The following is a 72,089-nucleotide window of genomic DNA, read 5'->3' as shown; positions in this document are numbered from 1 at the left end:
TAAAGCCACAGTCTGGGATTTGGGAAGCTGTTCACCAGTCATTTAATGAGCTTAAAGGCCCAATGCAGCCGTTTTCGTATCAATCTAAAAAAATCTGATTAACAATTAAGTACCTTACTGTAATATATTAAAATGGGCAAAGCTTTTTTAGCAAAAAACTATTTCTCAAGCAAGAATTTAGCTAGGTCTGTCTGGGAGTGGTCTGAGTGGGGAGGGGAAAACTGAAAACTAGCTGTTATTGGCAGAGAGGTTTGGAACTCTCTTTCTTATTTGTCTATTATCTATTATTATTTGTCTGTAAACCAATGTATGACGTCACCATGGAAAGCCCATAATCCCACTCTGTCACAGTTCTTGTGTCTTGAGCGCTGTTTGAATTTGAGAGGGGTTACATTTCCCTAGCCCCATCCCTCAGCTGTATACCAAAACAAGTGTCAGGGACCCCACTTTGTTTATTTTTCAAATCCCAGAATATAGTTTTAAAGAATCCATGCATGGTACCTACTGAAATTATTTAAAAAATACCTATTTATGATTCTTCTACAACAAATCTAATAGAATATCAGAAAATATTCTGATTGCGCAACACCACACGTTTTATTGCCTTTTGATTGTCTTGTGATACCTATGACCATGTTGATGCGATATCTTTTGGATCTTGCATGTTCTATTTTATTTTCTATTCTACCTCTAGTTAAACAGATTTGATTCCAAAGCAAACTCACATGAACACCCCCTCTCCCCCTCTTTCTTCCTGACCCCCCTCCTTCTCTCGCGTATCTTCTCTCTCTATCCCTCTCTCTTCTCTCTCTATCCCTCTCTCTTCTCTCTCTGTCCCTCTCTCTCTCAATTCAATTCTCTCTCTGTCTCTCTCTCATGCTCTATCCCCCCCCCCCCCCCCCCACACACACACACACATTCACACAAACAAACCCTGCCGTTCTATCATCTCCCTCCTTAGATGCCCTCCACACCTTTCAGTCCCGCTTGGAATAAAAACCCATTTCTCAGAAACATTCATAACCATCTTATGAATGCCCTAATCATAACTGCTTAACAATGTATGACCATTTGCCACTGTGCATTAGAGATACCACTTATGAAACATTTACATGTAGATTAACATCATACGTACTGTTCTATTTTCTATCATTATGATGCTTGCCTAGGCCTGTCAGCATGAGAGTGTGTGTCTCTTACAGCCAAGAGTGTATGAGTCTTTGCAGGTTAGCTCAGTGTTGTCCAGTCGGTGCTGTTTAGGGTTTCAAGCCATCAGCGTCTCTCTCGTCTGTTTGCCTGTCAGGTCAGCACCTGCATCCATTTTCCCCTCCTCTCCCATCCTCCGTTCCGCAGCCTGCTCCGGAGCTCTCCTCTCCTCAAATTATCCCCTGCTTTCCATTCCTTGTCCTGTTTTTTTAATCCATTCTGCATCCTCTGCCTGAGCTCTGTCTCCCTGCTTGCGGCAGGGCTCTTCTGTGTCCCAGCTGCATATGTGCGTCTCTCTCCTGCCTACCGGTTCTCTCCCTTCTCTCTTTAATCAGCATGTTAATAAGAAAGGTAACTAATCAATACATTCAATGGCCTGGCCTGGCGATTGATACTATCTCAAACACCCCCCTCACTCTCCCCAGCCAAACACACACACACAAACACACAAGAGTTCAAGCACTCTTGCAACAGGAGCTCTCTGTGGTAATTATAATAAATGATCATTTTCCAAATGTTTGGGGCAAATTTATCACATCAATCTAATTACACAGAGTGAAAGGCTGACTTTTCTTTCTCACTGTTTCTTTTTTTCTCTTCCCTATCAGTGAACTTCACATTTGGATGTCCGTACTGTAGCTCTTAACTGCCCATATTCTTCCTTTTTTTTGTAGGCTGGTACTGTAGTGTTGTTTCAGTTATTCGGGCAGGGAGGCCTACAGAATCCTCAGGGCAGAAAAAGGTTGGTCTCAGAAGGGATACAAATGTTTAAGAGAAAATCTACTCATACAGCTCAGGGCTTTTAAAAAAAGAGTAAAGAACATCCTGCCTTGTACCAAAGCAAAATGCATAACCACATTCCCACCCCCCAATTCTATTAATAGAAAGAAAAACTTCCAAACCGTCCTCAGGATATGGACTCAAACACAGAAATAAAACATGTCTCTGCAACTACTGAGGCTCACATGAGAGACATGGCAGAAGATAAAGGGAAAGGATTCATGCAGGGAGGAGGCAATGCTACATTGGCAACTCTACAACACAAGGTGGCCTTTTATGGCTGACAGTATGGGCTTATCCCCCTGACCTTAACCCAATGTGGTTTTGCCTTCTGGTAACTTCACTGCCGAGGCCAGAATGGTGTAGATCCTTTTACATCTGTCTGTGAGTTGAAATGTTTCCCCCCCCCCCTCCGTATCATTTTACCCCCTCACGGTGTGCAATCAATAAGAAAAAGGCTGCAATGGTACCTATTGTATGAATTAGAACAGACAATGTGTTCTGAATCTATTGTAAATATTTTTTATTATCATTGAGTCAAGATAATAACTCTATTTTTAGTTGGGTAAAATATATTTGTACCGGACAATGTATTTTAGAGCTTAGAGTTTTAAATGATTAAATAACCTGTCATAAGGGTCTCGTCTTATTCGTTTTTTTTACCATTTTAGAACAGAATTGAGGTATTTTAAATTCCCACTCCAGATTGTGGTGTTATGTGGATGGAGGGTGATTGTTATTACATTGGTTTAGAAACACCACAAAGGAAACTGAAGCCTAATAATGTCCCCATAATGTTGAGACATTTTAAGTGCATTTCTAATAAACAGTGGCCACTGTTTAGTCTGGATAGAAATGCACTTATATTGTATTTGAAACATGCATGTTTGAAACCTTAAAAGGCTGAAGAGAACATTACTAAATGTCTAGTAAATAGCTACCTTCTGGTTGCGTGTACATTTGGGGAATTGTTCTTATATCAACAGTTTCCAGGTAAATGGCTGATCAACAGAATCCAGGCAATGGGTAGGTATCAAACCTGCCTCAGCCATGTTTATGCAATATCCTTGCTTACAAACAACCTGCACATTCATGTCTGATTCAGAAAACTGGAAGCATCTACTTGAGAGGGGGGAGTCCATGTTGTATTGATGTACCCTAACCCATTCTGCAAAGGTATTAGACCAGGGTGGAAAACCTATGCTGCATAAACACTGCAATGCGTATTCAATTGATTTGAGCCTAATGTACAGAAAGCTGTGAATATCACTGGGAGATATCACATCTAAGGCATTAAACGCCTTATAACACAAATTCATGCTTTGCAGGATACCTCTATAGCCCATATAGCCTAAATCCTGTTTCATTGCATTATCTGCATGTCCGAAGCCTCCCACAGGGGCTCAGAATGACCACTGGCCCCAGTGACCCTCAGCTCTGCTGTCACCCTTCATCATCTTGTGCTCCATCTTGGATGGTGTGGTCACCTAGCAACGGAGGCCAGGGTTCGCGGCTCATGGACCAGAGGCTATTGGGAAATTAATCGATACTCCTCAGCCAAACTCAGCTCATCCCCTTCCCCCCCTTATTATGGCCAAATGAGACGAGGCAGTTCTCACTTTTCTACACCTCTATTTGTGAGGATATCCTGTTACAGGACAAGAAATGGCTCTGCTTGCCAACGGCCTTCAACGAGGATGCTTATCTATGTATCTGTCCCTTCATCCAAGGGACAAAGAAAGCAAATTTTTTTCACATTTCTTTTCTGTTCGATTCATGAAATCGTATTAAACAACTCTCTGATATGAACACACCAATAAAGCAGAATGAATAAATACTAATAGGATGTTGGATTCGGAAATAAAGGTGAAGCTGAGGTTTAGGCATATAGCTAGTGTTATCTAGCAACCCAGATCTGTTTTGCAGGATCCCTATTTATTATGAAGGTCCCCAACCTTTATATTCAGGCAAGGGTCAGTCACCTTTGATCCCCTCCGACCATACTGGGAGGATGGGCAAAATTCGATCACCTTAAACAGTTTAAGACAGAAGGGCAGAGAAGGAGAGGATGATGAAAGGTTGGGGGAAGGCAGAGGAGTAGGAGGAGGAGGAAGGAGGAGGGGTAACAAACCAGTGCTAATCTGTTCCCTGATCAGAGCCATCAAACTGAATGGGGAGAGTAAAGTAGATCTGGTAGTCCATCTGTGATGATTTACCTCCATTGTCTTCCACACTAAAAAGAGGAACACCATTTTTCCCATCCCTGTACAAATTATTTCACAATTTAGAGATTTCACCCTAAAATCACTGCAGCCGATGTTGAACATTTTAATATGGTTCTGATCATATCTATGTCTCACATGTGGAATACATGTGTGACAAACAGAAACTATCTTCATAGGACAGAGTATTCACAGTCATTACGTGCAGATGGAGCACAGTAATAGTTGTAATGCTGAAAGCAACAAAGCATTGTATTAGACTGCAGATGCACACACCGAGGCAGCTGTGGCAGTAGCCATCTTTTGGAGGTTCTCCACAGATTAGGCAAACAGATTTCGTAACTTTTGTTGGTCATCCCGATAAGAGGATGCCGCATACACACAGATGGCTGTCCAGCGCGTGGCCGGAGGTGGGCCGTGAAATGACCCCCCAGCTGGACACTGTGGACAGGTCACTGATCTCCAATCCCTTCCTTTTGAGCCAGCTGCCAGCGGGCCATGCTAATGGTGAACCCCTCCCCCTCAGAGGCCAGGCCACAGGGAGTGTCCAGCTGCACCCCACTCCCCGGCCTTTCACTGGACACCATAGAGCCTGAGGGGGTGGGGTCCCACAGGAGAGGCAGATGAGAGCAACAGCCACAAGGATGAAGCATGGGCATGACAAGAGAAGAGAAAATAACCTTTAAACCATAAAACTGAGGAGACGCCTCTGGAAACTGGTGAGACAGTATGTGTTTGTGTGAGAGTGCGGCTCCCATTGTCCCTGTTCAATGTCCAGTTGAGGATAGAATGGTGGATGATACAGAATGGATGGAGGAGCTCTGGAAAAGGCATTGGCTAAGCGACACATTCCTTTTGGATGTGTCTGCTGCTAATGTGATGCTCTTACGACCAGTGCTGTTTCTAGTTCGATGACTTGGCATGGGCCCATCCTGTACAGGGGGTGGTAGCTCTACTGAGCTGGAGCCTGGCTGCCTACTGAGAGAAAGCTTTTGGGTTTGGTTGCCTGGAGTAATGTCGATAAATCAATAGGACACACGTCACTGCAGGCCTGAGAAGCCACATGAAACTGTCATTGATCGGAATAAGGTGTAGCGGAGGAGAGAAGGCTTGAGGGGCTGAACCGAGGTGTTGGGATGGGAAGTACGAGGAGTCGAGAACCCGACCCCCACAATGAAGGCCTGGGTCAAAGGTCAAGGCAGTGGCCAGTAGCCCCTGAACAACTCTGCAGAGCCACGTGCCCATCAACACCACTATGTCACAGCTTACAAAACAGGAACAGCCTCTCCTACCCTGCTCCCTCCCTCCATCTCAGCAATACAATGCAATGGTGCACTCTGACCCACTACTTGACTACCTGGCACTGTACAATACAAATGTAGCATATAATGTTACATTGTAGTTGTTTTCACTGAAATAGATCATGTAATAGTGTCAGGAAATACATCATCATTTAGGAATTTGCATGTGATTTAATTTGATAAAAGTTTCATTAACAGAAAGCTGCATGAACTTAAACCAAACTAGATTGAAGGAAACATCTTTAAAAAAGGCCCTCAAAATACAGTACATGGTTTTCCACCACTGTTTCCTCCGACTCAATGTCCATGACCGCAGCATTGTACACCAGATCCACTGTAGCAAGTCCCCACAACCAATTCCCTTCTCCTCCTGCATTTTCAGCAGTAGCTTCGATTGCCAATCAATACAACAACACATGATCAACACAGGCCAGATCATGATATCCATCCCCCTCACTTAGGGCGGACCAGTGGAGCACCAGGAGCCAATGAGTCCCTTGTTTAAAGTGTGATAAGTTCAATGCACACTACAGACAGACAAGAGTATGTCTGGTGTCAAGTTCTCTTGACATTCTGTCTGGCTCTGTTGCAGCGTTTTGATCTTCAGTGCTGACCAAGAGGAAAGCGTAGGCAATCCCTCAACCACTCCCTCTCTCTCTCATCCTATTTCTCTCTGCTCTCTGGCCTTGCCCCTATTTTTGCTCATGGTGAGCTAATGGCCAGCACATTGATCATGCTTGCTCGACCTCCAAATTGAGGTCAACGACGAAAGAAGCCCTCTCCAATGTCAGGAAACAACTGCTGATTTCAACAGTACTATGTGCATTATTAGCTTTTCTGAAACAATAAAATGTATTTTCGTTTTTTTCTATTGCCACATGAAACCCCTATCGTTAAATATCTGTCCCATGACTATTTTTTTTATTTCGGCCTACTCAAAGTTATTACACATTGTATCATTTATTTAAAAGTGGAATATATATAAATTCCAACATCGTTGCATTAATTTCCCGGACACTTTCATTATCACCATAGGTATATGAAATAGGCAGGTGTAAATAAATACATGGCAGTCTCTGTCCTTGCTCTGCAAGTTTCCATGGAAACGGCTGATAGAGTATCTTATCGATTGGGTGTCCAGTCTGAATTGTGTAGCCCTCTGAACCGACTTTTTTTCTGCAGTGATGGGCGTGGATCAATATCCCAATATTGTATGCTTTTCTCGCCTTCCGTCCTCCATAATAGCAAAAGATAGAACAAATAATTGGACAATGTCAGAGATACTATTTCTAGAAAACTCTAATGATCAACTGAAATGCTTTAATGTACATTAAAACGAGCATTGAAATGCATTTTATCCAAAAATGTGTTTGTTTTCGGGGGCAGAATAATGTTCTCACAGCCCTCAACATTCTGTCACAGCCACTCCATAAACACCCATTTCCTTTAGTCTCAATATTTACGCATAGCCTACAGTCAGGGTGCATTCACCCAAATTTGTAGCCATTTACCCAAATCGTCTCTCTATAGTCGAATGAGTATATTTAACCAACTGCTAAATAAAAGTCTATTCATCTCTTGTAAACGTAATGGTGTGAGAGGAGCCGCAGCGGACCTGGGGGAGCTCGTTTAAATCCTGCCTGAGGGATCCCCCCAGCTAGGGGTCATGGTTGAAGTCATGGAGCATCGGATTTAAAGGTGGGCGCTCCTCAAGGTGTCTCTGTCGCCCCGAGGCACGGTCATCACAATTCCTAGATAGGTGGAAATGGAAGTGCAGAGTGGACAAAGGCTTTTGGACACTTCTAGAAATGTTAGCCAATGAGCTTGGTGATGGTCAACCACCTTCAATAAAAACACCTTGTCCTTACCAATACACTATAGGCTTGTACTGTTTCACAATTCATCTGGTCTCCAAACCAACATTTTTTCATGACCTATTGAGATGGGGGGGCAAATTATTATTGTAGTGTCACTTTCATTCAGTGTGAGGCTGCTAATAAACAGACAGATGTGGTATTAGGTTTTGAAAAATATAGTAAAATAATATGGCCTTTTTTACTTCCAGCATGTCATGTAGTCAGTCAAAGTAGGTTATGGATGTCAATGTTTACAAAAAAAAAGGGAACATAGAATTCATAGAAGCGGGCTGTCGGTGGTTTGTAAGTTTGTAAGTGGACTGGTGCTGCTTATTTTTTCTTGTCCAGTACCAACCTGATATATATACAGTCTCTCCCCACACAGAGATGTCAATATGTTTGGTCTTCACTGGGTGGAATGCGCCCTCAGGCTCCCATATGAAATTAGCTGACCATTCCCATGTTGGTTCCTTTCATGCCCCCTCTTAATGCTGTATATACTATTGTATCAATAATTCAGCCACAATTTAGTTGTAGTTGTGCCACATGTTATGGGGTCAATTGTAATGGTTAGATTGGACTGTATGCCCCATATATTGTCTAGACAGAACCTTTGTGGCAAAGCCATATCTTAGAAAAAAGGAGTTAAGTAGAACCATTTAGGGTTCTTCGGTTTGTCCCCATAGGGGAACCCTTTTTGGTCCTAGGTAGAACCCTTTGCAGAGGGTTCTACTTATAACCCTCTATGTAGGGTTCTTCACAGAACCCTCTGTTTTTTAATTTTTTTTATTTCACCTTTATTTAACCAGGTAGGCCAGTTGAGAACAAGTTCTCATTTACAACTACAACCTGGCCAAGATAAAGCAAAGCAGTGCGACAAAAACAACACCAAAGAGTTACACATGGGATGAACAAACGTACAGTCAATAACACAATAGAAACATCTGTATACAGTGTGTGCAAATGAAGTAAGGAGGTAAGGCAATAAATAGGCCATAATTACAATTGAGCAATTAACACTGGAGTGATAGATGTGCAGATGAGGATGTGCAAGTAGAAATACTGGTGTGCAAAAGAACAGAAATACAAAAACAAATATGGGATGAGGTAGGTAGTTGGTTGGATGGGCTATTTACAGATGGTCTGTGTACAGCTGCAGCGATCGGTAAGCTGCTCTGACACCTGATGCTTAAAGTTAGTGAGGGAGATATAAGTCTCCAACTTCAGTGATTCTTGCAATTCGTTCATTGGCAGCAGAGAACTGGAAGGAAAGGCGGCCAAAAGAGGTGTTGGCTTTGGGGATGACTAGTAAAATATACCTGCTGGAGAGCGTGCTATGGGTGGGTGTTGCTATGGTGACCAGTGAGCTGAGATAAGGCGGAGCTTTACTGAGCAAAGACTTGTAGATGACCTGGAGCCAGTGGGTTTGAGGATGAATATGTAGCGAGGACCAGCCAACGAGAGCATACAGGTCACAGTGGTGGGTAGTATATGGGGCTTTGGTGACAAAACGGATGGCACTGTGATAGACTGCATCCTATTTGCTGAGTAGAGTGTTGGAGGCTATTTTGTAAATGATAGTCAGTTTTACGAGGGTATGTTTGGCAGCATGAGTGAAGGAGGCTTTGTTGCAAAATAGGAAGCTGATTCTAGATTTAATTTTGGATTGGAGATGCTTAATATGAGTCTGGAAGGAGAGTTTACAGTCTAGCCAGATGCCTAGGTATTTATAGTTGTCCACATATTCTAAGTCAGAACCGTCCAGAGTAGTGATGCTAGTCCGGCGGACGGGTGCGTGCAGTGATCGGTTGAAGAGCGTGCATTTAATTTTACTAGGTTTTAAGAGCCGTTGGAGGCCACAGAAGGAGTGTTGTATGGCATTGAAGCTTGTTTGGAGGTTTGTTAACACAGTCTCCAAAGAAGGGCCAGATGTATACAGAATGGTGTCGCCTGCGTAGAGGTGGATCAAAGAATCCCCCGCAGCAAGAGCGACATCATTGATATATACAGAGAGAAGAGTCAGCCCGAGAATTGAACCCTGTGGCACCCCCATAGAGACTGCCAGAGGTCTGGACAACAGGCCCCCCAATTTGACACACTGAACTCTATCTGAGAAGTAGTTAGTGAACCAGGCGAGGCAGTCATTAGAGAAACCAAGGCTGTTGATTCTGTCGATAAAAATGCGGTGATTGACAAAGTCGAAAGCCTGTCACAGTACTGTCTTTTATCGATGGCGGTTATGATATCGTTTAGGACCTTGAGCGTGGCTGAGGAGCACTCGTGACGAGCTGGGAAACCGGATTGCATAGCGGAGAAGGTACGGTGAGATTGGAAATGGTCAGTGATCTGCTTGTTCCCTTGGCTTTCGAAGACTTTAGAAAGGCAGGGCAGGATGGATATAGGTCTGTAATAGTTTGGGTCTAGAGTGTCTCCCCCTTTGAAGAGGAGGATGACTGCGGCCGCTTTCCAATCTTTGGGAATCTCAGACGATACGAAAGAGAGGTTGATAGGGGTTGCAACAATGGCGGCGGATAATTTTAGGAAAAGTAGGTCCAGATTGTCTAGCCCACCTGATTTGTTGGGTTGGAAACAGCAGAGGTGTATTTAGAGGGCAAGTTGGTCAGGATGATATCTATGAGGGTGCCCATGGTTACGGATTTAGGGTTGTACCTGGTAGGTTCCTTGATAATTTGTGTGAGATATAGGGAATCTAGTTTAGATTGCAGGACGGACGGGGTGGTAAGCATATCCCAGTTTAGGTCACCTAACAGTACGAACTCTGACAATAGATGGGGGCAATCAATTCACATATGGTGTCTAGCGCACAGCTGGGAGCTGAGGGGGGTCTATAACAAGCGGCAACAGTGATGGACTTATTTCTGGAGAGATGGATTAGAGTAGAAGTAGAAGTAGAAGTAGAAGCTCAAACTGTTTGGGCATAGACCTGGATAGTATGACAGAACTCTGCAGGCTACCTCTAGATTGCAACTCCGCCCCCTTTAGCAGTTCTAGCTTGATGGAAAATGTTGTAATTGGGGATGGAAATTTCAGAATTTTTGGTGGCCTTCCCAAGCCAGGATTCAAACAGGTCCCTCATAGGTATTGAACTCACAAGTCTGTTTTTCAAGTACCATGCTCTACCAACTGAGCCACACAGGACCATTGTGCTGGCTTGCAAAGTGATGTCTAATTCCTATTAGAATCCAGCCAGAGTGAGAATATCCAACAATTTGAACTTTTAATCACCGGCAACCTGCATTCAGAATGACTGCCAAGGTAGGGGAGATTGATAAAAGAGACTAATGAAATCATCTCAACTGGAACAGCCATCTCAGTAATGGGTGCATTAAATCCTAATCGGATTTGATTAGTTTAGAAAAATGTATCTTATTTTTTTAGCATAAGATCAATCAATCAATCAATGTACATGCAAAAACACAGATACTGAAACAAACAATTCTAAAAATCAACCTGCAATAGCGCATGCTAGAAAATATGACAATGATGGGAATGGTTGTAAGGCTCTCGTTGGTAGAAGGAAGAGTGGACCAAAGGGCAGCGTGGAAAGTGTTCATGATTTTTATTTTCAAAAAACACTCAAACAAAAATAACAAACGTGAAAAAGAAAGCGCACAGTTCTGTCAGGTACAGACACTAAACAGAAAACAAGATCCCACAAAACCCAAAAGGAAAATTACAACTTATATGTGGTCCCCAATCAGAGACAACGATAGACAGCTGCCTCTGATTGGGAACCACACACGGCCAAACACAAAGAAATAGAAAACATAGACTTTCCCACCCGAGTCACACCCTGACCTAACCAAACATAGAGAATAATAAGGATCTCTAAGGTCAGGGCGTGACAATGGTTTTGAGTATTTTACTCTACACAGAGTAAAAATGACACAATCACACACTTACACACTTATTAACACCAACACTCAGGATATTTAAAACTGAAATATCTTATTCACATAAGTATTCATACCCTTTGCCATGAGACTTGAAATTGAGCTCAAGTGCATCCTGTTTCCATTGATCATCCTTGAGATGTTTCTACAACTTGATTGGATTCCACCTGTGGTAAATTCAATTGATTGGACATGATTTGGATTTGGAAAGGCACACAACTGTCTATATACGGTCCACAGTTAACAGTGCATGCCAGAGCAAAAACCAAGCCATGAGGCCGAAGGAATTGTCCGTAGAGCTCTGAAACAGGACTGTGTCGAGGCACAGATCTGGGCAGGGGTACCAAAAAATGTCTGCAGCATTGAAGATCCCCAAGAACACAGTGGCCTCTATCATTCTTAAATGAAAGAAGTTTGGAACCACTAAGACTCTTCCTAGAGCTGGCCGCCCGGCCAAACTGAGCAATCGGGGGAGAAGGGCCTTGGTCAGGGAGGTGACCGAGAAGACGATCATCACTCTGACAGAGATCTAGAGTTCCTCTGTGGAGATGGGAGAACCTTCCAGAAGGACAACCATCTCTGCAGCACTCCACCTATCAGGCCTTTATGGTAGAATGGCCAGACGGAAGCCACTCAGTAAAAGGCACATGACAGCCACTTGGAGTTTGCCAAAAGGCCCCTAAAGTCTCTCAGACCATGAGAAATAAGATTCTCTGGTCTGATGAAACCAAGATGGAACACTTTGGCCTGAATGCCAACTGTCATGTCTGGAGGAAACCTGGCACCATCCCTGCATGGTGGTGGAAGCTGTGGGGATGTTTTTCAGCGGCAGGGATTGGGAGACTAATTGAGGCAAAGATGAACGGAGCAAAGTACAGAGAGATCTTTGATGAAAACCTGCGCAGGACCTCAAACTGGGACAAAGGTTCTCCAACAGGAGAACAACCCTAAGCACACAGCCAAGACAATGCAGGAAGGGCTTCGGGACAAGTCTCTGAATGTTCTTGAGTGCCCAGCCAGACTCCCCATCTAACCTGACAGAGTTTGAGAGAATCTGCATTAGAAGAATGGGAGAAAATCCCCAAATACAGGTGTGGGTCATACCCAAGAAGACTCGAGGCTGTAATCGCTGCCAAAGGTGCTTCAACAAAGTACTGAGTAAAGGGTCTGAAAACGTATATAAATGTGATATTTCATTTTTGATTAAAAATTTGACTTAGCAAACATTTCTAAAAACTTGTTTTTGCTTTGTCATTATGGGGTATTGTGTGTAGATTGATGAGAAGAAAAAACAATTTAATACATTTTAGAATAAGGCTGTAGCGTAACAAAATGTGGAAAAAGTCAAGGGGTCTGAATACTTTCCGAAGGCAGCGTAGCTACAGTTTAAAACATTATCATACCTATCCTTTTAATAAACTCTAAAGCGTTCAAGTTTAAACATTGAGATAAACACTAATGCTTAGGCACTATTTAAAATATTGATATTTTTAAATACAATGAAAACATATTCAGATTCAGAAGTGTTCTTGCCTTCCAAAGAATCCTTTTTCCAAAAACGTTTTTTAGGATGAGAAAGGTTCTAGGTTGAACTCTTTTCCTTACAAAGAACCCTCATCTTCCAAAAAGGGTTCTTCAGATGAAGATGGTTCTTGGTTGAACCAAATAACCCTTTTCAACACCTTTTTTCTAAGAGTGTATGAGCTTCACGCTAAAGTGGCTTGTCAAATTCATTGTAGGCCATACTGTGCTTTGTGGCACGGTTCTGACACCAAGTAGCTGAGCCTGAGGTCCATGCTCCATAAAGGAGCAAAAGGCTGAGAGTGTGTCATATGAACATACTTAACTTGGGATGTATCCACTATCCACAGGACTTGTGGGTCCAGACAGGTCTCAGGGGTTCTTCCTATGCCATCTCCATTCCTGTGTTGGAGACTTGGCGTTATCTGGGCGGCTACCTCAGCCCCGGGTGGTTACTGTTAGCTCCACACACTACAACAGAAATGGAAATCACTGTAGTGTTTGTGCGTGCTGGATGGGAGGAGGGAGAAAGAGGAGGAAAGTGTCTGCCCTCGCATCCCGCTGAGATGAAAACCCTTCAGCCTGGAGAGGAGGAAACGCTACCAGGGCAGAAGTCAGCCTCCCCGGGCCTCGGCATGTGGGAGAGAAGGAGAATCAAGGAGTCAAACTTTTCTTTCCCTCCAGCAGATTGTGTGTGATAGCTGTCAAAGTGAGAACCTGGTGCTAAACTTCAGCTGCTCAGCTTTATTTGTACATGCAAACGGAACTTCCTGAAGATACTACAGTTTACTATAGAACACTACAGTACTTACTATAGAATTCTGTATTAAACTGTAGTATACTGTACAATACTATACTACATACTAGTATCCCTCGATCATGTATAGTACTTAGTATAGAATTTGTAGTATACTGTAGAATACTATAGTAAATACTACAGTATTGTCCACAAATAAACACTGTAATAAATACTACAGAAATGTCAGCAAAAACACTACAGTCCGCAAAAAAAAAAAAAAAAACTATAGTAAATACTACAGTATTTCATTTGCGTACACCCTGCCCATTCCCCTCGCCCATAACACAATTTGCGCCACCCATATATTGTGTTCCCTAGAGCAGAATCTCTGAACTATCCTTTCAGAAGCCAGTCCTACCTACTTACAGATTATGGACAATTTCTCCAGTAGGTTTCCTCAAGGAGATAGCCTCCACTTCTATATCACAGATAATAAAAACACATGTTTTTTTACTGTAATGACCCCCTGTAATGACCCCCAAAATACTACAGTAAATACTACATGTACTGTATGACATCCCGCCAAAACACTAGAAAATACTACTGTATGCTACAGTCCGCAAAAGCACTACAGTCATTATTTAAGCAATAAGACCTGAGGGCGTGTGGTATATGGCCAATATACCATGGCTAAGGGCAGTTCCTAAGCATGACGCAACGCGGAGTGCCTGGACACAGCCCTTAGCCGTAGTATATTGGCCATATATCACAAACCCCCGAGGTGCCTTATTGCTATTATAAACTGTTTACCAATATAATTAAGGCAGTTTTGTCATACCTGTGGTATAAGGTCTGATATACTGCTGTCAGCCAATCAGCATTCAGGGCTCGAACCACCCAGTTTATAACATAGTATATACTACTCTTTTTTTCACTAGAGTATTTATACTATAGTAAACTGTAAATACTACAGTATAATACAATAAATACAAAAAAAGTCTGCAAAAACATTCCTACCATAGTATACACTATTGTCTTTTTTCATGTGGGATGTACTGTAGGTTTAGTTTTCTACAGTAATGCATTAAAGAAGGCGTAGCCTACACCTTCAAGGGCTTTACTGCGTGTTAGATCTGTGCTGGCCCTGTTGTCGTGGCTCTATAAAACTGGTATAAGGGATGTCGCCCAAGTCATCTGACCATCAGCATGCATTCTCCTGCCTAGCCTTGGGTACTGTAGGTACAGCAGTCAGTAGTTATTCATCATCCGTAATGTTAACGATTACAGCATGTCGATAGCAAACCCAGGAGTTAAATGAGTTTGTGCATTCAGCTACGCCTGTGCTTGCAGTTCAAGGTCATTCCCTTGATCCTGACAGAGGGATGATTCTCGGCTATGTTAGAAGCACACACATCTCGCCCAAGGTCAAGTGTGTCACTATTTAGAACAAATAGATACATGAAACACTCAATCAAGTGAGTGGGTAAAGTATGGCCTCAGACCTTGGCCAGGGTGAAGTCACCAGCCACTCATAGATTTTGTTCGTTGCTTGTATTTCAAGTTGAAGTTGGTCTCATCAGTTGGCCTTTTATGTTTCCAAGTTGGGTTGAATGTAACTCAATGGAAAGTTTGCATATATTTTGTCACGTTTAAGGACATGCTAGAGTGCAATGTGCAGAACGATCTCAAAGGCTCCAGGTGACATATAGAGCATTTTTCATGCACCTGCTGACCAAATGTATATCCGAATTCCTTAAAGCTTTTCAACAAAACGTACCATGACCAGGACTGCTTTTTCATAAGGATAAAAGCATTGTGTTTAACCAAGTTGGACAGGCAGTTCACGTGGCGAGAGGATACACTTGATTTGGAGTCAGTTAGCAGCTCATGCCTATCGTAATGGACAATGGTGAGGGCAAGTGTCTCTCCCTCCCTCCCCTTTCTCTCCTGGCGTGTTCCCCCCAGAGACACGAGCCTGGCCGGGCGCTCTGATGACCAAGCGTGACATTTAAACCCCTGCCCTCCGGTGGCTTTGGGGGAGGGTGAGGTCCATCTGAGCACAGAGAAAAGGGGTACAAGGCAGAAGCTCTCCCTTCAATCTGCCCTCCTCCTCCCTCCCACTCCCGCAGAAATCCTCAGTGTCAGAACTCAGCCATTGTAAGTGTCCTGAACTGAAGAAAGGGCCTTTGGTAAACAATTCAGCTGTCTACTTGGATCACAATGGAAGCACATCTTTGAGCATCTGTTTCAAGTAGGTAACACTACTGCTCAACACTGACCATGTACACAGATTCAATCTCATAATCTGTTCTCCCTGGAAACACCTGCTCACATGGAATCTTATTTTACTTATTTTATGCAAATCAAATAGGAATAGGCTATCACTCTGCAGACAGTGCTTTCTATGGCATCACAAAACAAATCATTTTAGAGAGTTTCATTTGTGATTAAAATGTAATGCAGTTGGAAGTGAATACAGTGGATAAATAAATAAGCCTGTTCATTGGTGCAAGTACATGGAAGTATTTGTCAATAGTCACATAGGCCTACAGATACTGCATCCTTTATCATTTAGGCCTGAGTCTCATAATATTCTGTAGCAGCCTATCACCCCCTTGTGGTCATTTTCAAAACTACCAAACTACAAATTACAGTATAGTATGTTTTTTAAATAATTTTGTAATACATATTATCTATACTAGTTTAGAGCTATTCAGTGTGTTTTTCTCTAATTTAGTTCACGGCTCCCCTATTGTTTATTTTTGCAGACTTGAATCAATATATATCAGGCTTACCCTCAAATTGTTGTTATTGTTCATAGTCATGCTCAGATACAATGTCATCTATATTCAGAGGAGAATACCCCAGTTTCCTTTTACCTTATAGCAAAGAGATCACATCAGCCACGATGCTCTGTTGAAGAACTGCTAATCAGCTAGGAAACATTTGCTGCCCTTCTGGCAAGGTCGAAGGGGTCACGGTCCCTGGCTGAATGTCCAGTCCTCTCCCCCGCTCGCCTCTAAACCCCAACCGCCTCTGGGGCCCACAGGCCCTGCAGGCATAATCCCAGCACCCCCTACATGCAGCCTGAGAGTCTTTCTAATCTAAGGCCCAGGGATGGGCCAGTCCATCCGTCTATCAGTCCCTCTGTCTGTTTGTCTGACAGGGCTCCCCTCCTCATCACACGAACCGCATCGGCCGGTTCATATTGACTCAGAGACCCGGGCCTTGGCTCCACATAGGGGGAGAGACAGCCTCTGAAACCAGCCTCATGTTTGACCAGCTGATTGATCTGTTAACACTTGCCATTCGAAGTGTGTCCCTGAATTTAATTTCAGAATTCATTTCTTGTTTGAGGGAGTGGAGGTAAGTAGCATTGCAATTCAGATGTTGTCTGCTGATGTTGGCGTGTCGTTTTTGATTCATTTGTGCACTTTACCTCATTGGAGTAGGCTGAAGAGCTTCACTCATACTGTATTTTCTCTGATGTATCACACACCTGATATACACTGCAATTCAGCTTTTAGACACTAATGTGTACAACAGCAAATAAACCTTACTATAAACTACACGTTAAAACTGTAGCTACATTTTAAGTCCCATCAATGCCGTCAAGTAGCCAGTTGCCAATAATTACTAAGCAGTGGAGGCTGGTGAAGGGAGGACGGCTCATTGTAATGGCTGGAATGGAGTGGCTGGAATGAAACACGTTTCCATGTGTTCACTCCATTCCAGCCATTACTATGAGCCGTCCTCCCTTCACCAGCCTCCACTGTTACCAAGCGATTGGAGTTAAATTAATCTTAAATTATAAAAGCCACCTGTTCAATGTGCACTATTAGATTAAGTATTGGTTAGAAAAATCAACCTGGATACACGGGTACTGTAACTACAATATAGTATAACATGACTACAGAGAGACTTTCTTACTGTCATTTTATGACAGTGGGCTGTCGATATAATAAAAACAGTTGAAAAATGCTTTTCACAGCTCATTCAGATTGTCAATTCGCTGCTGTGTGTGTATTGTCAAAGGCGCAGAGGGCATTGCACTAGATTTTGCAGTCCATTCCACTTTCCACTTGAATGTTATCTCCAGTGCCTATAAAAAAACAAGAGACAATGAAATGAAGTTATTCTCCAGTGTCGAAGACAAGCCCTGTTTGGATGTAGGAGCTGATTGGATGGACTCTCCCTCTCCCACCAGCCGATGTGGTGGAGAGAAGACAAGCCCTGTTTGGATGTAGGAGCTGATTGGATGGACTCTCCCTCTCCCACCAGCCGATGTGGTGGAGAGAAGACAAGCCCTGTTTGGATGTAGGAGCTGATTGGATGGACTCTCCCTCTCCCACCAGCCGATGTGGTGGAGAGAAGAGAGGGCCTGTTTGGATATGCATCACAAAGGCTTCCTGCAGTATTGATCTGCAGTGGGTTAAGGCAGTCTATCAGCAAATGTCCCTCTCTGGGAAAAATAACAGCTGATTAAAAACACACAGCAGCCTGGCAGAAGGCTGCTGATGGCCGGTTATCTCAGCCCAAAGGTCAGTGTGTACAGATATAATCCACTTTCACTTAACAGCTTAATTAAAGTCACACCTCATGCAAATGCTGCCATTTGGCAGTCCCTTTATTTAAGGTTGGCTATTATTTAATAAGGTTATACGGTATTGTATAGATTTTTTTGCGCTCATGCTAACAGCATCAGGTCTTGCAGACAGGAAGCTGAAGCTCTTTGATCTTGAATTGTAGCAAGAACTTGTTTCCTTTTTCCAATCACGACATTAAAACAGGTGCACCCAGGTTTGCTGCTGATGGAAGCAGTTATATCTGAGGTTCAGCACTAGTGTGTAGAACTATCTGCTCTTAACGATACAGACCAAAATTACAAACCTTTTTCAAAACTGAGAAAAGGCACTTTAATTTATTAGAAACATACATTTAATCAAATAACTTACAACTGGAGGGTACTGTATTGATACATTATATAACAATATAAAATATAAACACAATTTTGCACAGTGTAAAGTTCATGGTAATCATAAAACAAACTAAATAAAAAAAACAGTATTGTCACAATAAAAATGCCATCCTTTGAAATAAATAAAACTGTGAGTTTCGCACTTCACAGACACCAATATACAATTGTAGAAAATACATTTTCCCCAGTCTCCATATCACACACTACCATGAAACTCAACAATGAAAAAGAAAAAGTATAAACATAAACAAGGTGGACTAGAAATAACCATTTCCTTTATCCTTTCCATTGTAACAACAGAATGCAGCAGTACTATGGTGGTGTTGGCGGTGGGCACTACACCTTTCCTTTAAAACAACTAAAAAAGACTAGAGATTTTGCCCATGCAAATTAGAAAATCGGTTCTTGTCTTGAAAGGTATCTTATAGGTAAAGTGGAAAGGTCAGAGGTCAGTAGCGTTCTTTGGGTTCGCTGAACTTGCGTTTCTTCGACACAGAGGCCTGGACATCCTGACTGCAGGGGAACTCGAACTGCGATATCTGCTAATCAGAGAGTGACAGACAGTTTACTAACTAATGCAAGACTCTAAAATGAATAATGATTGCCAAACAATATTCTGCATACATCTAGATGGGATGGATTGAATGAGTCATATTGACTTGTTAAAAAACATGTAGGTCAGGGAACTTTTATCTTTAAAATACAATTTGCACATTATTATCACTCCTGTGAGTAAGACTGGGGGATGAAATCTATGATGCTCGAGGGGGGGTGTCTCCCACCATTTTGTCTTCGATGGGAGAGGGCTTCTTCTTGCTGACGCTGTGCACCTCAGTCTCAGCCTTTCTCTCCTGCACACACACAGACCAAAGACAGTAAATCAAAGACTGCAGGGAAGTGCTTGTGAAGCTAGTCCCATAGATATACAGTTGATGTCGGAAGTTTACGTACACCTTAGCCAAATACATTTAAACTCAGTTTTTCACAATTCCTGACATTTAATTCTAGTACAAATTCCCTGTCTAAGGTCAGTTAGGATCACCACTTCATTTTAAGAATGTGAAATGTCAGAATAATAGTAGAGAAATTATTTATTTCAGAATTTATTTATTTCATCACATACCCAGTAGGTCAGAAGTTTACACACACTCAATTAGTATTTGGTAGCATTGCCTTTAAATTGTTAAACTTGAGTCAAACGTTTCAGATAGCCTTCCACAAGCTTCCCACAATAAGTTGGGTGAATTTTGGCCCATTCCTCCTGACAGACCTGGTGTAACTGAGTCAGGTTTGTAGGCCTCCTTGCTCGCACACACTTTTTCAGTTCTGACCTCAAATGTTCTATAGAATTGAGGTCAGGGCTTTGTGATGGCCACTCCAATACCTTGACTTTGTTGTCCTTAAGCCATTTTGCCACAACATTGGAGGTTCTATTTTTGTTTCATCAGACCAGAGGACATTTCTCCAAAAAGTACGATCTTTGTCCCCATGTGGAAACCGTAGTCTGGCTGTTTTATGGCGGTTTTGGAGCAGTGGCTTCTTCCTTGTTTCAGGTTATGTCGATATAGGACTAGTTTTACTGTGGATATCAATAGTTTTGTACCTGTTTCCTTCAGCATCTTCACAAGGTCCTTTGCTGTTGTTCTGGGATTGATTTGCACTTTCCGCACCAAAGTACATTCATCTCTAGGAGACAGAACGCGTCTCCTTCCTGAGCTGTATGACGGCTGCGTGGTCCCATGGTGTTTATACTTGCGTACTATTGTTTGTACAGATGAACGTGGTACCTTCAGGTGTTTGGAAATTGGTCCCAAGGATGAATCAGACAAGTGGAGGTCAACAATTCTTTTTCTGAGGTCTTGGCTTATTTCTTTTTATTTTCCCATGATGTCAAGCAAAGAGGCACTGAGTTTGAAGGTAGGCCTTGAAAAACATCTACACCTTCAATTGAATCAAATGATGTCAATTAGACTATCAGAAGCTTCCTTGTGTCATGCACTAAGTAGATGTCTTAACCGACTTGCCAAAACTATAGTTTGTTAACAAGAAATTTGTGGAGTGGTTGAAAAACGAGTATTAATGACTCCAACCTAAGTGTATTTAAACTTCCGACTTCAACTGTACATCCTTCGTGGTCATTTTTACATTACGCTATACAAAAATGTCTTCCATTTGAACAGGGCCAGTAGGAGTTAGATAGGGTTGTATGTTTTGGGGGGCACTGACCAGGGTGGACCTGGTGACGCGTCCGCTCCTGGTCCTCTTAATGGCCACTTCCAGGTCAGATGTCCTCTTTACCAAAGTGTCCATCTGAGACAGACAGGTCAATCAAACGACAGACCGTTACCTTCACAACTGGAGCAGCCCCTATATTACTTTATATTCATACAGTACTATCCCACCTATATATTTGTATTGTTCTGTATATGCATTTGCTTGATACAAAGGCCTATCTTAGTTGTGACTATGCAGAATGTACATTTTGCTGTTATTTTACCTGAGAGTTCTCTGTGCTCTCCTCACACACCTCCATCTTCTCCTGGCAGTTCACCTGGACCTCTTTGAGCATCAAACATGATGAAAACACAATAAAACCAAACATGGATTTCAGACTGCATTTGACTTATTAAAAGAGAAAATAGCACTACTGTTATCATGTTCAGCGAAACTGCTTTATACTAAGATTTGAGAGAGGAGGTCCTACCGGAATTGTCCAAGTAAAGGTCGTTGTCCGGATTTTCCATTACTTTTATCATGCGAGTCTAAAAGTAGAAACCCCATTAAAAATGTTATAGACTATAGGTACATCCCATGGGATAGACAGCAACACCCCCTACTGGGTTAAAACAATAGCGCCATGCCATCGGCACCCAGTCAAATTAGCCTAGAGGCCTCAAGTCTCACCTGCTGACTGCTGATCTTGGTCACTGTCCCTTCCTCCATCTTCAGCTCCCACTTGTCCCTCATGCAGATCGGCTGCTCGTCATCGACCTACAGAGGAAAGGGGACAGCTGTTAATCAACGTGTCACCTGCCAGTCTGGTTGACATTACTCTGACTCTAGTTATTTCCCCCCTTTCCTTCATACCTGCTCCAGCCTTTCTCTCTCTGTGGTCACATCCACCTTCAGGGTGTGGAAGGGAGTGACCACCTCGCCCATGGTCAGGTTGACAGGCTCCTTCTCAAACTGCATGCTATCGCTGTCCCCCTCCATGAAGCCTGGGGGTTGGTAGTCCTGGGGAGTGACTGAGATATATATATATACACACATGCAAACACACACACAAACTCAATTTTACTTCCGTACTCCGTCCGGGTTTTGTAGGCTAAGAATGGGCTTAAAATGTTTATTGTCAAATTCCTAAAAACGCAGTCATTTAAGATATATATTAAAGTGTTTTTGTATATATTTATATACCATATGCCGGTTTTCAACATATTTGACGCTCAAGAAGCACGAAGCGGAAAAGTTACAACCGTTTCATTTGAACTACACACACAAACTACAAATCAAAAGGCAGTAGTTGGCAACTTTCAGTGAAAAACACTCCCAGCTAATCTAATATAAAACACATCAAACAGCCTGTAACTAACAGGTTGTTACCTTCCTGTAAGTCCTCAGCTCAAACAGGCATGCTCCAGCATGCTAACAACGCTGCAGGAGATGTAGTTCAAATGAGACTTTTCTAACTTACGTGACGTGTCTAACTTATTCAGCTTCAAATATTTTGATAAAAGGCATCGGGTATGAGCAAATCAATACACAATTAAAAACTGGGTGGTTCGATCCCTGAATGTTGATTGGCTGAAAGCCATGGTATACCATGGGTAATACAAAACATTTATATTTACTGCTCTAATTATGTTGGTAACCAGTTTATAATAGCATCAAGGTACAACATGGGTTGTGCTAGGACACAGCCCTTAGCTGTGGTATATTGGCCATATACCACACCCCTGGGGCCTTATTGCTTAAATATGCACTCAGTATACAAAACACCTGCTCTTTCCATGACATATACTGACCAGGTGAAAGCTATGATGCCTTACTGTCACTTGTTAAATTCACTTCAATCAGTGTAGATGAAGGGAAGGTAACAGGTTAAACGAAGGGTTTTGAAGCCTTGAAACAATTGAGACATGGATTGTGTATGTGTGCCATTCAGAGGGTGAATAGAAAAGACAAAAGATTGAAGTGTCTTTGAATGGAGTATGGTAGTAGGTGCCAGGCACACCGGTTTGTGTCAAGAACTGCAATGCTGTTTCCGTGTGTATTAAGAATGGTCCACCAGGGCGGCGCAGTGGTTAAGGGCGCTGTACTGCAGCGCCAGCTGTGCCACCAGAGACTCTGGGTTCACGCCCAGGCTCTGTCGTAACCGGCCGCGACAGGAGGTCCTTGGGGCGACGCACAATTGGCCTAGCATCGTCCGGGTTAGGGAGGGTTTGGCCAGTAGGTAAATCCTTGTCTCATCGGGCACCAGCGACTCCCGTGGCGGGCCGGGCGCAGTGAGCGCTAACCAAGGTTGCCAGGTGCACGGTGTTTCCTCCGACACATTGGTGTGGCTGGCTTCCGGGTTGGATGGCGCTGTGTTAAGAAGCAGTGCGGCTTGGTTGGGTTGTGTATCGGAGGACGCATGACTTTCAACTCTCTCCCGAGACCGTACGGGAGTTGTAGCGATGAGTAGCTCTAAAAAAAACTATTAGATACCATGAAATTGGGGAGAAAAAGGGGTAAAAAAATATATATATATACCACCCAAAGGACATCCAGACAACTTGACACAATTGTGGGAAGCATTGGAGTCAACATGGGCCAGCATCCCCGTGGAATGCTTTCGACACCTTGTAGAGTCCATGCCCCGATGATTTGAGGCTGTTCTGAGGTCAATGTTTGGTATACTCAGTGTAATTAAATGAATTTGATCATATAATCTTAAAAGACCCAGGACATTACCCCGGAAGTATGATGTCACTTGCGCAGCGTACTGCGTCACATCATCCCTTTTCTTTTAGCCTACTCGACATCATTGTGTCGTCTTTACCGTCGTCGTAGTAAGAGAGTTTCATGTTGAGACAGACATTGTCTGGCAGAGGACCCAGGTTCTGCATCAGTGTGTAGAGTTTACGCACCAGGAGGATGCTGGACTTTTTTGTGTTGCTGCAAGCCATCTTTCCCAGATTCTTGCTGTTTTTGCTAAAAAAAGAATAAATGTAAACATTTTTAGACAATCAAAAGTTTCTTTCTTCAATGTTTCTCAATGAAATTCTGCCATGTTATCATTATGTTATACACATTAGGGTTGAATATTTTCCCTGTATTTTACAAATGTTCCATCCCGAGAATAAATTACTTTTGTAATTCCTGCCAAAACCGGATGTGTCATTCAAAAGCATTACAAAGCATATAAATACACCTATGCCTGGATTTTATTATAGCTTTGATTGAAAATTCATGCCTGATTAAATACATTTTATGAGCCCTACATTTAAGACATTTAATGAGCCCAAGCCCAAATGCCCAAATGATTGTACCGTTATCCAATACAGCTACTGAACATTACACAAGACAGAAAAACATAAAAGCACATAGATGTGGCTAGCTATATGCTCTCTTTGGTAAATAAATTAAACAAGCTCCAGTAATCTTTTTGAGTGTGAACTGTATTACTCTACTGCATTGTTTACACTGTATTATATGGGCTGGAATTACGCACCTTGTTCAAACCATGATAAAGCAGGGAGAGAACATGTGATTCTGATGCAGCACATGCAGCCTACAAAGTTACAAGTATAGGCTAGTGAATTTGATTGACATTTTTCATAATATTTCCCCTAATGTTATTAGCCTACCTCCTCTTTCTCTCTCTAGTGTTGCTTCATTCCTTCCTTGCTTTCAACAGTTAAATGAAATACGTGTTGTTGTCCTTATCTTCATCCTTCCAATGACATGCTTGAATAATATAGGACTAGAATGAGATGCAAAAGCCTTTCACTTCTCTTCACGAGGATTGGATGGTTATGGGTCTGCATAATTAACTGCTATAGCCTACCCCCATCCCGCGTTCGCTCTTCTTTCAAACTACCCAAGAGTTCTATTAGCTGCTGTATTTAACATTCGGCAAACAAGAGCTTGTGTCCCTCTTCGAATAGTCTATTGGTATAAGAAATACAAAAAACAACATTTCCAGCAAGCTATTCTAGTCTAGCTTTTCCTGCATGGGACTCCAAGAGCTAAGGAAATTTTTTTACAGAGTCCAACAGAGCACAGGTGCGTGTGTATTTTGCAAGAGACCGAGGATATAAGTTAGAAACTTATTATGCATTACCCATCATTCATTACATAAATATAAGAATAATACTGCATTTGGATTTATTTCCTGAAAGAGGTAGGTTAGCACATCTAGAGTGCATTCAAGACCTTTTCAGACCCCTTGAGTTCACTTATTTTTTTCCTCATCAATCTACGCACAACACCCCATAATGACAAAGCGAAAACAATTGTATTTACATTTTGGCAAACTTATTAGAAAACCCCCCAGAAATACCTTATTTACATTAGTATTCAGACCCTTTGCCATGAAACTTGAAATTGAGCTCAGGTGCATCCTGTTTCCATTGATCATCCTTGAGATGTTTCTACAACTTGATTGGAGTCCACCTGTGGTAAATTCAAGTGATTGGACATGATTTGGAAATGCAAACACCTGCCAAAATAAGGTCCCACAGTTGACAGTGCATGTCAGAGCAAAAACCAAGCCACGAGGTCGAAGGAATTGTCCGTAGAGTTCCGAGACAGGATTGTGTCTGTTCCGAGACAGGATTGTGGCACAGATCTGGGGAAGGGTACCAAAAAATGTCAACAGCATTAAAGGTCCCCAAGAAGACAATATCATTCTTAAATGGAAGAAGTTTGGAACCACCAGGACTCTTCCTAGAGCTGGCCACGCGGCCAAACTAAGCATTCGTGGGAGAAGGGCCTTGGTCAGGGAGGTGACCAAGAACCTGATAGTCACTCTGACAGAGCTCCAGAGTTACTCTTTGGAGATGGGAAAGCCTTCCAGAAGGACAACCATCTCTGCAGCACTCCACCTATCAGGCCTTTGTGGTAGAGTGGCCAGATGGAAGCCATTCCTCAGTGAAAGTCACATGACAGCCCGCTTGAAGTTTGCCAAAAGGCCCCTAAAGTCTCTCAGACCATGACAAACAAGATTCTCTGGTCTGATGAAACCAAGATTGAACTCTTTGGCCTGAATGCCAACCGTAACGTCTGCCGGAAACATGGCACCATCCCTACGGTGAAGCATGGTGGTGGCAGCATCATGCTGTGGGGATGTTTTTCTGCGGCAGGGACTGGGAGACTAGTCAGGATCGAGGGAAAGATGAACGGAACAAAGTACGGAGAGATCCTTGAAGAAATCCTGCTCCAGAATGCTCAGGACCTCAGACTGGGGCGAAAGTTCAAATCGAATCAAATCCTATTAGTCACATGTGCCTAATAAAACAGGTGTAGACCTTACAGTGAAATGCTTACTTACGAGCCCCTAACCAACAATGCAGTTAAAAAAAAATACGGATAAGAATAAGAAATAAAAGTAACAAGTAATTAAAGAGCAGTAGTAAAATAACAATAGCGAGACAATATACAGGGGGGTACCGGTACAGAGTCAATGTGCGAGGGCACCGGTTAGTTTTTTCCCCCCACCCCAATTAGAGGTAGTTACAGTCTTGTCTCATCGCTGCAACTTCTGTATGGACTCGGGAGAGGCGAAGGTCGAGAGCCATGCGTCCTCCGAAACACAACCCAACCAAGCCGCACTGCTTCTTGACACAATGCCCCAGAAGCCAGCTGCACCAATGTGTCGGAGGAAACACCGTACACCTGGCGACCATGTCAGCGTGCACTGCGCGTGGCCCGCCACAGGAGTCGCTAGTGCGTGATGAGACAAGGATATCCCTTCCGGCCAAACCCTCCCCTAACCCGGACGACGATGGGCCAATTGTGCGCCGCCCCATGGGTCTCCCGGTCGTGGCTGGCTACGACAGAGCCTGGACTCGAACCCAGAATCTCTAGTGGCACAGCTAGACCACTACTAAAGCGCCTTAGACCATTATGCCACTCGGGAGGCATGGGCACCGGTTAGTTGAGGTAATATGTACATGCAGGTGGAGTTATTAAAGTGACTATGGATAGATGATAACAACAGAGAGTAGCAGCGGAGTAAGAGAGGAGGGGGGGTGGCAATGCAAATAGTCTGGGTAGCCATTTGATTAGATGTTCAGGAGTTTTATGGCTTGGGGGTAGAAGCTGTTTAGAAGCTGTCTAGACTTGGCGCTCCGGTACCACTTGCTGTGCAGTAGCAGAGAGAACAGTCTATAACTAGGGTGACTGGAGTCTTTGACAATTTTTAGGGTCTTCCTCTGACACTGCCTGGTATAGAGGTCCTGGATGGCAGGGAACTTGGCCCCAGTGATGTACTGGGCCGTTCGCACTACACTCTGTAGTGCCTTGCGGTTGGAGGCCGAGCAGTTGCCATACCAGGCAGTGATGCAACCAGTCAGGATGCTCTCGATGGTGCAGCTGTAGAACCTTTTGAGGATCTGAGGACCCATGCCAAATCTTTTCAGTCTCCTGAGGGGGAGTAGGTTTTGTCGTGCCCTCTTCATGACTATCTTGGTGTGCTTGGAACATGTTAGTTTGTTGGTGAAGCTCTCAACCTGCTCCGCTGCAGCCCTGTCGTCCCTAAGCACACAGCTAAGACAACGCAGGATTGGCTTCAGGACAAGTCTTTGAATGTCCTTGAGTGGCCCAGCCAAAGCCTGGACTTGAGCCAGATTGAACATCTCTGGAGAGACCTCAAAATAGCTGTGCAGCGACACTCCCCGTCCAACTTAACAGAACTTGACAAGATCTGCAGAGAAGAATGGGAGAAACTCCCCAAATACAGGTGTGCCAAGCTTGTAGTGTCATACCCAAGAAGACTCGAGACTGTAATCGCTGTCAAAGGTGCTTCAACAAAGTATTGAGCAAAGGGTCTGAATACTTACAGTTGAAGTCGTAGGTTGACATACAGTTAGGTTGGAATCATTAAAAAACTTGTTTTGCAACCACTCCACAAATGTCTTGTTCACAAACTATAGTTTTGTCAAGTCAGATAGGAATCCTACTTTGTGCATGACACAAGTAATTTTTCCAACAATTGTTTACAGACAGATTATTTCACTTATAATTCACTGTATCACAATTTCAGTGGGTCAGAAAGTTGACTGTGCCTTTAAACAGCCTGGAAAATTCCACAAAATGATGTCATGGCTTTAGAAGCTTCTGATAGGCTAATTGACATCAATTGAGTCAATTGGAGGTGTACCTGTGGATGTATTTCAAGGCCTACCTTCAAACTCAGTGCCTCTTTGCTTGACATCATGGGAAAATCAAAAGAAATCAGCCAAGACCTCAGAAAAAGAATAGTTGACCTCCACAAGTCTGGTTCATCCTTGGGAGAAATTTCCAAACGCCTGCAGGTACCACGTTCATCTGTACAAACAATAGTACGCAAGCATAAACACCATGGGACCACGCAGCCGTCATACCGCTCAGGAAGGAGACGCGTTCAATCTCCTAGAGATGAACGTACTTTGGTGCGAAAAGTGCAAATCAATCCCAGAAGAACAGCAAAGGACCTTGTGAAGATGCTGGAGGAAACAGGTACAAAAGTATCAATATCCACAGTAAAATGAGTCCTATATCAACATAACCTGAAAGGCCGCTCAGCAAGGAAGAAGCCACTGCTCCAAAACCACCATAAAAAAAGCCAGACTACGGTACGCAACTGTACATGGGGACAAAGATCGTACTTTTTGGAGATACAGTGCCTTGCGAAAGTATTTGGCCCCCTTGAACTTTGCGACCTTTTGCCACATTTCAGGCTTCAAACATAAAGATATAAAACTGTATTTTTTTGTGAAGAATCAACAACAAGTGGGACACAATCATGAAGTGGAACGACATTTATTGGATATTTCAAACTTTTTTAACAAATCAAAAACTGAAAAATTGGGTGTGCAAAATTATTCAGCCCCTTTACTTTCAGTGCAGCAAACTCTCTCCATAAGTTCAGTGAGGATCTCTGAATGATCCAATGTTGACCTAAATGACTAATGATGATAAATACAATCCACCTGTGTGTAATCAAGTCTCCGTATAAATGCACCTGCACTGTGATAGTCTCAGAGGTCCGTTAAAAGCGCAGAGAGCATCATGAAGAACAAGGAACACACCAGGCAGGTCCGAGATACTGTTGTGAAGAAGTTTAAAGCCGGATTTGGATACAAAAAGATTTCCCAAGCTTTAAACATCCCAAGGAGCACTGTGCAAGCGATAATATTGAAATGGAAGGAGTATCAGACCATTGCAAATCTACCAAGACCTGGCCGTCCCTCTAAACTTTCAGCTCATACAAGGAGAAGACTGATCAGAGATGCAGCCAAGAGGCCCATGATCACTCTGGATGAACTGCAGAGATCTACAGCTGAGGTGGGAGACTCTGTCCATATGACAACAATCAGTCGTATATTGCACAAATCTGGCCTTTATGGAAGAGTGGCAAGAAGAAAGCCATTTCTTAAAGATATCCATAAAAAGTGTTGTTTAAAGTTTGCCACAAGCCACCTGGGAGACACACCAAACATGTGGAAGAAGGTGCTCTGGTCAGATGAAACCAAAATTGAACTTTTTGGCAACAATGCAAAACGTTATGTTTGGCGTAAAAGCAACACAGCTGAACACACCATCCCCACTGTCAAACATGGTGGTGGCAGCATCATGGTTTGGGCCTGCTTTTCTTCAGCAGGAACAGGGAAGATGGTTCAAATTGATGGGAAGATGGATGGAGCCAAATACAGGACCATTCTGGAAGAAAACCTGATGGAGTCTGCAAAAGACCTGAGACTGGGACGGAGATTTGTCTTCCAACAAGACAATGATCCAAAACATAAAGCAAAATCTACAATGAAATGGTTCAAAAATAAACATATCCAGGTGTTAGAATGGCCAAGTCAAAGTCCAGACCTGAATCCAATCGAGAATCTGTGGAAAGAACTGAAAACTGCTGTTCACAAATGCTCTCCATCCAACCTCACTGAGCTCGAGCTGTTTTGCAAGGAGGAATGGGAAAAAAATTCAGTCTCTCGATGTGCAAAACTGATAGAGACATACCCCAAGCGACTTACAGCTGCTATCGCAGCAAAAGGTGGCGCTACAAAGTATTAACTTAAGGGGTCTGAATAATTTTGCACGCCCAATTTTTCAGTTTTTGATTTGTTTAAAAAGGTTGAAATATCCAATAAATGTTGTTTCACTTCATGATTGTGTCCCACTTGTTGTTGATTCTTCACAAAAAAATACAGTTTTATATCTTTATGTTTGAAGCCTGAAATGTGGCAAAAGGTCGCAAAGTTCAAGGGGGCCGAATACTTTCGCAAGGCACTGTATGTCCTCTGGTCTGATGAAATAAAAATAGAACTGTTAGGCCATAATGACCATCGTAATGTTTGGAGGAAAAAGGGGAAGGCTTGCAAGCCGAAGAACACCGTCACAACCGTGAAGCACGGGGGTGGCAGCATCATGTTGTGGGGGTGCTTTGCTGCAGGAGTGACAGGTGCACTTCACAAAATAGAAGGCATCATGAAGATGGAAAAGAATGTGGATATATTGAAGCAACATCTCAAGACATCAGTCAGGAAGTTAAAGCTTGGTCGCAAATGTGTCTTACAAATGGACAATGACCCCAAGCATACTTCCAAAGTTGTGGCAAAATGGCTTAATGACAACAAAGTCAAGGTATTGGAATGGCCATCACAAAGCCCTGACCTCAATCCTAGAGAACGTTTGTGGGCATATCTGAAAAAGCGTGTGGGAGCAAGGCCTACAAACCTGACTCAGTTACACCAGCCCTCTCAGGAAGAATGGGCCAAATTAAACATTTTAAAGGCAATGCTACCAAATAATAATTGAGCATATGTAAACTTCTGCCCCACTGGGAATGTGATGAAGGAAATAAAAGCTAAAATCAATAATTTCTCTACTATTATTCTGACATTTCACATTCTTAAAATAAAGTGGTGATCCTAACTGACCTAAAACTGAATTTTTACTGGGATTAAATGTCGAGAATTGGGAAAAACTTGAGTTTAAATGTATTTGGCAAAGGTGTATGTAAACTTCCGACTTCAACTGTATGTAAATGTGATATTTCCTGCCTGTACTTTAGCCTTTCGAATTTCCTGTTATCAACCTATTGCCTGATCCCCCGGACGACGTTACTAGCCTTTTCCCTGCCTGTACTGTTGCCTTTTGGACCCCCTGTGTATGACCTTCTGCCTGCCCCTGGACCCAGCTACCTGCCTCCTCCAGTGGTCCTTTACAAATAAACACCTGCTGCGCCCTGCGCTTGAAACCAGCTCTGTCTCCCGTCGTGTTCATAACAGTTCTAAATACTTTCCAAATGCACTGTATATATATAGGCCTATATATATCAATCTTGAACATGATTATCTATTTTGGATGCAATTTGAATGGAATTGATGGAGAGAGAGAAAGACAGTGAGAAAGTGTTCACTCATGCACTGATTTAAAGAAACGATATAGGAGTGTTTTAAACTCTGCAATCAAAAAAAATATATAATCTTTACAATAAAAAAACAAGGTGATCCCCGAACGCCAGATGGTGATGTGCAAATTAGATGCGCATTCGGTCTTTATATTACTGTAGTGTAGGCTATGCTTCAGCAAATGTAGGTCCACCGATCACAATAAAAAAAAGTTACCAAGGGAAGGTCTACATACAAAGGTGGGCTGTCGGTTCCCACCCTGAGAGTTGATGATTCATTATGCAGTGACCAGAGGGAAGGCTTTACAGAATCCAGATTTAGACATTGTATATAATTTAACATTTCCATTTCACGTCATGCTGTTCATATAAATAATTTATTACAATTTACCGTTTTCTCAGTTATTTATCCTGGGAAACGGGAGTGGTTTTGGGCAGTAAATCTCAGTAACCGGGTTCCTGCCATTCAACCCTAATACACATTCACAAAGCTATACCTTTCAAAGTCAATTTTGGGTCCCTTTTCAGTGTATTGGACTTTGAACTGGTAGCATTCAGTAACCTTCTGCAAATCGCAAAGAAAGACCAGTGTCACAATGAGAAAATAAATATACTGTAGTTTGTTCTAGTGCAGAGAATCAAAGCATTACTATGATCTATACCTATGGGGTTAAAAAGTTGTCTATTACCTTTGGATTATCTGGGTCTGTGTATATCTATAGAAAGTGGAAGGATACAAACTTTAGCAACTGAAAATGCTTTATATGCTGAAGAAAATATTTGATGAGATATACTCACAGACATAACGACCGTCCGCAACTGTTGGAATACAAGACATTCATTATATGTAATTAATGAACATTAATAACATGTAGATAATGAATAAACAACTAAACAACTAGTATCTCACTTACGTATTTTCTCTGAAGGGCATCAAAGCATCCCTGCATCCTGGGAGGTGTATAAAATAGTCTTAATTAATCAACCCTGAATAAATAATCTAACCAGGATAAAGGGAAAGGATTTGGCAACAGAGAAAACACTGTACTGGAATTTCCCCACTGAGGCTTGGTGGTGTATACTAACCACTGTACAATTTGACTGGCACCAGGGCAGGTGCGTTCCTCCCTGAGGATCATAACTTTCTGCTCTGTGGCATAGAGACAAGAAAGTGTAAGTCTACTTCTTGAAGATGTTGGCTAGCTACAGTATCATTATCATTTCAATAACAATTGAGTACATTTAAAAATAACATAAAATGTGTTTGACCTTCAACAAATTTTCTCCCATAAGCTTTTTCTGGGAAAAGACCCCTGAGATAAGTGATGCTGGAGACTGCAATTGCCAGCAGTTTCTTCACAACAATCAAGGACTGCTGCTCTGTTGAAACTACATTTGGCAGCAACTGGGTGCCCTATAAAATATAACAAAGGCAGGCGCTTACACCAAGGCAATTTGAAGATGTCTGAATAAATAGAGGCCTGTAGATATCCATAGAACATGCTAACGTTATTAGAACATGCCATTTGCTAGCTATAAAACAGCAAATCAATAGGACCAAGGTCTGGCTATGGATAGCCAGAGGTTTTACCTGAGCAGCCCGCAAACGTTGTTCACATGCCATGGTAGTAATACTAGTTGATAACAAGTTGTCAAATCTACAAAATAAAGATTAATTATAAGCCAGATAGCTAGCTATCAAGGTAAAGCTATGTTGAAATATGTAGCTAGTTAACTAAGTACTAGTTTACACAGATAGATACAGAAATATTTTATACTAATCTGGCTAGCTAATTTAGCTAACTAGCTATCTACATTACATTTGCTAGCTAACGTAGCTAGCAGCAATACACACAGCCACTGATGTCACTGACTTTACCCTACAACCTATTGTGATTAGTATGAAATTGCATAGCTCATAGCTATTACTACCTAGATAGAGCGCAATCACACAACCTGTTTTTTTGGTAATAACTACCAAAAACAAGTTAGCTAGCTAGCCAGACCGAATTTACTAAGAAACTGTTGGCTGTTGGGTCAAACTCGCGCCAGACGCACAGTTACCCGCCAAAAAGGACAGCTAAAGTAGCCAATCAGAGGGCAGCCTTAGATAACGTACATTTTCTTGCCACCACAACATACATTGCGTGAATAGATTTATCAAAGGTAGTGAGTGATATGTCCTGGCCGAGGTAAACATCAGTTTTAAATGAAGGTGTTTATGTTGCGGCACTGTATGGAATTTGCTCTGTTGGTGTAGTTTGATGCAACGCTGCGCACAAATTGAATATCCGCACTCTATTGGACACAGCCCTGTCAATCAGCATTTCTCTACGAGTAGTAGCATTTCATTGGCTCTCTTGGTATCTAATACAGCGTGTTTCCTTATACAATTGGTTACTGTATATGTCTGTCACAAATGGCAAACCCACACGACGACGTCAGAAATTATTTAGCCTTCTTTTTTTGTCGACGAGTCTTGTTCACAAGAGGCAGGTTAGATTTGTGGAAGCTAGAGGAGCACCCCTGCATACATTCTAACCTGCGTTTTCAAGCAAATTGGACTTCCAGTCCATTATAGCTGCGTAATGTCGTCCGAAAATCTATCAGATACTCAAATGGAATATGAGGATGAAAAACAGGTGGGTTTAATATCATGACTCTATCTTGAGTTTGTCAGTTAGCTATAACGCTAGCTCTGTTTGTTGTAACGCGTTACAAGTAACGTGTTTGAATTGATTGCTAGCTAGTTAGCTTTCGTTATGGCATCAAACCTGTAAACGTCTCTTTTACCAACAATGACAGTGTGTATAAATGTTTTGGAAAGGTTTTGAGTAAGATGTACCTGGCTCCCGATAATCAATAATAACATAGGTACTGTATTATTGAGTTATTTATTGAGTTTTCCCTTGTGCCATTGGCTCGCTGGTCCATAGGTTATGAGATATGCCTGGGCCTCATTGGTCTATCCTGACACAGCAGTAGTTGAGGTTGAGTCTACCGGCGTTCGATACTGTCATGCAAACAATAATACTGTAGCCTATCCTTTGAAATCTGTGTTTTAATGGAAACCAGGGTTAATCATCACAGTCACTTATGTGCTAGCTGATCAGTCACACAAAGCTTATAAGGATGTACAAGCTAGATCTATTGATTCATACTCGTTTTCAGTCCCATATACTTTGTGAATATTATTTAAAGTGTGGCACTGATATTAGGCTTAGCTGTATATAATATAGGCCTATCTATATCAATATGTGACATCTATCAAATGGAGTACATTTGAAAAGGCACTTGTACAGGCAGCATCCTGAGTGGATGCTGGTGAAGGTCAGAGGTCTATTGACAAACCCACTGGTCATATCAATATGCATTGACTAGCATGTCTACATAGGGAAGTTACTGATGCTATACTTTGTCTTATCAATGATAATGGGTGCTAATAATACAATGGTATTTTGATACAATGACAAGAAGAGAAACCGGTCATGTGAGAAAATATCATTTCATGGTAGCTAGCTACTATGGGTCTAGTCTAGCAGTTTGGAACTGTTTGAGGGAGTGTAAAGTATCCGGTCCACTTTTGCATTTTCCCTCATTGGGCCTGAATATAGTAACCTTTACATTTTTGTTATGGATCAGTAACAGAATCTGTTCATTGGATTCTCTACTCTGAGCCACTTATTGTCCCTGCCCCTGCTAGCTTTGCGTTCACTGTCCTCTACATTGAATGGCAGATATTCTCATGTACTTAAATTGCAGTGTTTTGTGGGTTTCTCAATGTTTTCTTAGCTTTATTGAGCCAGGTAAGTCACAATGTGTTGTAAGTTAATTAACAATGGGCAATTCCATGTTAACAGTGATGCTAAGACTCATATGTTTCCAATTAAAATGTATGCCAAACAAAAAAACAATGATTGCACAGTTAAAAAAGCATGCATCCACAAGGACTACTTTTTAAGTTTCCACAAAAAAATGGACAAAAACACATTTACTTGAAGAATAATGCAGATACAAACAGTATGACAGGTTGTGTTTGTGCTGTAATTCTGTTACCAAACTTTGCATCTGCACTGTTCTGTAAGTACATGTTTTTTTTGTAAAATAAATGTGGAAAATGTTGAAAGTAGTCCTTCTGCATAGAGTTGTATGGTTTATTTAACTTTGCAATCATTGGTTTTTGTTTGACATTTTAAAGTGAAAAATCAGTCTCAGCTTATCTCTGTTACTGTGGAATTGCCCCAATATAGAATGTTTTGCTTACTTCTGCTCAGAGTCTATCTGGACTGTGGGCAATAACAAGGTGTGTCTTGTTAACCCACTTTTCACTGGCATCTGTCCATGGACTCCACACTGGCAGTAAAGGGTAAACCAGTTTGTCTAGTGCAGGAGTTGCCTCCAGTAAATCATAGGCTTACACCTTACAAAAAGCTTTAGCATGAAGGTGTCATGTGAAAACTAGAACCACTCTGCAAGCTCTGTGTACCTAGACTTTGGTCAGCAATTACTCAAGGCCCGTTTCTGTATAATATTTTTTTCAATAACCATAAAGTAAGGCCACACTTGGCTTGTACATATTTGCAGACAAATGGCTTTATGAGGGGAAAATAATTTGTTTTAATGGCACCAATAACATGTCAGTGATGGGGAAACTGGTAACAGGGCTGTTTTGTCCACATCAGCTGAAGAAAAGTGTGAGAGGGGGAAATAATGGATTTGAACTGCTTTCTAGTCACATAATTCTTACTCAATCATAACACTCGTCTTCTGTGTGAGTTGTTCATCGCAGGCAACCATGAGGGCGTGAGAGATAGTGTTGCAGGAGAGCATGCAGAGAGTGACTCATACTATGAAGACGCTTCAACTACCTCAACTCATTTTCATGGCGTTAGCCCACTTCACAGCTGAATATGAGTAGGGTTAGGCTATATGATTCAGATGCAATCCTTTCTGAAGAGCACAATGCCAGCCCAGTAACCTAGTTGTTTTGTCATCATCAGACCATCTTATAACCTTCTTATTCGTTTTAATTTCACAAGTTCAGTGAAATGTCCTTGTAACCTCAAACCCCAACAATGCTGTAATCAATAACAATGTAATACGAAAAATAATATAGGGTAGAACACAAACATACAATAAATGGAAATAAGAACACGAGGAAGTTAGTAAGCATAATATACACAGGATCAGTCAGTTCCAGTACCATATTTACATTGTGCAGGGATACTGGAGTGATAGAGGTAGATAATTGTAGAGGTAAGGTGACAAGGCATCAGGACATGTTACTGCATATCACAAGGCGTTGGACAGTTAAATGGAGAATGTCTATTTTAAAAGCCTATGCTTGTTCTTCTCTGCGCATCATGGCTGACATTATGATGAAGCATATAGGGCTATAGTTTAGATGTTTCTCCTCTTTAGCTAAATTCCTTGCACGTAGCAAGTAGTACCCATATGACGGCACATCGAAATGTTTTCTTTGCCTGGACAGGACTCTCAGGAAAAGAATGCCAACCTTGTGAAGGGCGAAGAGGTCAAGCTGAAGGCCAAGTACCCCGGCCTGGGCCAGAAGCCTGGAGGCTCCGACTTCCTCATGAAGAGGCTACAGAAAGGGGTAGGTGGAACGCTTCTCCCGGCGAGCCACAGATAATGCATGCTTTTGATTCAACATGTTAGTGACGTGCTAGGCTGGAACAAATGCCTACAGACCCTTGTTGACCACTTGACTAGGAAATCGCATAGGCTTAGAATATTCTTCTTTAAGACATATCGATACGTTCTGCATTCATGAGGATCTCAGATTGCCTTGGTGTGCCTGTGGCAGTAGCTATGTTCCAATTAACTTGTCCAGTGATACTATTATTATTTTTTGTCCACATTTTAGAAAGTTCACAAAGAAAATAGATGTGACAATTACCTTCTACGGTGCATTTCCATATAACTATCTTATGTCATTAAAAACAGCTATACTTAATGACCTCGCACCTATAAAAAAAATATATACTTTTCCGCGAAAACCTAGTGTCAACTAACAATATAGTGGTTGAGGTGTTTCCATTACCCATTTAGGCAAATTGTCATCAATCTATTAAAGAGCATTCTCTATGCCCTCCTACATACAGTGGGGCAAAAAAAGTATTTAGTCAGCCACCAATTGTGCAAGTTCTCCCACTTAAAAAGATGAGGCCTGTAATTTTCATCATATGTTCACTTCAACTATGACAGACAAAAAAATCCAGAAAATCACATTGTAGGATTTGTAATTAATTTATTTGCAAATTATGGTGGAAAAAAACTTTTGTTATTGACCAAATACTTAATCTCAATACTTTTTTATATACCCTTTGTTGGCAATGACAGAGGTCAAACGTTTTCTGTAAGTCTTCAAGGTTTTCACACACTGTTGCTGGTATTTTGGCCCATTCCTCCATGCATATCTCCTCTAGAGCAGTGATGTTTTGGGGCTGTTGCTGGGCAACACAGACTTTCAACTCCCTCCAAAGATTTTCTATGGGGTTGAGATCTGGAGACTGGCTTGGCCACTCCAGGACCTTGAAATGCTTCTTACGAAGCCACTCCTTCGTTGTCCGGGCGGTGTGTTTGGGATCATTGTCATGCTGAAAGACCCAGCCACGTTTCATCTTCAATGCCCTTGCTGATGGAAGGAGGTTTTCACTCAAAATCTCACGATACATGGCCCCATTCATTCTTTCCTTTACACGGATCAGTCGTCCTGGTCCCTTTGCAGAAAAACAGCCCCAAAGCATGATGTTTCCACCCCCATGCTTCACAGTAGGTATGGTGTTCTTTGGATGCAACTCAACATTCTTTGTCCTCCAAACATGACGAGTTGTGTTTTTACCAAAAAGTTATATTTTGGTTTCATCTGACCATATGACATTCTCCCAATCTTCTTCTGGATCATCCAAATGCTCTCTAGCAAACTTCAGACGGGCCTGGACATGTACTGGCTTAAGCAGGGGGACACGTCTGGCACTGCAGGATTTGAGTCCCTGGCAGCGTAGTGTGTTACTGATGGTAGACTTTAGTCCCAGCTCTCTGCAGGTCATTCACTAGGTCCCCCCGTGTGGTTCTGGGATTTTTGCTCACTGTTCTTGTGATCATTTTGACCCCACGGGGTGAGATCTTGCATGGAGCCCCAGATCGAGGGAGATTATCAGTGGTCTTGTATGTCTTCCATTTCCTAATAATTGCTCCCACAGTTGATTTCTTCAAACCAAGCTGCTTACCTATTGCAGATTCAGTCTTCCCAGCCTGGTGCAGGTTTACAATTTTGTTTCTGGTGTCCTTTGACAGATCTTTGGTCTTGGCCATAGTGGAGTTTGGAGTGTGACTGTTTGTTTGAGGTTGTGGACAGGTGTCTTTTATACTGATAACAAGTTCAAACAGGTGCCATTAATACAGGAATTGAGTGGAGGACAGAGGTGCCTTTTCAAGAAGAAGTTACAGGTCTGTGAGAGCCAGAAATCTTGCTTGTTTGTAGGTGACCAAATACTTATTTTCCACCATAATTTGCAAATAAATTCATTAAAAATCCTACAATGTGATTTTCTGGATTTTTTTTTTCTCATTTTGTCTGTCATAGTTGAAGTGTACCTATGATGAAAATTACAGGTTTATATTTTTAAGTGGGAGAACTTGCACAATTGGTGGCTGACTAAATACTTTTTTTACCCCACTGTATCTGTTTCATGTCTCGGGTATAGCCAGGGAAAGCCAGCATCCATAGAATGCAATAATTGACTAATATTTCCATATTCTAATAATTCTCATGTATCGTCAATGTATCGCCATGGTGAAACTTGCACTCTTGTAAATCTGAAATAATTGGATGTTGAAACTTGCATCCAGCCAACCAGAAAAGCAAGGTGAAGCAATTTAGGCATTCTTGAAAGTCAGGACAATCCTTGTCCTGCAAAGAAACAATATTTTTATAGTTGAATAAATGGATTTTGCAAGCAGTAGGCATTTAGAGTTAAATGTGGAGTGGAGTTTTATGTCACCTGTCACATGCCCCCGCGTACCTTCAAAATTATTCGACAATCACAATTTATTCCAAAAACATTGTTTCCATTTGTCACAAAGTTAGACAAAAGAAAATCCACCCCTGTTGAATGGATAAAAATGTTGTCTGTCTTTAGAACGTTTCTCCTATATGACACGTCGCAAAGGTTTCTTTTGGTGAATAAACCGGCGTCAATGGAAACCTGCCAATTAACTTTAACTAGCAGATCTACTCCAGACAACCTAAATTGAATTCCTTCTTTCTTGCCCCCACCTAGCAAAAATACTTTGACTCAGGTGACTACAACATGGCCAAGGCCAAGATGAAGAACAAACAGCTGCCCGTGGCGGGCCCTGACAAGAACCTCGTCACAGGGGACCACATTCCCACGCCACAGGACCTGCCCCAGAGGAGGTCCTCCTTGGTGACCAGCAAACTAGCAGGCTAGCCTAGCCTCCACCCATCCGCCAGGCCCCCAGCTAACGTTCCTCACCTGTCCCCCAACAATGCCCACCCCTAGTCATCTCCAGGCTCCACTTGGCTTTAACATATCGGGGAGAGCTGTGAAAGTCAGTACATATTGCTTGTATGTGGGTAGGGTGGGGAGGTGAGCTGGGACCTTTTCTACCATCTCTCCACACAGCTCTGCTCTCTGCGCACTCTGCTCTACCGCCTCCCTTATGTCTTGGTTTGGTGTTCAGAGGTACATAAAGTAGATGTGCCATCAGGGAGGCTGAGTTTAATGCACTTTGTATTATGTACAGTTTGTTTTTGCATCCCGAACAACACCAAAATATATTGTTGACGAGGGAGTTAGGAACCATGATCGCTCCACAATTTTCGATGTTGTGTTCTCGTCAAAGCTGGGGGTAGATGTTTGCATATTTTGCTTGCACACCAAATCTGGGAGGGAAGGGAACCATGGTGAAGTATCCAAAGGAATGGAGTGGTAATCAGAGGGAAATGTGGAAACTGATTTGAGGTTTCCTTTATCTCATGTTTTGTCAAACAAAAATCCAAGGTCATCCACGCTGACCTGAACGAACGGATATGAAACTGCACATTTTCTGCTCATGTCGCTTTAATTCTTGACTCCCTGTTGCTCTTCTTTTTCTAAATATGCTGCATGATTGTAACATGTAACAAAATGTGCAAATCTGGAGGGGTTAGACGACTCATAGGAAGTAGCAAGCAACCAAATGGAGCCATGGAATGTCCATGGTCACTCTCCACACCTTCCTTCCTTCCCTCTCAATGTCCTGACAATCCACACACTGTCTGTAGGCTGCCCATGGCGAAAGCAATGGCAAAGCAAACTAAATACCCATTTATCATTTTAAGGCTGGGAAAATAAGTTGTATAATACTCAAGTTAAATCTCAGTTCTGTGGCTATTACATCACATCAAAAAGCCTAAATGATTAGGGGATCAATTCAGTGTATATTTCTGTATTGTGTTGAGAAATTTGACATTTGGTATGATTTGTGTCTTTAATGGGTTGTTTGTACATTGTCACGCATTAGCCATTTACTACAATCTGGCTCTTCACTGTTAATGGCAGCTCCTGTTGAGAAACTCTTCCAGTAACAGAAGATTACTGCCTAGTTCCCAATTACATTAGTTGCTAAACCTCTCCTCGGTCTCTCCTTCAAATTCAACGTAGCATGAGCCTCACAGCGTACTGCTAAAGCATATAGCCTCACGTATTTACATTCTAAATAAAAAAATCTGCGATGTCAGTAATGGGGTAAACAGTCAGCCATCTGATAAACAGGCAGCCTTACTGGCCCCTGGCTCACACACACCTAACTGGAACACACAGCGTGCTTTAGAGATATGCTCACTTGACACATGGCAAAGGGAAGGGATTTTATGACATGAGGAGAGGGGGAAAATTGTGTGTGTGTATTTAGTTGACCCTGCTCACACCTGTTGGGATGGCTCAACTTGCAAAATAATTATGGTCAGGGGTGTGTTAGATAAATCATACAAAAGTAAAGGCTAGTCGTCCTATCTCACACTCCACACAAATGATAAAATACACACTTGATCACTCCCGTCTTGGCAGCTTTTGAATATTAGACACGGACCTGTGTCAAATTGCAGGGAAGAAGATAGTGTGTTTGTCTGGGTTAGTATGAATGTGCTGCTGTTCTCTGTCCCAGCGGGTGTAAATAGACTTGGGGGTTGAGGATATTTTTTCTTTCTGTTGATTTCACTACTTGTAGTGCTCTGATTCAATGTTTCCTTTCTCCTGTCGGTGAATACACTACTTCTGCTTTTCTTTTCTTTTTTACGACAGAGACCTTCATCTGTATAATATGAATGTGTAAATGCTGCTGATTTCAGTCGATGACAAATCTTAAACTGAGATATTACCCTATAAAGAAAGCCTGTCCCAGGATTCAAACAATTGGACCCACTCCTACCATGAATAATGTCTGCCAATTGGAGACTGACTAACCCCTCCAGGGTTGGGGGTATAATTCCATTTCAATTAGGATATGAATTGAAATTCTACCCATGCCCAATGCAATCCATTTTGGGAACTGGCCAGCAGGAGTTGAAATTTAATTGACCCCAACTTGTTACTTGAATTTGAACAGAAAGACCGTTCAGAATCCTAAATAATTGTAGCTTGCCATTGCAGGCTTAAAAAGTGTCCTAATATAATTGGATATGCTGCTGAAATTAAGGTTGTTGAAACAACAGAGGAATTCTTGATTGCTATGTTTTTGTGCACTGTCTGGCTTTGTATGGAGCAATGCAATGAGGGATATAGCAGGGTATGTTAAAATACCATGTCTCCTGTTCAACCATAAGTATGTGCCAGAATGTAAACAAATGAAAATGACTGTGCTGCTTACTGAAACTGTTTTTGGTTTTGTGTACAGTAAATATGTTTTAGTGTTCTCTTACATCACTACATAACTACAACAAAAGTTGATCCTGGCCCAAGATAACTGCAGGGATATCTGGAGCACCCTTGCTCCCAATAACTGGGGGTTTACTTAAGGATATGTGTATTGTGGCGCTGGAGACAAAACAAAAGATTGATTTTAAGAAATTAGAAAGTACATGAGTACTAATAATGTTTGTTGTGTGGAAGTAGTGGAGCAAATTTGTCAGTATTTGAAATAAACTTTTACATGAATATGAATTACTTTTGGCTATTTTCAATTATCATCTCACATTGATTTGATCACCAATAACCAACCAACTGTCTCTAGCTACAGTAATCTTTACAACCACACAGGGCAGGATACCGCCACTTTATGTTGATAAATCACATAAAGTCTAGGATCACCGTTTTATATGTTGATAAATGAGTCTATATTACAACCCGTCATTGGCCACTAGGGGACAGCAGAACTCCGCATTCACTATCAATGGTCTCTGAAGGGCTACAGCAAAGTGTACATAAATATGTGTTATTTATCTGTATCGCTCAATGCAGAGAAATGCATTTTTATATCCTCTCTTCGTGGAGGTATTTATCTGAATGTTAATGGAAAACCATCCCAGATAGAATTGTGAAACTACTTCAAGGAAGAGGGGAGACCCAATGGAGGAGGCAGAGTCGAAAGTCATCGAAGTCCCTCCCACTTTCCCCTCCCTCTTAACTACACGACAAAAGGTTGGTCATTTCCTCTTCGGGCTCACTGTTGTACTTAGCAGTCAATGATGTGGGATATTTGAGCAACAAAGTAGCTAAGCGCTAGCTTTTTGTAAAATAACTGCTAGAATCGTACTTTTATTTTTCAAACTCTTGTTTCTTAACCTTTAGATAAAGTCAAGATGAGTCTGTCGAAGTCGATTACACGAGCCACAACTACGATGTTGAATTTTCAAAATGGAGTCGTTGGAGGCTCTTCGTACCCTGCTGGTACCTCTTTGTACTATTTCGGCGAGACTGGGGCTGTACGTGCTGGGGCGTCACCGAAGTCAAAAGTGGATACTGACTTGGGTAATGGGACTGGCGACACTCCACCACGACCCACGAAGTTAGGAGTGAATGTCGTGAAAAGCAACGTCCTGGGTAATCATTTGTCAGACCGAAGCAACAATGACGACTCTGACGGTTCTTTGCCCTGCACTCCTCAGGTGGCGTCAGAATGTGGGCCTGAACTATCGAATTGTCAATCGGGCGATGAAGTATTGGAACATGATACAAGACAACTAATTGAAAACGTATTGGTGGACTATACAGGACTGTCTCCGTCTCGTTGTAAGCAAAGCAAGGCTCTTACGACGATGAAGAAAGTGGTGAAGGATATAATAGCAAAGCACCGATACGCATACAATGGTACGTAGATTTACAGTAATCATCTCTATAGATCCAAATCACTGGTACTACCTAGCTAAGTAACTGTATAGTCTGTTTTAAAGATGGCATTGAGCTCATAATACGTTAACTTGGTTAATAACAGAGCAATATTATCAGGAATGTGGTTAGTTCGTTTAACTCAGACTTTTTTTTAATTTTTTTTTTTAGGTATGATCGCCAAACTTGACTTAGATGACCGATGCGATGACATGAGTTTCATCAATTCTGTGGCCACGACCATGTTCAGTGATGGGACCACGAACTGGGGTCGCATCGCCAGCCTGGTGGCATTTGGAGCAGTGGTGAGCCAGCACTTGAAGGAGATGGGCAGGGGACACTGCATTGAGTCGGTGGGCCAAAAGATCGCCACATACCTCCTCTCTGACCAAAGGGACTGGCTGGTCAAAAACAATGCTTGGGTGAGTCTTCCATGTGGCCCATGCGTCATTGGCTCACATCTTCAAATCTAAATGAGGACGGTTAATCTTATTTACCCTACTTGTCCAGTAGCTAATCATAAACCTAACTCTGTATTTTTGTCTCTTACTCAGAATGGATTTGTAGAGTTCTTTCATGTGCAAGATCCAGAGTCCTCAGTAAGGAACACCCTCATAGCCTTTGCTGGATTTGCTGGGCTTGGGGCAACACTCGCCATGTTGGTCAGGTGAATTGAACTATAAAAGACATCTTACTTTTTTCAACAAAGAAAATGGACTATTCCCGCAAGTTCTCTGAAATCCTTAATATCACCATGATTGGAATGACTACCCAATGATGTCCTGTTTAGTCAAAGAAGAGGGTCAGTCTGTTGGATTATAGTGGCGGACTGAATTGGGACAGTGCTTTGGTGTCAAGCTCAAGTTAGCTTTTTTCCGCATCATGTTTTGGTGCTGTTTTTGTTGTTGTTTGAGTGGCTATTTGAGGATATTTGGTAGTTGTTGGAACAGTCTCCAAATATATTCATCTGACTACTTAAATCTAACGGACTTGTTAAATGGAGCTTTTATTTAATGTAAAAAGTACAGACATTTTATTTTTGTAATAAATGAATAGAAACAGTTAATTAATCTGCAAATTTTCAACTCACTCTTTAAGTAATCAAGATGGAAAAGCCTTAGCTAATAGCTATACTTGGCAATGGCAAAGTTCCGCCTCTGACCATAAAGTTGGCTCAAATGACTTGTGATATTAGTCATACATGTACAAATGGGGATTGGTGTAAGAAAGACAGAATCTGCATTGAACTGACCAGTAAGGGCCTTAGAATTCAACTAAGGTATACCCAGTTTATGGGCATTGAAAATGTAAAGTTCTTACAGCAGGGAAGACTATTCTACATGCAATTAATTGCCTTACATGCATGTCATCTCGCCTACACCCAATTCGTAAGATCATATTGCTGTTCCTTGGGGTAGATTTGCCAGTGATGCCTGGCATTGCATTTGCGTGGCTGTAATGTGACTTCCTGGTTAAGGAAATCTTGTGGCTGTTGCACTGGGAGGGGGAAGGGGGAAACCTGTTTTAAAGTCAGTTCAAAATTCCACTCAAGACTATGCTGATTTTGTATTTGAAGCGTTTCATTTCCAAGTTATATCCATGTAAATGCAATGTGCTCACAGGTTTAAGTTTTGAATATGAGCTTAAAGATTGCAAATGGTATCTGGCAATAGAAAAGAGGCAATAGAGTTCAATAGAGGCAAGATTGTCTGGACTGTAAACGTGTACAGCAGTTCCACCTAACAAACTAGCACTAACCCTGATGCATCTTGCTGGCAAATTCCTTTAATCTCCTGAAGTTATATGATTAAAGGATAAAATCATGCAACTTTTGTGACTGCAATGAATAAAGACTGTGACTTTATTCACTTTGTGGCAGCAATTGTCTGAAAGCAGAAGTTTGGCTGTCAACTTTGAGACTACTTCTCAGAAGGGGGGGGGGGGTTGTGAAAAGACAGCAGTGACATCTGCACTGTGCTAGTTTCTGGTGATGAAAAGTAACCACATACACAAATGAATTCCTGTGTTGTACATAGTCATCTACACACACGCAGTCAAAAACATGTTTATTCGCACCATACCCCCTGGACATACACTGTGAGGTTATTTCCTAGAAATGAAGCTTCTGTGGTAACCATGCCTATATGTGTGTCATAGGCAGGCCACCACTGTATCGCTGCAGCCTCAGTTGTCAGAAACATAATTATTAAATTAAGACTGCCAGAACCCGTTGGGTGCCAATAAAATAAGTTGACAGTAGTCCAAAGATCTTTTACACTTTAGAGATGTTTCCACAAATTGCATCTGACAGTTCATTCTGCACCACAATCATAGCATTGCAACAGTTGAAGCAAATATTAACCACATCCTTTGTTGCTCACACTAATTTACCAGCTAGAGAATTGCTTCTGCATACCAAAGCAGTATTCTATCTCAGAGTGCCACAGGTGAGATGCATCCAGTCTCAATTTATTTATTGATGTGCAAATTTAAAATGACATGACATTGTAACCCTCTTGCGCATAGGCCATAAAATGGCTGATTTGAGCGACAGCCCGGAAATACCACACTTCTCCTTTTGCATATGTGTCCGTCACTGATGTATAGAAAGGTCAGAACCAGACTGGTTATTGTAGATAACGCTTTCCCCTGAAGCTTAAGGAGAACTGGAGCAGATCGGGGGCTAATGGCGGAAGGAAGCATAGGTCAGCAATGTACAATCTAATCAGGCATGCTTTTAGACAGCTATGGAAATCAGCCACAGAGCAGGTATTGTTTGACTTCTGCTGGGCCGAGCAAAGTTGGAGATATCACAGGGTAGTGGCGGAAGTTGAGAGGGAATTTGAGTTCAGTTTTGTTTGCGCTCTGCCTCATAAGAACCGTTCTCCAAATGTAGTATGTGTAACTCATGAGGTTGTCAATGAGAAAATGACATCTGTAGAAGACTCACTAGTCTCACCTAGGCAAATCTTGCAACAAATTCACATGACCTGTGTCAGCATGCCGTACTTCAGATAAAGAGGATTTTCTTTGGTAATGAGAAGTGGTATGGAAACAACCAATATGCTAGAGTAAACATACAATGTACTTTAATTTCATGTGAACAAGGTTGTGCAGGAGGCCTGCAGCTATATCAAGCCTCAATTAAGGGAACCCTTTCAAAGGGTTATGTTGCGCTTAGTCATTAATGATCACTCTGTGTGGTAGTTCTGTTTGTTCAGCTCTCCTTTGTCGTCTCTGGTTACAGCACAAACACACACCCATAGAGGTCTTATGAGGAATCATGGTAGGGCCTCTCCATGGTGACTAATGCTCACTTCAGACCTCCCCTAATCCTCCTGCTAATGAAGTTGGCAACCACCGTAGTTACCATCATCAAAGGGCTAGTTCAAGTGGGCCTTGCCAGGCACTAGCTAAATCAGGCCTGGGCAACTCCAGTCCTCATGGGCCTTATTGGTGTCACACTTTTGAACCAGTCCCAGCTAACACACCTGACTCTAATCATGATCTTCAGTTAAATGCAATTAGTTTAAATCAGGTGTTTGCTCGGGATGGGGGGAAATTGTGACACCAATCAGGTCCCCGAGGACTGGAGTTGCTGAGGCAGCCACATATTACACCATAAAAATAGATTGATAGTAAGCACATCACATATGACACCGTAACTAAACTGTTATTTCAGAGTGGACTTTTTTTTTTTTTTAAGGTAAAGGGTAGTTCCCACAGACATGGCGCCAGGATAAAGTGTCTAAAGGCGCCCGCGTGCTTCACATCTGGAACAGTTTGTGCTAATGACATTTTAAAAAAAAAATTTTTTTTTATCTTCGACAAGGGTTTTTTCATCTGTTTGTGCAAATTTTTCTCGCGGCAACCCGAATTTTGGTCGCCGAAGTCTACGCCTTTTTGTTTGTCATTGGTCAACAGTAGGGATTCTTCAATTACGTGTTTGTCATTCAACTATAAACTACTTGTTTCATCCCCCAAAAATGACTTAAATACTGCACCAACATCTTAGATGTAAAATTACACGACTAAAAGATTAACTTTGCAGAAACACCTAAGTTAATAAAATGTATTGAGTCATCTTAGATCAATTCTGACTATTTTGAGAAAGTGTGTGTGAATCAGCTTTAAAAGTCTTATAGACTTTGATCAGCTTTAATATTGCGGATAGATTGATGGAAGCAACAATGTAATTGTCTGCATAATTTCCAATCCCCCATATTTTTGGGATATATATATTTATGCATGCATGCTATGGCATCTCAAGATGGGCAAACCGTGTTGCCACGTTTCGTTTTTCTAGCAAAGGTTTATGGGTGTATGCGAGCACATTCGTTCAGTTCAACTAGCCAAGTTCTGCTGACGTGTGTGGAAGTCTTAGGGCAGTTGAAATTGGTGAGGGCCATAATTTTGGGGGTTTCTTGCATTTGGAATTATATTATATTATACTTATATCACACTATGCCACAATAAATATAAAGTTCAAATGCCGAGACTCTGAGACCATCGAGTGCTTTTGAAATGACAGGCTACAGATTTCCCGCCAACCTATCTCCGCTGCGTTGTATCAGCACAATGGACAGCGTCCTATAGACTAAAGCAAGGCCATTTTGGTAATGAATATAGGCTACAAGATTGATATGGTAATTCACCTATTACAACAGCCTATGTGAATGCAGCAGTACACGTGCTGAAAGTAGTAGCCTAGTTATTCATACATGCAAACAAAAATACTGAATAGCAGTTTGGCTTAGAATACCGACACAACTGGGAATGCAAACGAATGAATGCGATCAGAACAAAACAACCGTACCAAGTAGGCCTAGTAAACAAAAAATCAGATCGAGAATCGCATGGCACGGCAGGTAGCCTAGTGGTTAAGCGTTGGACTGAAAATCATGCCGCTCATTAGTACAACAACTCGAAATGTAGCTATACCCAGCGGTGTTATTTGGATTCTTACATGGAATTATATTAAATTCTGCATTAACCAAGTATTCCAACCACTCTCTTTTTATGAACCAGTTGCTATTCAATTAATGTTTTTGGACAGAATACCTGTGGCTAGGGTAGGATTTTACACTCTTAGAAAATGATTCCAATACGGTTCTTTGGCTGTCCCCTTAGGAGAAACCTTTTTGGTTTGAGGTTGAACCCTTTTGGTGTTCATGTAGAACCCTCTGTGGAAAGGGTTTTACATGGAACCCAAAAGGGTTTTTCAAAGAGTTCTCCTATGGGGAAAGCAGAAAGTCTACACCACTAGAGGGATATCTTCAACCCACCAATTTACCATCCTGAGACAAGGCCGAGTATAGTCCACAAAGATCTCCGCCACGGCACAACTCCAGGGGGGCGCCAACCCAGACAGGAAGACCACGTCAGTGACTCAACCCACTCAAGTGACGCACCCCTCCTAGGGAAGGCATGGAAAAGCACCAATAAGCCAGTGACTCAGCCCCTGTAATAGGGTTAGAGGCAGAGAATTCCATTGGAGAGAGGGGAACCAGCCAGGTGGAGACAGCAAGGGCGGTTTGTTGCTCCAGAGCCTTTCCGTTCAACTTCACACTCCTGGGCCAAACGACAGTCTATAGGACCTGCTGAAGAGATGAGTCTTCAGTAAAGACTTAAAGGTTGAGACTGAGTCTGCGTCTCTCACATGTGTAGGCAGACCATTTCATAAAAATGGAGCTCTATAGGAGAAGGCCCTGCCTCCTGTTTGCTTAGAAATTCTAGGGACAATTAGGAGGCCTGCGTCTTGTGACCGTAGTGTAGGTATGTAAGGCAGGACCAAATCGGAAAGATCGGTAGGAGCAAGTCCATGTAATGCTTTGTAGGTTAGCAGTAAAACCTTGAAATCAGCCCTTGCCTTAACAGAAAGCCAGTGTAGGGAGGCTAGCACTGGAGTAAAATGATCAATTTTTTTGGTTCTAGTCAGTGCTAAATACGGCTGCTAGAATGCTAACTGAAGTTTATTTAGTGCTTTATCCGGGTAGCCGGAAAGTAGAGCATTGCTGTAGTCTAACCTAGAAGTAACAAAAGCATGGATTCATTTTTCTGCATCATTTTTGGCCAGAAAGTTAGATTTTTGCAATGTTACATAGATGGAAATTAACTGTCCTTGAAACAGTCTTTATATGTTCGTCAAAAGAGACATGAGGGTCCAGAGTAACACCGAGGTCCTTCAGTTTTATTTGAGACGACTGTACAACCATCAAGATTAATTGTCAGATTCAACAGAAGATCTCTGTTTCTTGGGACCTAGAACAAGCATCTCTGTCCGAGTTTAAAAGTAGAAAGTTTGCAGCCATCCACTTCCTTAAGTCTGAAACACAGGCTTCTAGCAAGGGCAATTTTGGGGCTTCACAATGTTTCATTGAAATGTACAGCTGTGTGTCATCCGCATAGCAGTGAAAGTTAATATTGTTTCCGAATTACATCCCCAAGATGTAAAATAAATAGTGGTCCTAAAACAGAACCTTGAGGAACACTGACATTTACAGTTGATTTGTCAGAGGACAAACCATTCAGAGACAAACTGATATCTTTCCGACAGATAAGATCTAAACCAGGCCAGAACTTGTCCGTGTAGACCAATTTGGGTTTCCAATCTCTCCAAAAGAATGTGATCGATGGTTTCAAAAGCAGCACTAAGGTCTAGGAGCACGAGTACAGATGCAGAGCCTCGGTCTGACGCCATTAAAAGGTAATTTACCACCCCTCGCAAGTGCAGTCTCAGTGCTATGATGGGGTCTAAAACCAGACTGAAGCATTTCGTATACATTGTTTGTCTTCAGGAAGGCAGTGAGTTGCTGTGCAACAGCTTTTTCAAAAAAAGTTGAGAGGAATGGAAGATTCGATATAGGCCGATAGTTTTTTATAATTTCTGGTTCAAGTTTTTGCTTTTTCAAGAGAGGCTTTATTACTGCCACTTTTAGTGGGTTTGGTACACATCCGGTAGATGGAGAGCCGTTTATTATGTTCAACATAGGAGGGCAAAGCACAGGAAGCAGCTCTTTCAGTAGTTGAGTTGGAATAGGGTCCAGTATGCAGCTTGAAGGTTTAGAGGCCATGATTATTTTCATCATTGTGTCAAGAGATATTGTACTAAAAAACTTGAGTGTCTCTCTTGATCCTAGGTCCTGGCAGAGTTGTGCAGACTCAGGACAACTGAGCTTTGGAGGAATACGCAGATTTAAAGAGGAGTCTGTAATTTGATCTAATGATCATGATCTTTTCCTCAAAGAAGTTCATGAATTTATTACTGCTGAAGTGAAATCCATCCTCTCTTGGGGAATGCTGCTTTTTAGTTAGCTTTGCGACAGTATCAAAAATACATTTCAGATTGTTCTTATTTTCCTCAATTAAGTTGGAAAAATAAGATGATCGAGCAGCAGTGAGGGCTCTTCGATACTGCACGGTACTGTCATTCCAAGCTAGTCAGAAGACTTCCAGTTTGGTGTGGCGCTATTTCCGTTCCAATTTTCTGGAAGCTTGCTTCAGAGCTCTGGTATTTTCTGTATACCAGGGAGCTAGTTTCTTATGACAAATGTTTTTAGGGGTGTAACTGGATCTAGGCTATTGCGCAAGATTTAAATTGAGTTCCTCAGTTAGGTGGTTAACTAATTTTTGTCCTCTGACGTCCTTGGGTAGGCCGAGGGAGTCTGGAAGGGCATCTAGGAATCTTTGGGTTATCAGAGAATTTATAGCATGACTTTTGATGCTCCTTGGTTGGTCTGAGCAGATTATTTATTGCGATTGCAAACGTAATCAAATGGTGGTCCGATAGTTCAGGATTATGAGGAAAAACATTAAGATCCACAACATTTATTCCATGGAACAAAACTAGGTCCAGAGTATGACTGTGGCAGTGATTATGTCCAGAGACATGTTGGACAAAACCCACTGAGTCGAGGATGGCTCCGAATGCCTTTTGGAGTGGGTCTGTGGACTTTTCCATGTGAATATTAAAATCACCAAAAATTAGAATATTATCTGCTATGACTACGATAGGAATTCAAGGAACTCAGTGAGGAACGCTGTATATAGCCCAGGAGGCCTGTAAACAGTAGCTATAAAAAGTGATTGAGTAGGCTGCATAGATTTCATGACTAGAAGCTCAAAAGATGAAAACATCTTTTTTTTTTGTAAATTGAAATTTGCTATCGTAAATGTTAGCAACACCTTCGCCTTTGCGGGATATGGTAACTAGTGTAACCAGGAGGTGAGGCCTCATTTAACACAGTAGATTCATCAGGCTTAAGCCATGTTTCAGTCAGGCCAATCACATCAAGATTATGATCAGTTCATTGACTATAACTGCCTTTGAAGTGAAGGATATAACATTAAGGAGCCCTATTTTGAGATGTGAGGTATCAGTCTCTTTCAATAATAGCAGGAATGGAGGAGGTCTTTATTCTAGTGAGATTGCTAAGGCGAACACCACCATGTTTAGTTTTAACCAACCTAGGTCGAGGCACAGACACGGTCTCAATGGGGATAGCTGAGCTGACCACTGACTGTGCTAGTGGCAGACTCCACTAAGCTGGCAGGCTGGCTAACAGCCTGCTGCCTGGCCTGCACCCTATTTTATTGTGGAGCTAGGGTAGAGCCCTGTCTAGAGTTAGAGCCCTGTCTATGTTCGTAGATAAGATGAGAGCACCCCTCCAGCTAGGATGGAGTCTGTCACTCCTCAACAGGCCAGGCTTGGTCCTGTTTGTGAGTGAGTCCCAGAAAGAGGGCCAATTATCTACAAATTTTATCTTTTGGGAGAGGCAGAAAACAGTTTTCAACCAGCGATTGAGTTGAGACTGCTCTAGAGCTCATCACTCCCCCTAACTGGGAGGGGGCCAGAGACAATTACTCGATGCCAACACATCTTTTTAGCTGATTTACACGCTGATGTACACGCTTGGTGACCTTTCATCCTAACATCGTTGGTGCCGACGTGGAAAACAATATCTCTATACTCTCTACACTCGCCAGTTTTAGCTTTAGCCAGCACCATCTTCAGATTGGCCTTAACGTCGGTAGCCCTGCCCTCGGGTAAACAGTGTATGATCGCTGGATGATTCGTTTTAAGTCTAATACTGCGGATAATGGAGTCGCCAATGACTAGGGTTTTCAATTTGTCACAGCTAATGGTGGGAAGCTTCGGCGTCTCAGACCCCATAACGGGAGGAGTAGAGACCAGTGAAGTCTCGGCCTCTGACTCCGACTCGCTGCTTAATGGGGAGAACCAGTTGAAAGTTTGTCGGCTGAATGAGCGACACTGGTTGAGCATTCCTACAGCATTTCCCTTCAGAAGCCATGAGAAAGTTGTCCGGCTGCGGGGACTGTGCGAGGGGATTTATACTACTATCTGTACTTACTGGTGGCACATAAGCTGTTTCATCCTTTCCTACACTGAAATTACCCTTGCCTAACGATTGCGTCTGAAGCTGGGCTTGCAGCACAGTTATCCTCGCCGTAAGGCGATCGTTCTCCTGTATATTATGAGTACAGCGACTGCAAGTAGAAGGCATCATGTTAATGTTACTACTTAGCTTCGGCTGTTGGAGGTCCTGATGGACCACGTCCAGATAAAAGGTCCGGAGTGAAAGTTGAATGAAAAAAAAGTTGAGTGAGGGAAAAACTGCAAATATTAACGGTAATTAATAAGTAAAAACCTTAAAGTTGTCAGGTAGCAAAGTAAGGTTGGCAACAAAACGCACAGCAGCACGTAAACAAGTCTGTGATGTCTACAAAAGATGAGATGTTTTTCCCGCTTTTTATGGAAACCCACTGCGATGCAGTGCCCTAGACCACTGTGCCACCCGGGAGGCTTTTTAGCTATTTTTATATAGGAACATAAAACAAAAATTGAGGGGGGCACAAGTTTCTCCGCTCCTGGAGCCAGGCCTGAGTTCTCATGAAAGTCCTACTCATTGTGACCTGGCTCATTATTAAGGTTGGGCAAGGAAGTTTCAGTGTAAGTTGTACCAGATTGGCTTCACGTCACACATACTTCAGTGTCCAGGCGATCCACCCTACGCAGTCCTAGACTTCCTGATGCGACTCAAGTGTTAGACAGCTATGGAGACAAAAATCCTGAAGTTGTTTTGGATGAGAGAATCCAAAAGTTCTATTGGAAGGGGGTGGCGCTCGGGGGGGCCATCAGGTGATTGCCATGTGGGTGTGAGTGAGAGACTTTCCAGATTCTGAAGTCAGGAGGACTTTGCAGACTAATGCAGCCCCCCCCCCCCCCCCCCCCAAACACTGTTGCATTTTTTAAAATAAATGTGTGTCATATAAAACCTTATTTGCATCTATTCAAATGCACTCACAAGGACCAGACTGGAAAACCCTGTTAACATACATGTACATTTGGTATCTTTGTGTAATAATAACTGTTCTTAATCATGCCTCATCTCTGCCTGGTCACTCCTGTGAAACTAGCCAACCACCAACACAGAATCAAATACCTGTAGCTCAGGAGTGGATTACTAGCATACCTGTGGTGGTGTTCTCTTCACCCAGTGGTTGCAAGGTAAGCATTCTATAAATGTGACTTTTGAAGGCATGTTTACCTACAGTATGTTAAAGCAGACTTTACCGGAGGAAAGAAAAATAGGTAGTGCACTAGATAAGGTGTCCCAGATTACACCTTTATTCTCTCTTGCCATTTCCTGCCTGTGCATAAAGTCAACACTGCACAGCAGAGGTTTGTCACCTGTAGTGTTATACAGGTTTAGAGCACGTTGTAAACAGGTTTGTTTCTATGCCATCAAAGACTTTGTAGTTTACATGCTTTTAATTAGTTTGTAGCCTTCATTATCTCTTTCTGGAATGTGGAAGATTTACCCTCTCCATTCGGGCCTACCTTTAACATCAAGGAATGTTTTGATCATTGAGTATGATGAAACCATGGAGTTTTGATGATGTGAGAAAAGAAAATGTCTGACTATAACCACAACAGGCTAAAAGCTACATTTTTTTTGTTTTAAATCAGTTCACTATCTTTAATTCACTAAAGTTTATCTCACACAAAAAAGCTTTTTCTCAACAAGATTGGGATTTAGGCTGTTTGCAAGTTTATGCAACTTCTACAAGAGGGCTGGCTTTAACTGCAGTGTTCAATAAAGCAAAGTTGAAGATTAGCTGAAAGTTTCTCCACTTCCCCTTAGCAACAGCCAACTAAGTCCCGCCCCTGATACTTAAAAAAGCAACAGTTTCCCAGAAGTCAGCTGACACAGAAGTTTATCTGTGACAGCAGAGAGAATGGAGAGACTACTCTTCTACGCAGTCCATTTACTTCTGAATCAAATGGTGCACTCATACTTTGGATTAATATGACCTGAGATGTCGTGCAGGGCCAGAGCATAGCCTTAGGAAATTCTAGAGGGAGTTTGCCCAGTTCCAGTAGTGCTGTAATACAGACCACCTCAATGTGAACTCTGAACCCAGTCCCACACACCCAGAGTTGCATGGCCGTTGGGCTGAGATCACATCTCATCCACATGGTACACTGTGTCATGTCATCAAATGTAAAGCACATTCATTGTCTGTCAGTTGAGCTGTTAAACTAGCATTGGACTGTCTTGCTTTTGTAGGAATAACTTGTTCCACTTTTGGACTACCTTGCCTTCAACAGAATAACTTGTTCTTCCACATTTACCAACATTAAGGCCAAGTTAATTTTACCCTGAACAAAAATATAAATGCAACATGCAACAATTCCAAAGATTTTACTGAGTTACAGTTCATATAAGGAAATCAGCCAATTGAAATAAATGCATTAAGCACTAATAGATGTCACATGACCGGGAATGCAGACTATCTGTTGGTCACAGATACCTTTAAAAGAAAAGGTAGCGGTGTGGCTCAGAAAACCAGTCAGTATCTCGTGTGACCACCATTTGCTTCATGCAGCCTGACACATCTCCTTTGCATAGAGTTGATCAGGCTGTTGATTGTGGCCAGTGGAATGTTGATCCACTCCTCTTCAATGGCTCTGTGAAACTTCTGGATATTGGCGGGAACTGGAACACGCTGTTGTACACGTCGATCCAGAGTATCATGAACATGCTCAATGGGTGACATGTCTGGTGAGTATGCAGGCCAATGAAGAACTGGGACATTTTCAGCTTCCAGGAATTGTGTACAGATCCTTGTGACATGGGGCTGTGCATTATAATGCTGAAACATAAGGTCTACATGTTTACATGTTGCATTTATATTTTTGTTCAGTATAAGTTTACTTTTTCAAACTTATTGGTGCAAGAGATACATTTGAACTGTCCCTTCTCAGTACATGTAGTCTCAGGGAGGGCAGTAACCTCAGATGTGAGGGCACATTGGGCCATTCCAGATAGGGCCTGTTTCCCCACCCTCTGTGAGAGGACAACAGTGTAGTTCAGTGACAAATATTCCCTACAGTAGGGGTGTAACATGTTCCCAAGAATCCCAACTCATAACAGACCGGAAGGAAGCAGTGGGTGATGTTATGTTACTAAGAATACCAATCCAGCCAGAACACTGCATTCCTTGTGGATTCTAACTTGGAGACCAGGCAACACCCATCTTTGAGGACATTTCCACCCCCTGCAGTGGTTATAGGCTCCTCTAGTGTTTTGACATCCACCATTGTGTTTGTCAATGGTTTACTTTTACCTTTTAATAATTAGTTTCACATTTCATGCATAGGTGGTCATTCCATTTACTGTGTAACTATTTTAAGAGTCACAATTGCGTTCTTTCAACTGCCACAGTGTAATGTGTGTTTGTACACATAGTCATAGTCAAGTATGTGTACTTGTTAATTACCATGAAACTAGGTGAAAATGCAGTTTTTAAACTAGACACTGTTTGACTTTACAGAAACTCATAGGAACCCATTGCACTGTAACCGTTTGTGCCTTTGGAATGGTGTCATGTTTGCGTAGAGATTCAGTGGCAAACATTTAAATCGACCTGTTCCATGGCTTTTAGCTTCTTGAGGTCGAGCTGCAACAGGCCAAGACTTGTTTGCCCTTGACGCTCTCAGGTGTGATGTTGTTTTATATGGTGAGTCCATTAAGTGGGTAGGGGTCAAAGGGTTATTTTACTGGGTGACTTTTACTTTAGTCATTTTATATGAATGATCTTTACTTTAAATTATCTGTACTTTTTCCACCATTTAATGGTACATCATGTACGACATGTTCCATTCAGCAGGGAAAGGGTCATATGTCTGTCACAGGATGTGACTCAGTCTGAAGGACTAAGTGTTGGGACATCTATTATCTAGCACAGGGATCAAGGTTGATGATGAGCCATGGCAATGTCCCCCAAAAGTAGAAGTGACCTCACAATAACTAGTATAATTATTACTATTTTTATTTGGAATCATTAGAGCTGCTGAGCATCCACTATTATGGCATGTTTTCAATGTGTAACATTGTGAGGGATTTGTACAAGTAAAGACAGAAATGGCAATAGCCTAATTGTGACTACAAATCAAACATCAATGGTCTTGGTTTAATCTCAAATCATCTATGATCTGTTGGGAATCCAAATGCCAGCCTTATTCGTGATTTATTTCAACACTGTAATCTATATTCAGCAAGTTTAACATGTCTTCAATTGTTATGTGGTTTATCTGTGTCTTACCCTTATAAAGATAATAATTAGAGGGTATCTTTCTTATTGTTAGTGTGTGTTTTGTCTCTATAGGCCTACATATGAATTTGGGTCAGCACTTAAGCCTTTTATCCTCCCCCTGTAGATGACTGGGGGATTACAACACAGTCAAAATAAGTGCTTTGCTGTTAAGTGACAGAAAAAGCCAGACCAGCTCAAGCCTGTTTCCTTGACTGAGACAGTGATGTTGTCAAAAGCTATTTCCAAGAGTGCCGTTTAACAAATTATCCCTATACTTTGGCCTGCTGCTTTTTATGTTGTTGTTCATCTTACATCAGCTACAGGTTTTTCACATGATGAAAAACATGAAAAATCCTAATCTCCTAAAAGGCTAATACTGATGTTTGTTGGCTGAACAGTAGTTTAACCATGAAACACTCCCACAATCATGGCAATCATGACATTTTTGTCAGCTGGGGATTGCCAAGCAATTAACGGGCTCACGGTAATTGACCGTTAATTAACATAAACATGTTTAGCATCTCTTGGCTTCCACTCAACCTACAAGCCACTGATGCAGACCTTTTGAAACATCTGCATTTAAAAAGTCTAAGTCCATTTAATATAGCCTCCACACCGTCGCAATAAGTCCATGATTTATTTTAGACAGGTCTAAAGAAACATGTTAGGAAGAAAAATGTAGTCTAGTTGTCATTATGTTAGGCCCTGATATGGCTGTGGGCTACACAAGTTCATTTAGCAGAAAATATTTGCTTAGAATTACATGGCATTATTTTTGTTTTATAGTATGAAGAATACAATTGAAGATAGTTGAATAACATAGAAAGGATATTTTCTCCAAACGATTTCCAAGGAAGTGAGCAGATGCGGCTATTCTGTGTTGAGCGGTTAACAAAGAAACAGGTCCTCCTATATGCTTCGTTTAGAGTTATTCATGCAACTTTAGTTGTGAAACAAACGTTCGGCTATATGTTTTGATTTTTAATACATTCAAAGGCTACATGATGCAACTCAAATTATGATTTGAAAAAAAATTGCATGAAAGGCATGAGCTCTGATTTGTTTCTTGTGCAGGCTGCACACACTTCATCAGTCTCTCATTTACAATTTGACAAGTACTTGATAACAATCTCACCAGGTCTTGAATTTCCTAGCAGCATCCCAATTGTGTGGCCGTAATGCCCCCTAAAAAATCCATGCCTTTTGCTGCCAAAGTGGCCGTGGTGCTCTTGGGCTGAATATAATCATTATAATTCCCTTCCCCTGGCTGCCATGCTCCGAAGCACCTCTCACTCACATCGCTCTCTCAGATATCTCAATTCTTATTCGCCAATGCCTGTCACATGATCAGGTCCTTTTCACAGGCCTTTCAGCTAAGAAATAGGCTACAAGTGAAGACTCACACATTGGGGACGCAACTGCGCTTCTCGAATATCGAATTTCGAGGTGCATATTGACGATGCTGGAAGAACTGTCCACATTTAGCCTATTTTACATCAGCCAACAAAATTATTATGCCTAACGTACAGCAAAAGCACTGTCACGTATACTCCCTCTCCGGCCTCTAGGTCATCAGGCTGCTGATTATCCCGCACACCTGTCACCATCATCAAGCGCACCAGCGCCTCATGACACTCACATGGACTCCTTCACCTCCTTGATTATCTCCCCTATATCTGTCACTCCCCTGGCTTCTTTCCTCAGGTGTTATTGACTCTGTTTCATATCTGTACATTGTTTGTGTTTCGTGTTTATTGTTTTGTTTATTTATTAAAACACTCACTCCCTGTACTTGCTTCCCGACTCTCAGCACACTCATTACAGAATAACACCTCACCTAAAAGGTGTCAGTGTAAATTACGTTGGGTCCTTGAGCCGCCACAGGCTCCCCTGCCTCAGCCGGCTCATCGGGCTTTCATGCCTCAGCCGGATCGCCAGGCTCCCCTGCCTCAGCCGGATCGCCAGACTCCCCTGCCTCAGCCGGCTCATCGGGCTTTCATGCCTCTGCCAGATCGCAAGACTCCCCTGCTTCCACCGGCTTGTCAGGATATCATGCCTCAGCCGGTCTGACAGGTTCCCGTGCCCCAGCCGGCTCGACAGGTTCCCGCGCCTCAGCTGGCGTGACAGGTTTCCACGCTTCAGCAGGGGTGACCAATCTGCTCCTGATCCCGGGTTTGTCTCCTTTATCGGTGTCCTGCGGCTGGAGCCGTGCGTCGGGGAGGGGGTAGTGTCACGTATACTCCCTCTCCGACCTCTAGGTCATCAGGCTGCTGATTATCCCGCACACCTGTCACCATTGTCAAGTGCACCAGCGCCTCATGACACTCACCTGGACTCCTTCACCTCCTTGATTATCTCCCCTATATCTGTCACTCCCCTGGCTTCTTTCCTCAGGTGTTATTGACTTTGTTTCATTTCGGTGAGTTGTTTGTTGTTTTGTTTATTTATTAAAACACTCACTCCCTGTACTTGCTTCCCGACACCCAGCACACTCGTTACAAGCACTAGCTTATGTCAATCTACTATCCCCATAGTACAAAAGTTTACCTATTATATTGGTCAACTTGTCCTTCTGTGCAATAAATAAATATTTAAAACCATCTCTGGGACAGTTGTCTGATGCAATAGACCCCAATTAATACAACCACTCCCATCAAAAACACTTTGAAAAGCAACGAGGCTGATGAAACCGATCATAACGTTTAGCTAAAATGTAAAACTATTAGGCTATTTCCTCACACTATAAGCGTAGCCGTACGCTATAAGCATCCAATCAATTAGTGGGAAAACACTGTTCTCAAAAGTGACAGCAAATGCCTTTATTATATTATTATAAAGGTGCATTTTTATGGTGAAAATTATCTTCCCCAAACTTGAAACTCACGCGCCGCCTAACTATTCCAGTTAGGCTCTACACTGGTTGCAAAATGGATAATGTGCTTCATTTTAAGAAGTTATTTGGTCACTTTGCTTGTGATAAACATACTGTAGGCCTACGGGCTAGACTACATGAGGTGTGCGACTATGATTTGAAAAAGTCACAAGTAAAAAGGCACGGCTTGTTTCTTGTCTTACTGCACACGCTGGGCATCATTCACAAGCTGTCTTTACATATACTAAATAAATGTGTCAAATTAGTTTTGATTTAGAATGGACCGATATCATGCACCTGCCTCGGAACAGGGGCATGGGAAAAAAATACATGTCATCTATACTTAAATAGTGAATGAAGGACGCTTTCCCCATTCATTTTCATGCCAGCCAGGTAGGCTATACTCCTGTTGTAAAGCGAAGCAATGTGCTTAATATTAGGAAAATTGATAAATAAATTTAGTATATAGAACACTGATGGATTCCTCTTTTTAATAGAGGGCTTCAAAACACTTTTCTCGCGCAATTGCAAGGTCTATAGAAATGTTGTGCAACATGAGCTCATGGGTTCTCTTGAAGAGTTTTATTTCATTTTCAAAAACATTTGCGTTGATGTCAGAGTGATTTAGAGGCACAAAAGAGAGCTGAATACCAAGCAGTTAGCAAGTTTGGTGGGCTACTAATGACCATCAGCAGCATCAGGGATTGGAGAAGCCTAGTTACCATGACTAAACGGTCATGTGGAATTTGACTGGTCATGACTGGTGTGTGTGTGTGGAGGTAATAGGGTCAATGTAACAGCCCTAGTCATCACCCAATGTTTTGGAATACACATGTCACTATTGACAAGTAGTTTTGCTAATGGTTTTAGATGGCAGTATAATAAGGATGGTATAATACATTCACCAATGCATTGGTTATTGTTCAAAGCCAAACCTCCACCATGTATTTGTGTGCCATAGTACTAGTTGGTTACATATCGTGACAATGAGGTTTGAATACTGATAAAAGGTTTTTCAGTTTGGCGCATAGGGCTACATGTTTTATGACCATGTTAACCTTTGACAGATCTTGTGGGGTTTTTTCAGCCAATGAGAGTGCTGATTCTCGATCATAAACTACAGTCAAGGTTACCGGAGGACATTTTGATGAAGTGAATGCTGGTGATTCACCACCACAGGTTATTTCTTTAACGTGTAGTGTAACAGTATAACTTTAAACCGTCCCCTCGCCCATACCCGGGCGCGAACCAGGGACCCTCTGCACACATCAACAACAGTCACCCAAGAAGCATGGTTACCCATCGCTCCACAAAAGCCACGGCCCTTGCAGAGCAAGGGGAACTACTACTGCAAGGTCTCAGAGCAAGTGAAGTCACCGATTGAAACGCTATTTAGCGCGCACCACCGCTAACTAGCTAGCCTTTCACATCCGTTACACTAGCCTTAACCATGTCTTTGTAGTTTTGGTCAATGGAGAGCAGTAGGCCTGTACCTGTCTCGTGCTTAATTTGTTGTTTCCTAGTTTTTTTATATCATGAGCTATGTTATAAACATCATAAATACATGGTTGGAGGTAGTCAACCTCAACAGCACATTGTTGGTAACACTTTATTTGATGGTAGTTTCCACTGGTATTTATTAGGAAATGTGTTTTATCAACTGGTACTTTTTGTAAAATATTAAACTATTGGTTATTAACTTGTACCAAGTGGTGCCTATGGTGTTTATTTTGATCGTGGTTCATGGGTTATTATTGTGTTTTAATTACAATGTTGCCATGTAATTCCTATAAATAACTGTCCATTGTTATACCATCAAATAAAGTGGTAACCTTTTATTTTTTACTACATAGTGTAGCTGTTGGTGTAAATCTAAATTAACAACTGTATAAAATAGAATGTTATGACATCATAAACCAAAAATACTTGAGTTCAACTTAAGAAATTAAATGGATTAAGAAGTGACCATAGCTTCACATCTTAACTGCTTTCAAAATTGATTATAATGGTTTCAGCTTGCAATGCAGCATGGTTTGTTTTGTACATCTAGAAGCTTAGGTGGTATCAGGTGAAGGTGACTGGAAAATAGGTAAATAGTGAATGCATCACGTGAAAATTTCACCTGAGTACTGTCCAACCCTAATCCCTAGGTGTGTGTGTTTAGCAGTTTGTTTATTAGCATCTCTCCTAGTTTACATGGAGGTAGTTTTCTCATCGGTAACACTGATAACTTTGCTTCCTGGAGGGCTCCCACCCATGGGAGGGAAATAGATTGAGGGAAAACAACAACCCCAAAGACCACATGTGAAAGACAGTCAATAAGGAAACAGTAGTTTCATTGACCCCCCACTTACCTAGGGAACAGAGAAACTGAACACCACTGTCTACTATCGTCATCCTGCTACTCAACCAAAGTTGTATTATTCATGTGAACAAGGTATCAAACCCCGGACGTATTTCACAATTTAATGCCCATATCGATAATTAAAGCTCTATTTATGACGTGAGTGTGTGCCCATTCAAACCAATTCCATTCAATCCCACACCCGCACACTCTTTCTGTGGGTAACTAATCCTATGTGATTCCTGAATTGAGTTGAGTTTATCAAACAAACATCCTTGAGCAGAATCTGCATACACTGCCGGTCCAAAGTTTTAGAACACCCACTCATTCAACTGTTTTTCTTTATTTTTTACTATTTTATACATTGTAGAAAGTAGTGAAGCCATCAAAACGATGAAATAACAGATATTGAATCATGTAGTAACCAAAAAAGTGTTAAACAAATCAAAATATATTTGAGATTCTTCAAATAGTCACCTTTTGCCTTTGACAGCTCTGCACGCTCTTGGAATGCTTTTCCAACAGTCTTGAAGGAGTTCCCACATATGCTGAGCACCTGTTGTCTGCTTTTCTATCACTCTGCGATCCGACTCATCCCAAACTATTGCAATTTGTTTGGGGAATTGTGGAGGCCAGGTCATCTGATGCAGCACTCCATCACTCTCCTTCTTGGTCAAATAGCCCTTACACAGCCTGGAGGTGTATTGGGTCATTGTCCTGTTAGAAAAACAAATGATAGTCCCACTAAGCGCAAACCAGATGGGATGATGTATTGCTGCAGAATGCTGTGGTAGCCATGCTCGTTAAGTGTGCCTTGAATTCGAAATAAATCACGACAGTGTCACCAGTAAAGCACCGCCACACTATAACACCTCATCCTCCATGCTTTACGGTGGGAAATACACATGCGGAGATCATCCTTCACCCACACCGTGTCTCACAAAGACACAGCGGTTGGAACCAAACATCTCTAATTTGGACTCCAATGGACAAATTTCCACCGGTCTAATGTCCATTGCTCGTGTTTCTTGATCCAAGCAAGTCTCTTCTTCTTATTGGTGTCCTTTAGTAATGGTTTCTTTGCAGCAATTTGACCATGAGGGCCCAATTCACAGTCTCCTCTGAACAGTTGATGTTGACATGTCTGTTACTTGAACTCTTTGAAGCATTTATTTGGGCTGCAGTTTCCGAGGCCGGTAACTATAATGACCTTATCCTCTGCAGCAGAGGTAACTCTGGGTCTTCCATTCCTGTGGCGGTCCTCATGAGAGCCAGTTTCATCATAGCGCTTGATGGTTTGTAGCGACTGCACTTGAAGAAACTTTCAAAGTTCTTGAAATGTTCCGCATTGACTGACCTTCATGTTAGTAATGATGGACTGTCATTTCTCTTTGCTTATTTGAGCTGTTCTTGCCATAATATGGACTTGGTCTTCTGTATACCCCCATACCTTGTCACAATACAACTGATTGGCTCAAACGCATTAAGAAGGAAAGAAATTCCAGAAATGAACTTTTAAGAAGGCACACCTGTTAATTGAAATGCATTCCAGGTGACTACCTCATGAAGCTGGTTGTGGAAATGCCAAGAGTGTGCAAAGTTGTCATCAAGGCAAAGGGTGGCTATTTGAAGAATCTCAAATATTGTCACGACTTCCGCCGAAGTCGGCTCCTCTCCTTGTTCGGTCGGCGTCACCGGTCCTCTAGCCATCGCTGCTCCACTTGTCATTGTTCCATTTGTTTTTGTCTTGCTTCCCCGCACACCTGGTTTACATTCTCTAATCACACTACATATATATTCCCTCTGTTTCCCCCATATCTTTGGGTGGAATTGTTTTGTTACATGTTTCGTGTTACTCGACAGGCGTATTTTTCCCCTGGTACCGTGTTGAACCCGAGTGTGTTTAATTGTTTAACTTGTTGACTCTACCCATCCCGATAGCAGGATAATTGTCATCAGCAACCGCTGAATAGCATAGCGCCACAGTCAAATAATATTACTAAAAAATATTCATATTCATGAAATCACAAGTGCAATATTGCAAAACACAGCTCAGCCTTTTGTTAATCCACCTGTCCTCTCAGAAATTATGCTTTACAGCGGAAGCAATCCAAGCGTTTGTGTAAGTTTATCGATAGCATAACATAACATTATGTACACTAAGCGTTAAGTAGCTAGGTCAGGAAAATCAGAAAAGCAATCAAAAAATAGTTTACCTGTGATGATCTTCGGATGTTTTCACTCACAAGACTCCCAGTTACTCAACAAATGTTCCTTTTGTTCCATAAAGATTATTTTTATACCCAAAATACCGACGTTTGTTTGTCGCGTTATGTTCAGAAATCCACAGGAAAGAGCGGTCACGACAACGCAGACGTATATTCAAAATAATATCCATAATGTCCACAGAAACATGTCAAAGTTTTTTATAATCAATCCTCATGTATTAAAAAAAATATATATTCGATAATATATCAACTGAGTGTGGAGCTTTTTCAATAGGACCGGGAGGAACAATGGCCGCTTTACTCTTTTGCGCAAAACTCACTCTGAGAACCTCCAACTATCCACTCACGCAATGTGATCTTTCACGCTCATTTTTCAAAATAAAAGCCTGAAACTATGTCTAAAGACTGGTTGATATCCCTTTAAATGGAAGATAGGCATGCATAGGAACAGAGAGGTTTCAAAATAAGAGGCATTTCCTGTTTGGATTTTCCTCAGGCTTACACCTGCAATATCAGTTCTGTCATACTCACAGACAATATTTTGACAGTTTTGGAAACTTTAGAGTGTTTTCTATCCTAATCTGACAATTATATGCATATTTTAGTTTCTGGGGCTGAGAAATAGGCGGTTTCAAATGGGTACGTTTTTTTAGCCAAAAAAACGAAAATACTACCCCCTACACGCAAAAGGTTAACTTATGCATTATTGTGACTGTTGTCGCGCTATGCACTTTTGCCATTTTGGCTGGAGGTTTTTTGATGCAGTTGCGTCCTGTTTCTGCCAATTAAAGTGCGCGCCTGATCACAACTCTCCGCTCACCTGCACCTGACTTCTTACCAGTAGCGCACAGCCTGACAAATATAAAATATATTTTGATTTGTTTAACACTTTTTTGGTTACTACATGATTTCATATGTGTTATTTGATAGTTTTGATCTTCACTATTAATCTACAATGTAGAAAATAGTAAAAAATAAAGAAAAACCCTGGAATGAGTGTGTGTTCTTGAACTTTTGACCGGTAGTGTATTTGCAACTCATTGTTTTGAAGCAAGTTTGTTTTGGTCTGGAAATATGCAAATGCAGGTACACACGAGCACATGTTATCAGCACACATTAATGGCATCGGTGTTTAAAGTTTAGCCTTCAGCACAATGGCTAATAGCTCACTCTTTTAAACAGGCACTACTAATAACAGCTAGGGGCTGCACCTGCAAAGTGAGGTACTGACTCTTTGACTTGTTTGATACTGTACTTGCTGTTGGTGCCTTAGTGTGAAAATCTACAAGCTACTCTTATAAATCAAATGTTGACAGCTTGGCTTGTCGTGGTTTTCTCTATCTTGAATGGATCCAAATCATATTGTTTAATTGATGTTTACACTTTGGTGAAATTACATTATGTCAAAATACTCTACATGTGGACACTTACTCATCAAACATCTCATTCCAAAATCATGGGCATTAATATGGAGTTGGTCCCCCTTTTGCTGCTATAACAGCCTCCACTCTTCTGGGAAGGCTGTCCATTAGATGGTAGAACATTTCTGCGAGGACTTGCTTCCATTCAGCCACGAGCACTAGTAAGGTCGGACACTGAAGTTGAGCGATTAGGCCTGGCTCGCAGTCGGCGTTCCAATGCATCCCAAAGATGTTCGATGGGGTTGAGGTCTGGGCTCTGTGCAGGCCAGTCAAGTTATTCCACGCCGATCTCAACAAACCATTTCTGTATGGACCTCACTTTGTGCACAGGGGCATTGTCATATTGAAACAGGAAAGGGCTTTTCCCAAACTGTTTCTGCAAAGTTGGAAGCCCAGAATCGTCTGGAATGTCATTTTATGCTGTAGCGTTAAGATTTCCCTTCGCTAGACCTAAGGGGCCTAGCCCGAACCATGAAAAACAGCCCCAGGCCATTATTCCTCCTCCACCAAACTTAACAGTTGGCACTATGAATTGTATGGCCTACCACTTTGCTGCTCCTATACATTTCCACTTCACAATAATAGCTCTTATAGTTGACCGGGGCTAGCTCTAGCAGGCATAAATTTGACGAACTGAGTTATTGTAAATGTGGCATCCTATGACGGTGCCACATTGAAAGTCACTGAGCTTTTCAGAAAGGCCATTCTACTGCCAATGTTTGTCTATGGAGATTGCGTGGCTATATGCTTGATTTTATACACAGTCAGCAATGGGTGTGGCTGAAATAGCCGAATCCACACATTTAAAGGCGTGTCCACATACTTTTGTATATATAATATATGATAAGAACGTGTCATCGCTTGCTTGTAGATTTTTCGGAATGAAAACATGTTTTTAGCATGTTAGACTTAGGTTGTTTGATGAGACCAGACATGATCTTCTTTACCCAGGGACACTGTTTCACTCTCTTTCTCTCTCTCTCTTTTTTCAACACAGGAATTCAGCAGATTAGCAGGTGCTTGAGAATGGAACCAAGCAACCCAGGACAAGCAATTTCCCACAATATGGGAACAAAGTAAATACTTGAGGGGAAGAGAAACACATTACATTGCAGAGAGGATAGGCTGACAGATATACTAAATGAAAAAACACAAAACAGTTATAACATGTAAAAGTCACCTAGGAAGAAAGTTGTAGATAAGGTGAGGGTTTTCTAGCCAGTGATGGTTCAAGAACATACTATGTCGTTGACCTTGCCTCTAGATTTCAAGGAGGTGAGGGGAGGGAGGTGTAGATAGCCCTTCACAGACTCTTGAATGAGCTGCCAAGAGAGAAGGTCAAAGAATCCTATGAATGAGAACAGAATGGAGTGGGGTTTTTTTGCAGGATCTCAAAAGTACATAGTGAAATGGAGCAATTATTTTGGTATGTTTACAATTTGTTCTAGAAGGGGGATCTTTCCTCTGTTAATTGATTAAAGTTGTATTTTTGCACAAGTATTTTCCCACTTTGTTTTGATATAGGAAAACACCCTCCTTTATGATCTGCACTTTTTATTATGGTCTGGTATTTACCGATCTCTGAACTGAAACCCGCCTTCAGGCGTTAACACACCTCCAGGGTTTTTGATCAACTTCTGGCTCTCCCACTCAGTGCTAGCTTTATTAAAGGCCATTGTGTTGGAGTCTGTAGACTGAGAATTTACGTCTACGTTTACAGAAAATGACAGGTTGGCTCGGCTCACCGCATGCTTTCACCTCCCACGCACAGTCTCTTAAGGAAGCGGCTCTCAAGTTTCAAACACACTCAGGCTTTTAGACACACTTCACTACACCCACACAATATTCAGTGTTTTACCTTACTGAGTCTCTGTGGCACTAAAGGCCAGTCTATGATTCACCCTAAACATTCCAGTGGGGTTATTATGGTTTGGATGAGTAAGCATAGACTGATGCTCATGAGACTTCAATAGAACTGTTCTGGTGTGCTGTTGTCTGGTCATTTCCCCTTTTATAAATGGCTGGCCAAATCTTTGGATCTCTTTTTCTTCTGTCACAGTAGCAAAATAAAAATATCTCAAATATTCTAGCTAACATGTCTGCCTGGTAGTACTTTTAACCTATTTCAGCTCACATCAACAATCTTCAACAAATGAACTTCTCATTGTGTGTTCCTGGATTCATATTTACTTCCTGCTTTTGTTCACCCTTCCCCTCCATTGTCACAGTCACCTGTCTTGTCCTTGCCGTGACAAGCCAGTGACATTTGACACTGACAGTAAATATAATGTTATTTTCAGAAATGTAAGTGTCAGTCAATATTCTATCCCTCTCTCCACAGCCTCCAATTTTCTTCCCATAGGCATTCTGTCCTTCTCCCCACTCCTTGCACATGATGTTTGCTTCCTCCTAAAACAAATTTACCCCGGCCAGTTTACCAGTAGGCAGGCCTACAAGAGCAGGCTTGTCTGTGGTGAAGCCATATACCAGCAAATTAGATTTAGCACACACAGCTCCTCTCTCATCTGATGTGTTGTTGTCTTCTGGTTATGGCCCTTGATAAACCATGTTCGGTAACATAGTCTTCCCACTGAATAAGATGGACAGTATGTGTAAGCAATAAGGCCTGAGGAGGTGTGGCGTTTGGACAATATAACATGGCTAAGGGCTGTGCTTTTGCACGACGCAACAAGGAGTGCCTGGATACATCCTTTAGCCTGGTTATATTGGCAAAATATCACAAATCAATGAGGTGCCTTATTACTATTATAGACTGGTTACCAGCGTAATTAAAACAGTAAAAATAAATGGTATACGGCCTGATATACCGTGGCTTTCAGGCAATCAGCATTCAGGACTCGAACCAGCCGGAATAAAATATGAAATAGCTTATTCTCTCAGATACTGTTTTTGTGACTGTTTGTTTAGTGAGTAGTGCTTGGAATGGTAAGTATGTACTGTAACTGTGTGGTAATGAAGTTTCTGTCCAGGCTGCCAGCAAAGCCAATGGAACTGTGTACTTGAGGAAAACAAGCTCTTTCATGTGTATTTGTTACAAAGTTTGGATTAGTGATTAGATTTGCAGGACAAATTCAATTAGGATGGATGTTTGGAGGCTAATTCAGTTATGAACCCGAGCTGAGGTTAATTTCAGTTCCTACGATGATTTGGGCTTCACTTGGGCTATGCTCACTACTTTGGATGTCTATATATCACACCCTTACATGTAAACATTAGTAATCAAACGAACTGCTGGCAATGCCGCTGCAATTAGCATCCTCTTTCAAGACCCAACATGCTCAATTCATTGTTGTTATCACCCGTTCTGTTTTGGGTATGGGTGGCAGGTGGAGGAGGGTTATTCCTAACCAGCAAGGTAGGAGCAGGATTAGTGCAATGTGAGGTATAGTCTTGGCTGAGCTCATTGTTAGCTAGCTACATCTGGCTCTAAAATACAGTGTTCCCACGCCTTTCTCAGGAAAATGAGCTGTTTTTGCTTTGTAAGCAGCTTAGGGGAAAAACATCGTCAGCTGACACTGGGAGAGAGTCCTGAATCCTGTGAAGAGCAAATTGTTTTTGATTATGCAGGTCCGGGTAGCAGACACCACGCTGTACTTACCCAAGGGTTTGGGAGGTGTTTGCTTGGAGTTTGACTTTGACAAAAAGTATTAGGTGTCAAGTCAACATATTCTGGATCTTTTAAAATGTTTCTATATTTTGCTTGTCGCATACTTTGTTGTTCACAGTCATGCATGTTGAAGTTAATTATAGCTGCCGTGGGAACGAAATTGATAAGGCATTCTAAGTATGTGGTAATGACGTTTTTTCCCCATTCCATTCCATTATCTTTACAGCATTAACAGTGACTGTTTCAGGAAGTCAGTGCCATATATGGCTAGGAGGAAGTGACTCCAGCCTAATCACTAAAAAATCTATTTTATTGGTCGCATTCACATATTTGTCAGTTGTTATTGCAGGTGTAGCCGAAATGCTTGTGTTCCTTACTCCAACAGTGCAGTTAAATCTAACAATACACACTCATTTAAAAAGTTAAATAATGGAATTAAGAAATATAGAAATATTAGGACGAGCAATGTCTGAGTCCGGAGTATAAATACTGTATATACAGTACCAGTCAAAAGTGTGGACACACCTACTCATTCAATGGTTTTTCTTTATTTTTACTATTTCATACATTGTAGAATAATAGTGAAGACATCGAAACTATGAAATAACACATATGGAATCATGAAGTAACCAAAAAAGTGTTAAACAAATATATATATATTAGATTCTTTAAAGTAGCCACTCTTTGCCTTGATGACAGCTTTGCACACTCTTGGTATTCTCTCAACCAGCTTCACCTGGAATGCTTTTCAACCATCTTGAAGGAGTTCCCACATATGCTGAGCACTTATTGGCTGCTTTTTCTTCACTCTGCGGTCCAACTCATCCCAAACCATCTCAATTGGGTTGAGGTCGAGTGATTGCGGAGGCTAGGTCATCTGATCCAGTACTCCATCACTCTCCTTCTGGTCAAATAGCCCTTACACAGCCTGGAGGTGTGTTGGGTCATTGTCCTGTTGAAAACAAATGATAGTCCCACTAAGTGCAAACCAGATGGGATGGCGTATCGCTGCAGAATGCTGTGGTAGCCATGCTGGTTAAGTGTGCCTTGAATTCTTAATAAATTACAGATAGTGTCATCAGCAAAGCACCATCGCACCTCCTCCATGCTTCACGGTGGGAACCACACGTGCGGAGATCATCCGTTCACCTACTATGCATCTCACAAAGACACAGCGGTTGGAACCAAAAATCTCAAATTTGGACTTCCACTGATCTAACGTCCATAGCTAGTGTTTCTTGGCCCAATCAAGTATCTTCTTCTTATTGGTGTCCTTTAGTAGTGGTTTCTTTGCAGCAATTCGACCATGAAGATCTGATTCACACAGTCTCCTCTGAACAGTTGATGTTGACATGTCTGTTACTTGAACTCTGTGAAGCATTAATTTGGGCTGCAATTTTTGAGGCTGGTAACTAATGAACTTATCCTCTGCAGCAGAGGTAACTGCTGCAAACTCATCATAGCGCTTGATGGTTTTTGCGACTGCACTTGAAGAAACTTTCAAAGTTCTTGAAATGTTTTGCATTGACTGACCTTCATGTCTTAAAGTAATGATGGACTGTCATTTCTCTTTTCTTATTTGAGCTGTTCTTGCCATAATATGGACTTGGTCTTTTACCAAATAGGGCTATCTTCTGTCTACCAACCCTACCCTGTCACAACACAACTGATTGGCTCAAAAATTAATTCCACAAATTACCTTTTAAGAAGGCACAACTGTTAATTGAAATGCATTCCAGGTGACTACCTCATGAAGCTGGTTGAGAGAATGCCAAGAGTGTGCAAAGCTGTCATCAAGGCAAAGATTGGCTACTTTAAAGAATCTAAAATATATTTAGATTTGTTTAACACTTTTTGGGTTACTTCATGATTCCATTGGTGTTATTTCATAGTTTCGATGTCTTCACTATTATTCTACAATGTAGAAAATAGTAACACTAAAGAAAAACCCTTGAATGAGTAGGTGTGTCCAAACTTTTGACTGGTACTGTATATATGTGACGGGATGTATAGACAGTTTAGACAGCCTATGGATAGATTATGTAGTATATCCTAAAAATAGTATATGTATAGCAATAGTTAAATAGGATTGGCCATGACTCAAATACAGTATATACATATCACGTGGAAAAAGCAGTATGTAAACATTATTTAAAGTTACCAGTGTTCAATGACTATGGTCATAGGGCAGCAGCCTCTGGTGCATAGTAGAGTAGCCAGGTGGTAGCCGTCTATTGACGGTGACTAAAGTTCAGGGCAGGGTACTGGATGGGGGCTGGCTTGTTCTACCAGTTAAGACAGCTGGAAATCTGAAAAAGGTCCCTCGGTGGAATTGAAAGAGACATTTCCGAAAGGGGTAGAATGCGGTAAAACAGACCACTATTAGTGTGTGAGAGTGTACAGTTAGTTAGCGAGAGGTTTCAGATGAACCATCATGTCACATAAAGCTATGAGGTGGAGCAGAAAAAGTTAGTGACCCATATACCTATTTGGTAGTTGTGCTTT

General features: G+C 41.8%; 3 protein-coding genes across 11 annotated transcripts; 2 read left to right on the top strand and 1 right to left on the bottom strand.

Moving 5' to 3' along the window:
- Nucleotides 1-18,430: 18,430 nt before the first annotated feature.
- Nucleotides 18,431-33,200, bottom strand: LOC110514613 (HORMA domain-containing protein 1). 9 transcript variants are annotated; one of them, XM_090229030.1, is made up of 16 exons: nucleotides 33,054-33,200; nucleotides 32,713-32,779; nucleotides 32,391-32,535; nucleotides 32,208-32,271; nucleotides 32,036-32,072; nucleotides 31,920-31,940; nucleotides 31,811-31,837; nucleotides 31,619-31,686; nucleotides 23,559-23,710; nucleotides 21,605-21,762; nucleotides 21,422-21,508; nucleotides 21,222-21,279; nucleotides 21,015-21,076; nucleotides 20,744-20,827; nucleotides 19,300-19,368; nucleotides 18,431-19,059 (listed from the first exon to the last, which is right to left on the bottom strand). In XM_090229030.1, exons 2-16 carry the CDS (start codon nucleotides 32,743-32,745, stop codon nucleotides 18,967-18,969), a joined length of 1,158 nt encoding a protein of 385 aa, XP_090085156.1. In that variant the 5' UTR covers nucleotides 32,746-32,779; nucleotides 33,054-33,200; the 3' UTR covers nucleotides 18,431-18,966. The 9 variants fall into 9 exon arrangements, with proteins under 9 accessions (XP_090085156.1, XP_090085157.1, XP_090085158.1 ...); XM_090229031.1 differs by having other exon boundaries at nucleotides 18,431-19,056; XM_090229032.1 differs by having other exon boundaries at nucleotides 21,605-21,751; nucleotides 23,647-23,710.
- Nucleotides 33,201-33,520: 320 nt separating this feature from the next.
- Nucleotides 33,521-42,307, top strand: ensab (endosulfine alpha b). The gene is made up of 3 exons (XM_021593917.3): nucleotides 33,521-33,763; nucleotides 36,613-36,735; nucleotides 39,425-42,307. The coding sequence occupies exons 1-3, from the start codon at nucleotides 33,710-33,712 to the stop codon at nucleotides 39,593-39,595; spliced, it is 348 nt and encodes a 115-aa protein (XP_021449592.1). The 5' UTR covers nucleotides 33,521-33,709; the 3' UTR covers nucleotides 39,596-42,307.
- Nucleotides 41,154-45,335, top strand: mcl1b (MCL1 apoptosis regulator, BCL2 family member b). Its single transcript, XM_021593909.3, has 3 exons — nucleotides 41,154-43,453; nucleotides 43,643-43,893; nucleotides 44,026-45,335. Exons 1-3 carry the CDS (start codon nucleotides 42,946-42,948, stop codon nucleotides 44,140-44,142), a joined length of 876 nt encoding a protein of 291 aa, XP_021449584.1. The 5' UTR covers nucleotides 41,154-42,945; the 3' UTR covers nucleotides 44,143-45,335.
- Nucleotides 45,336-72,089: the final 26,754 nt, after the last annotated feature.

The sequence above is a fragment of the Oncorhynchus mykiss genome, chromosome 3 (assembly GCF_057628025.1).
Source record: "Oncorhynchus mykiss isolate SJ-2025 chromosome 3, ASM5762802v1, whole genome shotgun sequence".
In the NCBI taxonomy this organism is placed as follows: domain Eukaryota; kingdom Metazoa; phylum Chordata; class Actinopteri; order Salmoniformes; family Salmonidae; genus Oncorhynchus; species Oncorhynchus mykiss.
Note: the sequence above shows the minus strand (reverse complement) of the source record. Positions and strands in the feature narration are given on the sequence as shown.

Excerpts from the sequence above, each read along its gene's own strand:
- LOC110514613 (XM_090229030.1), bottom strand. The coding sequence starts at position 32,745 with ATGGCATGTGAACAACGTTTGCGGGCTGCTCAG. Across the intron at positions 32,536-32,712 it reads AACGTTTGCGGGCTGCTCAG|GGCACCCAGTTGCTGCCAAA; the intron begins GTAAAACCTCTG and ends TATATTTTATAG. Across the intron at positions 21,763-23,558 it reads ACTCTCTTACTACGACGACG|TCACTCCCCAGGACTACCAA; the intron begins GTAAAGACGACA and ends TATATATCTCAG.
- ensab (XM_021593917.3), top strand. The coding sequence starts at position 33,710 with ATGTCGTCCGAAAATCTATCAGATACTCAAATGGAATATGAGGATGAA. Across the intron at positions 33,764-36,612 it reads AATATGAGGATGAAAAACAG|GACTCTCAGGAAAAGAATGC; the intron begins GTGGGTTTAATA and ends TTGCCTGGACAG. Across the intron at positions 36,736-39,424 it reads TGAAGAGGCTACAGAAAGGG|CAAAAATACTTTGACTCAGG; the intron begins GTAGGTGGAACG and ends GCCCCCACCTAG.
- mcl1b (XM_021593909.3), top strand. The coding sequence starts at position 42,946 with ATGAGTCTGTCGAAGTCGATTACACGAGCCACAACTACGATGTTGAAT. Across the intron at positions 43,454-43,642 it reads GCACCGATACGCATACAATG|GTATGATCGCCAAACTTGAC; the intron begins GTACGTAGATTT and ends TTTTTTTTTTAG. Across the intron at positions 43,894-44,025 it reads TGGTCAAAAACAATGCTTGG|AATGGATTTGTAGAGTTCTT; the intron begins GTGAGTCTTCCA and ends TCTCTTACTCAG.